Here is a 72,089-nt window from a genome sequence, read left to right on the forward strand (position 1 = left end):
TTTCGCCACTTCAGTTAAAGAAAGCCAAATTCGTTTTTAAGAATAATCGGTTTTGGTATTTGTAATCAAAACTCCTGATCTTCAGTACTGTTTCATTCCATATATGCAATTGAAATTATCCTGCGTAGAAACCATATTATGAAACCAAGGAATTTTAGTTTTAATGACCATTTTAAACGAATGGGTAGTGTAAGAGCATGAGCTGGGTGAGGCATTACTTGAAGTATGTGATAGAAAGAAATCAGAGGAATTACTCTTTGGAATTAGAATTGCTAAATTACTGTTATTGGAATTTGTTCAGTATTTTCTGTGGCTAATGAGCTGATTTGTAGTAATGCGATCCTGTTGCATTTACTGGTAGAATATATATTTGGCAGTGCAAGACCTTACTTTAAAGCTTGCTTAACAAATCAATTATTTTAGAAGCATTGCAGTGACTCTACCGCTTCAACTTAAATGAAGACTAGTCTCTCTCTACAGTCTCACTTGAGGTGTGACTGCTCCTGTCTGAGCTATGAAAACACATCTAATCACTTTGTAAGCTCTTCATTTATTACTTTTAATGTGCCTGAACTGAAATATATACAAATTTTATTTTCTTAATTATTTATTTATGGTTCTCAAGGTTCTTAGTTGCACTGGTTATCCATCTGTCAGCAGATTAAGAAATTCAAATACAAGTTCCATAAATATACTTAAAACTAATCTAACATAATTTCTGATATTGGCAGTTACTCAGGCTAAGAGGTAATGGCCCATGGCTCAGTTTCCAGACCTTGTGAGTGGAAATATGAGGGAAGTAGCTTTGGAGATAATTCATGAGATATCCTAATACAAACTTATTTTGTTCCAAATGTTCGACAAGACTGTTAATCAGTGTGTAACTGTAGTTAATTATCATTGTTTTGATCTCTAGCATTTCTTATTCTACATGCCTGTTGTTCTTCGTCAGCACTGAGTCATATAAATTTTCTGCCACATACAGCAGTGGGCTTGCTTATCACTTGGATATTGGCTAGAAGAATCCATTCTGAATATTGGGTAAATTTACTGTAGTAGCAGTGTTATGGTGATTAGCATTCATACAGGGTGATTGATGGAGTGTCGCCCAGTTGAGCTGGTCACATGGAAGAGAGACATGTTACTCGCCTCATCTCACAGTGAGACTTGTGGCATAGTCAGCAATAAGTCATTAGCCTATACATTCTATAACTTCTCTTCATTATTGCCCAAATAAATCTTTGAATAGGTACAGCAACCAACATACACATGTGCTTGTTGACCATAATTCCAAGCCCCTGATAACTGTTAAACATTCAGTCAGTCACATTATTTCTTGTGTCAAAGTGGCATGTGAAAGTTACACACAAACTGGTATTCATGTGCAGTACCCATGTGAAAAGTAAGGAGAATACCATGCACAAATTTCAGGATATTATGGTTCCAAATACACAATAACTATTCATAATCACAAATTAAGTTAGACAGGGTCATTATTAGACCAAAAAAAGAAAACCAAAGGACCATGTGCTAACTGAAGAGAAAGTGGATAAAATTAATGCTAGGCTTGAAAATCTCCCATGAGTATCCCATTGATGCCTTGTACAGGAGACTGGGGTTTAAAGTTTAAAATTTGAAGTTTATTATGTTTCTGAAGATGAACTTCAGTTTGTGAATGTGAACATTTTATGGAGTACAAGGAGTGCTTACATAACAGATTGGATCACTGTTAGCATCTGCTGTGATCTGGGTGGATTTTGAACAAAGCCATCTTCTGGGATGTGGCACATGGGTGGATTTTATTTGTAATTTGTTGGCATATGGGCTTACTGACTGCACTGTGGGTCTGAAGGCAGAATGAACTGGACTGAACCCTTTGTTCTAATGTAACCTCCCTGTACTTACTGAGCAAGTCTCTGGTTCAAATCTTGGCCAGGATGTTGCATGAAGCGTTTTGAGGATTGATTCATGCCTGTTGTGTGTTCTGGAAAGGAGGTCATGACCACTCCCATGTCTCCCCTGACTCATGATCCACAATAAATTGATGCTGTATAATATAGGCTGAATGGTACACATCAGCCTCTTAATCTGTGATGCTGATGATAATTTACTGGGCAAAATATCAGTAAAATTGTATTTTAGTTTTTAAGACCATCAGCACATCTCTTTGGTGTCTGATGTTTTTATTTGAAAACCTACTATATTTGTCATCCTTTTAAGTCATTTTCAGGTGATACAATGTCAGAAACGTTTATTAGTAAGTTGGTTTGGTCTATATTCTACCTTATTGAATATGGATTCTGTGTTCCACAACTTTGCATTGATCTTTTGTGTTTTATAAGTAGGTCGTATGATTTTCCTGTGAGATAATTACCACATATTTGAAGGACAAGGAAAGAAAGAAAGAAATATCTAATCAAGAAGATGAAATGGGTGAGGCGTGTAGCATGCATGGGAGAGAAGAAAATTGAAGGGAAGAGACCACTTTGAAGATGGTGTAGGTGGGAGGATAATATTAAAATGGATGTTAAAGAAATAGATTAATCTGAGGATAGGCAAAAATGGTAGGATCTTGTGAACATAGTAATGAACCACTGGGTTACTTAAAATGTGGGGAATTTCTTACTTATCTGAACAACTATTGTTTTCTCAACAAGGCTTATGTATAATGTGTGAATTAACAGACCATTGTCATATAAAAAAGAAACAGGATTGGCCCATATCAACTCTGCAGTCACTAAGTGAATCGCCACTGGGCATTTAAATGCTGTCATTGAACAGCCTGAATTGTCTGATGTTAGTGCATTATGTCTTTACAATGAATTTTCTTTTACAGAAAACTTTGAGATGGGATTGGATGTTCAAACCTGTATTATAAATTCATAAATGGCCACAGAGATCCCTGTGGATATGAATGGTGGTATGATGAAGTCTATTCTTGATTATGGTAAAGAGGTAAAATTGTCCCTGTCCAAAATCAGTCACAAAAGAAAAACTCCGTGGCTTTAGTCCAGAAGGGAACTATACTGACTAAGCAACAGCTGCTTGTCAGCGAAGTAGTGCCAACTTTAGCAGATAGAGGCTGTCATGTGGTCAGTGCAACAATCCCCACAGCTCTTAATTTCGATTTTCTGGACCAGACAAAATTAATCACAATACCATGGAAATGTAAGAGAGAGATGAGGTACAAGTACGGCTTCACACATTCTTAATCTCAGTACTAGATGGAGTGGAAAGTGGTCATCTTTGTAGACTAGCCAATTTACTCCTGTGGAATGAGCACCTGGTACCTACAAGCTAAAGTGCTAGATGGACCTCAAACCCAGTCTGTATGCTTTTTTTTTTATTTATTTATTTCTCTGCGAATTTACAATCTACTCACTACAGCAAGGAGCAATAAGTAAATTGGGGTCTGTATGCTGTAGGGAAAATTCTCCTACCCCCTGCCAAGAACAAAACCTGATTCATCAGTCATCCAGCCTGCAGCCTAGTGCTATACCAGCTGACCTATCCCAGCTTGTTCTGTTTTTGAGTACTGTGTCAGAATTGTAATATCTTCCGTATAAAAGTATGGGCATAGAGAAGAATTATGTTTGGAAGATCCTGAATAGTGTCTGTCTTATAATACTTCTTATTCTTACTCAGTGGGAAGAATTATAAGTAAATAGGACAGAAGGTAAAAGTAACCAGAGAAATAAAAGATGCAGTGGCAGGTAATGTCCCTGTCAGCTCAGCTGTCCAAAATTCCTTGCTATACATGTTGAAATAACTGATGCTGCTAGGCTGAGAATATTTGTACAACCCTGCTTTTGTCAGACTTTCCTACATTTTTCAGGAACTCTCATATATTCTTTCCTTGAAGAAAAGCTCAAAAGTGATCCATCATGTAGAGTCGTATTGGCTAAGCAGAAGTAAGTTACTGCGTGATAGCATCAGGAAGATCTGTGAGTAAAAGAAATAGATTGTTTTTGTGGCACAAATGCTGGAGTCTACTGATGTATATTGAGATTCCCCCTAAGCATATAATTATTCAGTTGCTATGAGAATATCAGATCATTCTTCCATCAGTTATTTAATGGTACTTTTAGTAGCAAGAATACAGCATTGGGAGACTAGCAGATTTGATAGGTTTGAGAGGAAATATGATAGATCATTTCAATCAGGAGACTATTATAAGACTTTCCTAGTGACTGGGAAAATTGCCAGTGGAAGCTGCACATGCTTTGAGTGGTGTATGGTATCCTGGTTCAAGGATGCTTGTGAGCCACTGGAAGGTGGAACCACTAGGTGGTTTTATCGTTGAATCAGGACAATGTCAGACAGGTGCAGGAGGTTGTGTACCCTTCACACAATAAAGAAAACTGGTGAGAAAGTTAACAGTTTGGTATGAAGTGGATCCACCATCCTTGGTAAGGATATGAAGATGTACTCCATCTGCCAGCAATTTACCAGTGTTGATGCAAGAAGTATGACATTGACACACCAAATAATGGTCTGGGCTTTCTCCAAGCGATTGTTTCAGGTAACAGGACCTCTTGTAACCTGAAAGATTTCCAATGATAACAGTTTGTTGCATGGAAGTTCCTACTGTTGCCATTAACCACAAAATTCTGGCAGGATGAATTAAGGAAAACATAATATTGGAAGTATGTTTTGAGTGGCAGAGTTGGAAGTCTTTCTTGAATTGGAGGTCATAGTTTCTGAGAGTTTTGTGCTTATCTATCTATTCAGGCAACTCATCTAAATCATGCTGTAATGTGGGTGGCCAAAGACTGGGTCCTACATGAAAATATCCTGACACATTGGTCGAACATATGCAGCAGCAACTCTTCATCCAAGATACTGTGGTGCCTCCCCACTTACTCTAATCCCTTATTTTGGCAGCTTTCTGTGAATGAAGGATTGGCTAAGGGTTGTCACTTTAAGGATGCAGTACAGATTCATTTGACTGAAGATTGTGGTGTGACAGGTTGTACATGTTCCTTCCAGAAATGTTTGAACAAACACTGGCTGCTGAGGGATATTATTTTGGAGGACACTGCTGAAAGACTAGTGCCGCTGTATTGAAGATGTAGCCTGTGTCAGAACAGTAGGTCTCTGGGCTGAGATGTGATCCCTGGACTTCTGAAATATGAAGCAGAGGTGGTATCATGCAACCATGGTGTTTGGTTTGATTTTTGGTATCATATAGCACTGTGGAACCTTGTATGCCTTTTCTGAATACTATAAAACTTCTTATATAAATAGTAACATACTCGTATAAATGAAAAATATGACCACAAGAAGCAAACGGTGTTCAGTATGTCAGATCTGAGGATCTCATTATGGTGACTGAAGAGTGCTGCCATACGGGATGTGATGCGGAGTACTTTGGCAAGTGTTCAGCTATGATTTGGAGGAGTGTATTGCCTCCAGTTTCAGAGTAAGCCATGCAAGCAGAGTGAGCTGCATGTGGACCATCTGTCTGGGCTCCTACCCCATCCATCATCATCCAAACCACGTTTTCTACACAAGTTCACTCTGCTTGCTTCTTGCTTGGCCTACTCTTTGAGCCTACAGATGGAGGCAGGACATTCTTCTGATATGCTGGTAAATCTCTACCAGACCACATGACATCACATCCCTTAAAAAGGTGCTCTTCCAAATGCTGAATAGGTTATGGAATCATCAAAATAGTGCAGTAATTTTTCAGTGTTACAGAAGTATTTGTCTAATGAAAGATTTGTGACCATTGTGATTAGATAATCTTGCTTTCCTCTTTTATTAGCTTTAATTATCGACCTTTTACTGCTGTAAGTTTAAGGGTTATTCATATTTTGAAACCTAATTATAATTCAAACACAGAGCAACTGGTTGTCTACTGACTGCAACAGGGTACTAATTTACATGTATTTGATATGCATAGCCATGATATGAAATAATAATGAAATTTTATGAGTATTTATATCTAGTACATATTTCTCTTATGTGCAGTTCAAAACTGTATGAAGATGTGATGCAAATATATTAGCTGCTTGAAAAAATACAGAATCACACATAAAAATATTTTGAAGTTCAGCCATATATTTCATTTAGAGCTGCAGATTTGTGTTACAGAACTCTGGTTTTTATTTGAACTATATATATAAAACATGTTTCAACCATGAAACAGCCATCACAGGTAATATACATAGCTCAGTTTAAAAATGTCTGTGCTGTAAGTGCAAATTTGTGAAAACAGAGAAATGTAAAAATGGAAAGAATAAAAGCATAAAGATGACAGTACCAGTCCAAATACACATATTCACTATTGTTTTTAAGTTATTAGATACGTATTAAATTTATCTAGTTCAAATCTAATTCCACAACTAATCATTTCAAACTCCTATGCTGTACATTTTCTTCTGCATAGTCTCCCTCAGTCAGTCTTTGCCAAATCATAACTCCATGCTGTAAGTTAATTTTGAAATTAGGAGCAGTCTTTGGGTGTTGTTGTGTTTGGTGAGTAGCTGCAGGTTTTAAGTGTCAGTAGACTTCAGTTAGAATAATTTACACATACTGCAGTACAGAGTAGAATTCCATCCCTTACCCCTGAAAATTTGACCATGTTTCCACGGGAGCTCTAGCCCTTCCCGCAGTCTTGCTGATGGTCCAGCTGCTGTCTTTGCAGCCTCTCACTTTAGGACCTGCTTGAGGGCTACATTCATCAACCTTTTATGTCCAATGACAAGGTGTTACTTCACTTCTTGGCCTTTCACTCCATCAACAAATGCATGAACTGCCTTTCTCTGGATGAAGTTCTCAGGTTACCTGAGAAGGGCCTGGGTGGACCAACTGCTCAATGATTGTTGCAATGTCTTGTAAAGGCTTGCCACTCAGCTGGATCCTGGCTTTGAGTTGAAACTGGTAAAACTCCTCCAGCTGGTATTCTCGGCCTTTCAATACCCTTATGATGCCTTCATGTGCTGATCCCACTGAGGCACTGTATAGAATGTTGGCAGCTTCCCCAGCAAAATCACCTGGCCTTCTAATGGGCTGTCCAACCATTGTGATCAGCCATGCCCTTGGAAGTGGCGATGAAATAGTGTCCAGAACATGAATCCATCATACTTTGGCACCTTCATCATGATGGTGCTTGTCCCTGCATTCCTGCTGTCTTAGAATATCGCTCAGGCCTCTACTGCTACCATCTGTGTTTTGAACTCAATGATGAATGGCTGCCAGGTCATCTGCAGCTCACTACTGAACTCATGAGTCAAGAGAGATGAAGTGTCACGAGGTTGGAGAAAACAGCATAATGAGGAGCTTCAAAACTTGTACTCTTCTCCAAGTATGATTAGAATTATCAAGTCAAGGAGGATGAGATGGGCAGGACATGTAACACAAATGGGGGAGAAAAGGAATGCATATCAGATGTTGGTGGGAAAGCCAGAAAGAAAGAGACCACTAGGAAGACCAAGACATAGATGGGTGTACAATATTAAAATGGATCTTAGAGAGACAGGATGGGATATGATTTGGATTAATCTGGCTCAGGATAAGGACCAGTGTAGGGCTCTTGTGAACACGGTAATGAACCTTCAGGTTCCATAAAATGCTGGGAAGTTCTTGAGTAGCTGCACAGGCAGCAGCTCTCAAGAAGTGCTCAGCTTCATGAATGAGTGAGTGAGCACTCCTTAGTAGTTTCAAAATTGTGAATAGTGTCAGCTATTTTTGATTACATTCTCTTTCATTGACGATTTACATACATCAATTTTTATCATAAGCAGATTCACCGTGAGGTGCATTTCACCAAGCCATAATACTTAAATTATAATAAGCCTGAAGAAAAGGCTTCATTAGCAATACAGTGATAATTGTCTTTTGGTTTTGTCTGGTGTGGTGATGCAATATATCTGATTCCTGAGTGTTTTGTGTGGAGAACAACTTAGTAAGAATGCAATGGTTCCAAGCAAGAGGCAGTGACATTTTATAACGAAACATCCTTTTCTGGCTTGCAAGGATATTTATTTAACTACAAGGGTTGGAACTTTAATAGCGGTAACACTGCTGTAGAGACACCATGCAACGGAACCAAATAATGTCGCTTATACCACATGTTAGTTACATACCTATATTACCTCAAAGCAAATGAACTCTCCCTTCCTGCGCATGTGCTGTGATGAGAAGAACAGAGCCTCGTGTTAGCTGGCGGGAACAGGAACAACTGAGTTGGATAAAGATTTAATGTGCCAGAGGCTGTACAGCACTACAGTGTTATCAAGGTCTTCAAGAGGCTTGCGGGGAATCTGTGTTGCCTTACAGAACAGTGGCAAGGTGGGTAAAAGCCTTCAACGAGGGATGCCAAAATGTGGCAGACATGCATTGGCCAAGTCATCCTAGTGTCAGTGAAGAAGTGCATGCTCTTTCTGCGTTACTGGAGAGTGATCGACGCCATATGATTTGTCAGTTGGCCCGAGAGACAGGATTAATGCATATGACTATGCTTCACATTCTGAAGGAACACCTGGGCATGAGAAAAATTGCATCACAATGGGTTCCACATGATTTGATGGAAATGAAGAAATGGCTACGATACAGCGCTGCTCATAACCACTTGGAGCATTATGAGCGTGAAGGAGAGGCTTTCTTCCGCCATATCATTATGCTGGATGAGACATGGGCCAAATCGTACGAGCCACAAATGAAACGCCAACCAAACGAATGGCGTCATTATGGGTCACCACAAAAATCAAAAGTTCGTCAGAACCCCAACAATGTGGAAGTTATGGTGATTCTCGTGTACAACTGTGATGATGTTATCCTAACGCATACCATTCCCCGACAGCAGACTGTCAATGCGCAGTATTACTGTTCATTTTTGAAACACAACGTACGACCAGCTTTGAGAAAGACGCGGCGACACTTTCTGCAGAACCCACCCATCATTTTGCAGGACAGTGTTCGGCCGTATGCAGCTCAAGCTGTGGCTGATTTGTTCGATCGGTGGGGCTGGGAAGTGCTGTATCATCCACTATACTCCCCAGACTTAAGCCCTTGTGACTTCGACTTAATTCCTAAGATGAAGGAACTACTTTGTGGCATTTGCTTCAGAACTGTTCCAGAGATTCTTCAGTCAGTAGACCGCTCCATTCGAACTATCAACACAACAGGTGCTGCTAATGGTATCCTACAACTTCCACATTGCTGGCAACGAGTTGTACACAATGCTGGTGACTACATTGAAGGTCAGTAAAACTTCAAAACATGCATCTATATTGTATCAGTTATAAATAAATAGTTGCCACTATTAGATTTCCAACCCTCGTATTTTATGTAACAAAGATCACGCAGAGTTTATAATTTTATTTGGATGAACTTTGAAAAAGGTTGCAATGTACAGCTGACATCAAAAGTTTCTGGCACTTTTAAGAGCTAAATATAAAAACCACACTCAATCAAACATGTGAAAATAATGAAACTCAATCTGAAAAGAGAAAAAAATATGTATATAGAGGTTATCTATAACTTCAAACAGAGAAAAACAGATTAATACTTAAAAGAGTTCAGTTTTTATTTGTAGCTTATAGCTTTAAAAAGCAATAAATACAATTACTTTTCTGACACAACATTTCAGACATTCGAGGGCATTCAAAACCCAGACCATCAGCTAGTATGCCAGGGGTTTAACTGCCATCTCAAGTTAACATAAATTTGTGTAACAGTTTATCTTGTGAAATATACTTCCCATTCTTCATAGCTGCCAAGATTGTTTGTCTTACATATGCTACACTGTTAACTCACTATGCACCATCTGCAGTATTTGGAAAGAAGTTCCCACTGCACACAGTTTTTTGTATTTCCCAATCAGCATGTCAAATTCAGTGTATTGCAATTAAACTGAAGCTATATGAGCTGGGGGACAAATATCTCAGGTTGGTAAACACAAAGTGAATTTACCTAAATTAAAGTAAACTCTGCTGTAAGAAAAGGAAATTGTGCACTATGATACATCTGCCACTAGAATACTGTGACAAAAACATAGCTGTTTTATAAATCAAATAGAAGGTGATGCCATTATAGAAAATTTGTACTTAGTTATTCAGTATTTTCCATGTTCTGAAATTATAAATGTGCATCCACATTACTCATGCTCGTGCGTCAGAAGCTTACTGCTGCTGGAACATCAGGATCTGGAGCTGACGAAGTGGATGCCCAAACTGGTTTGCATACAAAGCCTTCACATTTCTTCACAACAGATATTAGCTCCAAATCCTAATTTTCCGGCAGCAGTAAGCTTCTGACGCACGAGCATGAGTAATGTGGACACTCCTTAACACTTTGCGGACCGGTGATTTATATATTTAAATCACCCTACTACCCTAACTTTTGCACTGTTCACTTTAAAAATTAATATAAAATCTCCTAATTAATTTTATGAGCTAAAATTTTTGGAGAAGACTTACCAATGCTCCTAGAAGTGTTTGAGAGTGTGATAGTTCTGGAAACATTCCCCTTTGTGAAGTGGCATTACACACTTGCAAATGTAGACATAGTCCTTTTTTTGTGAACTGCGCAAACATGGCATTGCCTAGAAGGATGCTTCCCCTTGGTATGTTCACTCTTCACAATTTTCACGAGGGTATGTTTCCACATATCACCCAAGAGTCGCCCAGGGGTGTCCACGTGAGGCCTGCGTGGGGTGGGAGTAGACGGACCCGGTCACACTAAGACTGTGTCTGCCGCCACTGTGTGGTCTGTACCCCAGGCTTTTGCCACATTCAGCAGAAATGCCTTGTATTTCAATTTTGAACGAGGGTTTAGATTTTTGAAAACAAAAAATTAATTGAAAATGGCACAATTTAAAGCCGCAAGGCAACTTTCTTTGTCCACTTTACTGTTTTCCGAGGAAGAGAATAATAGGCCAAGTACTGATCGGCTCTATCAACTCCCTTCATGAACATGTTATACTCGGAAATATAAACAGGCTTCATTACCTGTCCATGTCTCCTTTGAGCATCAACCATTCTCAAATTGTGAATTGTGGAAATCATATTCACAAAATGAGTATCCCTCCAGGACTGAAGAAGAATATCCCCCTTCCTCCTGAATGTAGTTTCACCACGTTTCAGGGATTTACATTCCTCTTTCAGATCTGGAGGAAGGCCTCTGTTCACCCTAATTGTTCCACAAACACATACTTTTCTCGAAAGTAGGTGTTTTGCAGTTGCCACACTGTTATAATAATTGTCTTGATAGACATGGTAATTATGTTCAAGATAGGATTCCAAAACGGAAAGAATAGTTTCTTGTAATTTCTTTCCTTCACCAGAATAAAATTCTAAATTTCCAATATAGCCTGAAGTGCTTTCAGTAACTACACGAACAAGTAGGCCATACTTTGTAAGTTTCCCAGGATTATATGTTCGCATATTGCACTACTCACTTACAGCTTGCTATGTACAGCTTGAAGAAATAAAGGCATTTATTTTCCTTTGCAGGGGCATACAGTTACAGCGAGGTCACATAACTGATTAGTCAGCAAACATTCCAGAGGCTTATCACGCAGCTGCAGGCAGCTACGTGCAAGCTGGGTGGCGTCAGAGAGATGTAGAGTGTGTTGCAACTTATCGTGTTATAAAAACGTATTAATGCGTGCACGGTCCGCAAAGTGTTAAGAGGAACATACCTTTATGTATTCACTCTAAAATGAGAAAATATGATTACGTCAAATACATGAACAACCATGAAAAAATAAAGCACTCTACAATGAATAAAAAAGAATAGGAAAGATCATGTGTGGTCTCATACTGAATTTGAGCAGCCAAAGGGTTAAATAACATTTTTATGACATACATTTTCCTCAGCCATTGCATTCTATAACATACAAGTATAAGCAAAATTAGAATTGAATTTCATCAAGTGCAACAGTGCTTTTTAATAATAAAATAGACATCTCAAAGTTCATGATGGTGGATTAATACAAATGTTTCTGAACATTATTCATCCTGTTTCTATTTAAAACACGTTTTGGAAACTGGATCCTGTCTCCACCTTCAGGTAAAACCTACTCAGTTGGGCCCAATGGATAGAGCTAGCCCCTACCTCCAGACACCCGCACCAACACAAGGTAGGGCATACAAATCAAGTGCAGCAAAATCCATCTATCAGAGTTAAGGCAAAACATTAAAATCTCCACATGTATGAGGCTTAGCACCACAGAACCATCAGAATAGATGTCATCACTGGACAGGTAAATTATCTGTATGGCACCAACATTAAAAAAATCCCACTCAATTTACACTGGACAGAGTTGCAGTTCTTTTACGTCTGCTGTGATAACGGGAGTCCAGATGGAAGAGATGTCCAATCTGGGTTGACTGATTGGATGATCTATCAGAGACACTTGGGCAGATTCCTTGTATTTCGTGTATGTGGTGTTTCATTTAATCTGCAAGACTGTCACTTCTTTCCAACATATTTTGTTAATCCATTCTCTGAAACACTGTGTTTTAAATAAAAATAGGATGATGGATGTCTACAAACATAATATTTGTAATAAAATAGAGCTTTTACATGTTTTGGCCAATGATGGCCCTCATAAGAAGGTGATCAGCACTTCAAAGGAAATGCTTTATATTTTCACGTGTAGAGGGTACGTGTGACGAAATGATGGGTTCTAGTTCAGATGATTGGATTTATTGACAGCTTGGTTACACACTCTCTCTCAATTACACTATCGCTGATTTACAAGGTGGTTCAAATTGACAGGGTCTGATATGTGTGTAAACAAGCTGCACTGCACAGCAGCTGTGTGACCGTGCGAGAGTGAAGTCACAACATCCACCCTCCCTCCTGTTCGGTCCTGTCTGGGAGTTGCTAGAGTGATGAGCAAACAGAAGGTACTGCGGAGCGTGGAACATGCCATTGTGATCAAATTCCTTGTTGGAGAAAATGTCTCGTCCGCTGAAATTCACCAGACTCCAACAACAGTATGGGGAAGAGTGTCTCTCACGGACCCATGTGTCTGAGTGGTGTAAGTGCTTCAGCGAGGGCAGAGAGCGCATGGAGAATGAACATGAACGTCGGCCGCGAACATCCATCACCGAGCCAAACATTGATCGTGAAGGCGTGCTTATTCGTGGGAATAGGCATATAACTATCAAGGAACTTGGAGCAATGCTGTCGATCAGTGTTGGTAGTGTAGAAGACATCATGAAATACCACCTGCACTAACACAAGGTGAATGCACGGTGGGTACCACACACTTTGACAGACGTCAACAAAATGGTGCACATGCAAGCTGCTAGTCATTTCCTACAGCAGTTTGAAGTCTATAGTTACCACCGATGAAATGTGGGTGCAATACTTCATTCCCGGGTCCCAGCAGGCATCATGCGAGTGGCAGCATACCAGTTCTCCCAAACCCAAGACAGCACGGAGGAGCCGTTCGGCAGGAAAAGTGATGACAACGTTTGTCTGCGACTGGCAGGGGGATATTCATATAGACTTTCTGACAAATGCCAGAATAGTCAATGCAGCTTATTACTCAGACCTCCTGGCAACAGACGTGAAGGAAAAGTTCCGATCCAAGCGGAAGACAGGTGGAAGGCAGGTAGCCTTCCTTCAAGACAATGCACGCCCCCATACAGCCAAAACAACAATGGAAACCCTCTGGAAATTGAAATTGAACCTTCTGACACATCCGCTGTACAGTCCCGATTTGGCCCCAAGTGATTTCTACCTGTTCGGAAGGCTCAAATCAGATATGCAAACATGCGGTTTGTGGACAACGCTGTCATCCAGACTGTTCAGGAATGGATACGCCGCCAACCACAAGACTTTTTTGAAAAGGGCATCAGGATGCTTCCAAAACGTTAGAAAAAATGTGCTGACTCCAGAGGGGAGTACGTTGAAGACTGACATGTGCAAGTAAGTGTTTGGCAATTATGGTTTTTTAAAAAAAAAATCAGTCCCGGTCATATTTGAGCCACCTTGTACACACACCAGATCTTCTAATCCACTGTTGCATGCACCACTGCACATATTAAGTCTTCTATATTACACTTGGCATTCTTGGTTCCATTGTGCGTGCTTCCACCGCTCTCAACTGCTCAATACTTGTAACTGCCTCAATACTGAATCAACAAAGTCAAAGTCATACTGTGACTGATGATCAGCCAGTCAGTAAGTCTTGGTATCAAGCACCCTCCTGGGGCTTATGACCAGATATTTATTACTCCTCGACAGTTATGGTCTTGTTTCTGTGGGGCATCCTAACGAGAGGATGGGTGTCTTTTATTTATGCTGCTGGCCTTTTCCAGCGCAGTGTTTCTCGGGTCCTTGTCCCTTGGGACTTACGACCATATTTTACTGTCTTACATGTGAGACTTCCCTTTTCATCACCTTCTACGACTCACAGGGTCACGGTGGAGGTGACCGCCACATGCTGACAAGTACTCTTGTTATGTAGCTTCCGGCCTGACCACACAGAAAATGTGTTTACTGATTGCCTAGCAACATTCGCTGCACGGACTCCCCTGTTGCATGATGTCATAGCCTAGCGGGGAGGGGTGTTTACCACACTATGTTACACAATGAGCACTCGTTGCTATGGATATTCCTATGCAACAGTCTCAACAATTTCCATCGTTTCGTTGCTCAATGATGGATGACATATAACATGCCACAATGTGTATCATGCCCATATGCTGTCTTGTAAAGATCAGAAGGCTAGTATTTAAAGTATGCTATGAAATATAATAGAATTTTTTGATTGATTAGGATCTTGCTGTGAATCCCAGTGATGGCCATGTTCCTTCACAGTAGGTCATGTTCATTGTGTTGATACTGTGTGTTTGTGGTGCTGTGTGGAATCTGTTTTGCTGAACATGATCATCACTAGGATTCACAGTAAGATTCTAATGAATCGTAAAATTCTATTATATTTAACAAAACTTATGTAGCATTTCCTATGAAGTGTTGGCTGCCTTCCGATGATGGCCATCATTATCCTAAACATGTAAATGCTCTATTTTATTATTATATAACATTGCTGCACTCGATGGAATGCAATCCTAATTTTACCTACTGGTTACACAACTATTCACTTAACAAAAAAGTTTAAGTTAATATTTCTACTTCAGGTTCCTCCGACTTTTGTGGCAAATGAATTAGTGTATGCTGATTATAGCTTTCTAGTGATGTGAAACCTGTACCACACACTCCACAGACATGAAGTTTATCTCCACTATGCATCAACTGATGTGTTTTCAAATTACTTAAGGCAGTGAATGATTTGCCACAATTCCTGCATGTATGAGGCTTTTCTCCAGTATGAGTCAGCTCGTGCGTTTTCAAATTTCCGCGAACATTAAAACTTTTCCCACACACTTTACATGAATATGGCTTCACTCCGGTATGTATAAGTTCGTGGGTCTTTAAATTCCCAATAACTGTGAAACGTTTTCCGCATACTCCACATCCATGTGGCTTTTCACCTGTATGGATAAGCTCATGAGTTTTCAAATTGCTACGAGTTGAGAAACCTCTATCACACACGCCACATATGTGGGGCTTCTCTCCGGTGTGTGTCAGTTCATGAGTTTTCAAATTTCCAAGAACCGTAAAACGTTTGCCACATACTCCACAGACGTGTGGTTTTTCTCCACTGTGGATCAGTTCATGTGTTTTAAGGTTACCCTGCAAATCAAAAGTCTTCCCACACACTACACAAGGGTATCGCTTTTGGCCAGTGTGATTTAGTAAATGTGTCTTGAGGGTACTCAAATCTTCAAATTCTTTGCCACATTCGCCACATAAAAATGGCTTTTTGTCTTGGCTTAAATATTGCTGTAGAGGCAAACCTGGTATGCCTGTCAAAAAAGGTGGAAGAAATCTGCTTGCAATTGATGAGTGTAGATCAAAAGTTCTTCTAGAAGGTCCTGGTTGGGTAAATAAGTCCACATGGCTTGGTGAACATATTTCTGAAAAACTAAAAGAAAGATTTCAGTATTTTTATCCATTAGAAGGAGTGCAACTTGATTCATTTATGTAGTTGTCATTATGTAACAACAGTTTCTGCTATATGATTCATTAGTAACTACTCAGTGTCAGACATTCAAAATAAAACATACTCAAATTATGATATTACCTTGGTCTTTCAAAGTTGGTGGATTTTAGTGAACATTTTTCTTCATTTGATTCTTCCATGTAGATCTTCAGTGTTTTCACAACAAAGGCTATTACGATTCCATCTGTACACTGATAATCACTAGAAAGTGATTAAAATGACAGTTGATTCAACCTAAAATAAACATTCATCTCAAAGTTCTTCTTACAGGTAACTTGTAGTTTCAGATTGTGTATAATGTAAGTCCTTAAAAATGCACTCTGGGAAGAAACATTACATTGATCCACTGATAACATAAATATGTGAATTCAGTCTGTTCAATTTAATTTCTAGCTTTGCATTAATTTTTGCAGAAGTAACATATACAGAGCTGTCTATCCAAGAAATTCTAATTAATTCTCATTATTATTAAATCAGGCAATGAATAAATATAGTACCTGCAACCTAATAATGTTGAACATATAACAGCTTTCAGTCTTTTTATTTCAGATGGTATGGATATTTTACTCCTCTTAAACAATTTCAATAGTTGTCTTTGCTAACGTATTTCTTCAGAGTCAATTTCTAGGATTAGGAAAAAAGGTGTTATCACTGTTATGCCTTCACTAATGATCATCTCATATAAGAAATTGTAATTTCTTTTGGCTCATTTTGGACTTCACCCATCGTCCGGTATACCAGACGATGGGTGAAGTCCAAAATGAGCCAAAAGAAGTACATTATACACCATCATCAGAATCCTTTCAAGAAATGGTAAGATGGTGAAGCCAATACCATCTATCATGCCAACTAATCCATGTAATATACGAGTAATTATGCATGGTAAACGTAAAGTTGCTGGTCACGGTAGCCGAGCGGTCTAAGGCATGCACTGTCTTCGCTCACTCGGAAGCCGGGATCGTGGGTTCAAATCCCACTCAGGGCATGGATGTTTGGTGTTTGTGTGTATGTGTGCGTTTTTCTGTATTTGTGGACCAGTACAGGCCTTGCAATGAGCTGATCACCTGCCCAAGGAGTCCTACCGTATGTGTAAGATCTAGTAAACCGAAGTGAACGGAGTTCATGGTGATAGGCCTAGGCCCACTGGGGCTGTAGTGCCAAGGAAAAAAAAGAAGGTAAAGTTGTCCCTGTGCTTAACTAATTAAGCACTGCGCTGGTCACGGTAACTGAGCAGTCTGAGGCATGCAGTCTTTGCCAGTTCAAAAGCCGGGGCCATGGGTTTCAGATCCCATTCAGGGCATGGATGTTTGGTGTTTGTGTGTATGTGTGCGTTTTTCTGTATTTGTGGACCAGTACAGGCCTTGCAATGAGCTGATCACCTGCCCAAGGAGTCCTACCAAATGTCTAAGATTTAGTAAACCGAAGTGAAAGGGAAAGCTTCATGGAGATAGGCCAAGGCCCAAATTGGGGCTCTAGCACCAGGGGGGGGGGAACATCATGAAGGCATATGGGGAAGTGAATGTATAGATCTACATTTCCTTGACCTTGGCACTATTTGGATGTCAGTGGTCAGCTTCATGCCCCATCCACATTACCTCCAGTGAAAAACCTCCTGGTACCCACTGGATAGGGCTGGACATGTAGAAGAGAAAATTCTTCACCCTACTGGGACTCGAACTCCGACCCCTCTGTTGTCAAGTCCATGGGCAGTAGTTATATCGACTGAAGGGGGGGGGGGTATATTACTATTACATTTTTAACTAGCTGAGCAACTACACGCTGAAGCTCATTACACATCAACTACGCTTGTGTTAAAGCTTGAATTGTGGCTGTATTTCACATACTTGCGCCATCACTATTACGTTACGATTTTCCAAAGCAAGAAGAAAAAGAAATTCTTATTTTGTATTGCTCACTTTGGATTTTGGACGCCTTCACATATGAATGAAGTATTCACATTTCTTGTACAAATATTTTTATGTAACAATATTATAAATAACATTTCTGGGCAGTAACTAATTAAATGGAATTATTACCCATTACTCAAACAAAAGTTCCAAATATTAACTTTTAAAATTACTGAAACATCCTACACTCTTAGTCCTCTTAGCTGAATAACGCAAACGTACACGACAAAATCTAACCCCACTATAGTATCATGGAATGAAGTCACATAAGCGCTTATTACCAATGGAATGTAAATAGAATGCCTTCGAGATGTTAATTTACAGTTCACTAATGTGTACTTACATCAGAAATAGTGACATATTTCATGTCCTGCTCGAAAGCACCTTGTACTTTTCTTACCAAACAATAGCATCATGTAATTAAACATAACAATCCAACCAGCCATGGTTACTGTCATTAAGCAGGTTTAAGCCAATACGATATCCCCTAACTTTTCTGCCACTAATTGAAAATAAATGCTTTGATATCAGCTCTTGAACACAAAACTGTTTTGGTACAATATATTACTGGGATGTGTGTGTGTGGGGGGGGGAGGTTAGGTGAAAAAATATTTTGCTTTTTAATCAGGGGTGGAAATAACTACAAAACTAACTAAACTTTGAGCTTAGATAAAAAGGGAGAGGAATGACCAAATCGCACTAACTTTACATGAAAAAATGCAGAGGAATGAACAATTCATACTAACTTTAGATGAAAAATCCGTAGGAATGAATAGCACCTACGCTATAGCAGTGTTTTTCAAACTGGGTTCCACGAAACGTTGATGAAATCTGGTGTACTTTTACGTTTTCGTAAATATTTCTACTGAATTTCTATAATATTAAACTCAGAATAAGAGACTCAGGATGACTGTTTTTTTCTATGTCCATTATCAGGTATTCTGAAAAACCAGAAAACACACGTTTCGGAAACTGGATCTGTTTCCGTCCTTGGGTGAGACACCTACTTTGTGGGGTTTCTTAGAAAGAACTAATCACAGTAAATATACCGGACAATACATATCACTATACTGTCACGATTTTGGGGTGTGACTGTAAGCGGGTTATGGATTGGCGTATGGATTTATTGATTATTTATACACACCACCCAGAACTACATGTAATTACAGCGCTACTGTTTATTTCCACAATTCACAAATACCACAGCACCCACTAAGCTTCTACAGACTGATGTGTCTTAACCGGTCGTTCCCTGTCAGAGGCTCGTAACAGTGGAGATTCTTCAGCTTCACACGCTTAGGTCCTGTTGCCTCAGCCTCCCTTGTATTGCTCAACTGTATAGACTGGTTCTCAGGCTGTCGCCATTTCACAGCAACCTCCTAATCTTCTATTCACAGGATGACTTTCAACTTTAAGCTGAACTGGTTACCCCAATTTCCTTCTTTATAACTACTTTGCATGAACCGAAAAAAAACACCGTTTCCAACAATAACTTGATTGTTTTAGAGGCGTGTTTACCGATCCGTTACTTAGAAACTGGTTGCATAACCCCGTTCTTCTTTTTTTTTGCGTGCATGTTGCGGGTGTCACCTAGAAACATCAGCTGTTTACAGAGTCGCGGTTAGCACCGGGTCTATACGCCAAATCTCTCCCTCCTTAAGGCTATTCGTCCCTAATAGCCTACAGGCGTACTGCCATTACTTCTTTTCTGAAGGTTATGTTTGCGACCCCTGTGGTCGATCTACCTTCCTCTCCATGGCTCGGCTTTCACACTGACTTCTCTCCAGCCGTTTCCGCTGCACCCTTCTTAAGGTCGCTCGTCCCGTGCGGTTCCCTCATAGGATGCCAGTCGGTCCAAGTTTATCACCATCAACTTCCTCCGGTCGGCGCAGGCAGAAGTATTTAGAGTGGCCGGTGATCCTACATCTCCTGCTGTTACTTTGTTTGCAGTCTCTTCTTTCGTTTTGGAGGGGGCTGACCGCTCCACAATGTTCTGGCAGCCATTTTCCGCGATCTAATGGAAGTCCAGATTGTTTGCTTTGCGAACTCAAGACCGCGAGTTTGTCCGCGGCCCTCATAAAATATATTCACGCTTCCCAGACGTAGTTCCTGTCTCCTGCTTCGCCCTCTGATGCCGTTCCCCATTGCCATCTCCTTCCTCAGAAGTAGCTGGCGGATTGCGCCTCGATTCCTTATGCCATTGTTGAATTCCGATTGCTCCCAACATCTCCTTCGGAACGTCTCTCCTTTCTTGATTCCTTGTTCAACATTTCCCTGGTCCGCATTTCCGTCGCCTATGTTCAACCATCGGTCCTTTATAATTACGTCTCTGATGACCGTGTCTCTTGAGCGATGCAGGAATGGCATGGGGGCTCATCCTCTTACAGGCGGCTGCCAATTTTTTCCGGACCCACCATTACTCTGGGTCCGCTTCTTTGGCGAACCACGGAGCCTTACGGCTAGATGCCGGTTCCCATGCCGCTTCTTCAGTGCTCCGATAGATTTCACTAGGGTGTTTTCCTTAGGGGCATCCTACCGCTCCGCCGAGGACTCTAGTTCGTCTGCTTTGTCTCCAAATCCGTGGTCTCCGTTTCTACTAGACATACCTCCCTTTTATCTAGCTGGCAGTCCAATCTGACCATCCTTTCGTGATGGCCTTCCATCCTGGCCAACATTTCTCCTTGAGTGGACTTTGTCCTGCCTTGGTGGATATCCATCAAGGGGACAAGAGTACCTTGAAGGTCCTCAGACCTTTTGTTATTGGCTTCTATTTTGGTTTCCAGCCTTGCTGTCATTTCTTCTCTCATGTCTCTTAGACAGGCGTCCGTTTTTTTCCTGTAGGTTCTGATTTCAGCCAGCAGGCGTGCCGTCATTTACTCCAGTACCATAGTGTGATGGTTTAACGACCACGACCCAAATGCAGTATGCAATCGAACCACTTCTGACACCAGATTTTATCGATTTATGTGTGTGTGACTATATACGTGGTATGGATTGGTGCATGGATTTATTTCCATCTTTTACAAATCACTGGCGCACACTCAACGGACAACACTCACTCCAAAGTCAATAGCACATTGCTGTCGGCTGTCATATTTATACAGCACTCGCTGTCCATCACACTTTTCACCATCACGTGCGCTAATCAACCACATTGCTGCAACTACTCATATTTATACAGCACTCGCTGTCCAGCTCGCTCGTAACCATCACGTGCGCTAGCCAATAAGCGCTCACATTAGCAACTACAAGTCTAAGCTATGCCCACCAATTTTGGTATAAAAGGCGCAGCTCCAACCCAGCAATCATCAGAGCGAGTCGGTTGATTCGAGTAGTCAAAAGAGGTTATTCTTGTCAAGTCACTTGCGTCAGGAGAGATTGAGACACAGGGCGAAGGAGACTCGAGTAGGCGGATTCAGAAGTCACTTGGGGAAGGAAGGAGTTCATTGATTGAGTTGGTTATTGAGGATACTTTGGAGAGGAGAGATTGAGGAGTTACGTTGATTCGTCAAGTTCTTAGGCTATTCGGAGAGAGATTGAGATTTGGTCCGTAGTCTTGGATTCAGGCGCTGTGGAATTGATCACTCGCTTACCGAAGGAGTTTCGAGCAACCTAGAGTGATCATAGAGTGGGAGTAGTGTGTGTGTGTGTGTGTGAGTGAGTGGTGAGGGTGGTGCATCGGAGGTAGGGGCCGTCCCGCCTGCAGGCGAAATGGCGGAACCGACCTTGGCCAAAACGCGGTTGAAAGCGATCGTGGATTCCTTCGAGAGGAACCACGGAAACCCGAAAACTAACAACCCTGACTGCCGGGAAGAGGTATAATTACTGGGGAAAGGCTTACAAACAATAGGGCAGCTTAACCACACATCGTCCTCCATAAATGGAAACGGCAGAGTATGGAATCGGCTCATAGCGAAATCCAAGGCTGAAAGGATAGTGCTCTGTAAGCACCTCGATGATAAGGCCCTCTTCACAGCCATGCTGCGCCTGTAGGCATGCATCCACAGAGAGATGCGAGAGTCGCTCCTGGAGCAAAAAGAGGAATCTGCCGAGGAGTTTCGCGAGCAAAGAAGGCGCAAACGAAACCCCTCAGAGGAGCAGAATAAAAAGCCAAAGCCGTCACCCAACCCGAGGGACCCCAGGATAAAATCCCAGGTTGAAGTACCAACAAGGAACTTTTTTGCGACCCTCAGGACAACGGAAATGGACGTCGCGGAGGAGACAACCGAGAAGGAAGAGCAGCAGTCATCTTGCAGCAGGTCAGGTAAGCCTCCTCCCATTGTCCTAACCTCTGCAAGTAACCTGCTACAGTTGCAGAGAAATATCACACGCATTGTTAATGGCAGTTTTGAGTTCCACAACACCAGAAGTGGGACCAGAATTGTCACAAAAGAAATGACGGACTTTTCAGCCATTAAGAAATTTCTGGATGGTAACAATCTTGCCTACTTTCCCTTCTACCCAAAATCCGAAAAACCCATTAAAGCTCTAATCCGTCACCTCTCGCAAAATACTCCAGGGAGGATATCTCTGACGGTCTGGTGAGTCTTGATTTTGACGTTATTAACGTCAAGCAAATGACAACTAGTCGTCGGATACCTCCGGAAGGAGCAAGGACCACCAATTTTCCCTGTTCCTAGTGACCCTACCAAGAACCGAAAAGTCCCAAGAGCTCTTCCGGTTAACCAACCTCTGCCAAATTGCCATCAGGGTAGAGGCCTACAAAGCGCAAAACTGGCTTACACAGTACTATAACTGTCAACAGTTCGGCCACGACTGGGCTAACGGCAAACAGCCCCCACGTTGTTTGTGGTGCGGAGGTGGCCACTTACACAACGAGTGCCCAGAAAAGGAGAACTCTGCCTCCACCCCAGTATGCTGCAACTGCCGATTGGCGGAGGGAGAAAAGCCACATCCCGCCAATTATCGGGGTTGCAAACATGTCAAGGAAGAGCAAAAGAGAAGGAAGGTTCAGAGAACGTCCAAAACCACGGGGAGGGTGTTCTCTTCAGCCATCGTCACTCCAGGTGTCTCCTTCTCGGCGGCACGCCGAGGCAGTACAGCAGAGCAGCAACAGCGCCCTCAGGAAAGCCATGTTCCGGTGGCTCCAGTAGCAACAAAGAAGCAGATTGTACCGGCCCCTGCACTGCAGAAAGAAACAGGACAGTCAGTTCAGGCTACTCATGTAAACGGTCAGTCTCTCGACAATATGTTGAGAGCAGTGACTATAGTACAGCAGATTATGACAGAGGTCAGTGGTGAAGTGTCCGAGGAGGACAAAATAATGGCCATTACCAAAATTGTTCTACACCTTATGAAACAAAATGGCCACTATAGTTCATAGGCCCCTCAAATTCATAGCATTTAATGCGAACGGCATTGGGAGGCAGCTCTACGAGCTCAGTAAACAGCTGCAAGACCTACACGTAGATGTGGCCCTGTTTTCAAAGACACATCTGAAACCTCATGAGAGGTTCTTTATTCCAAATTACCACTTTTATAGAATCGATCGCCACTCTGGCAGAAAGGGCGGAACTGCCGTTGCAGTAAGAAAAGGCATTCCCCATAACTATGTAGACCTACCACCCCTTGTTTCAGTAGAAGCGACAGGGGTCTGCATACCAATTGGTAACAGCGAAGTACTGCTTGCAGCTGTTTATAAATCCCCAGGCAGAACCTGAAGTGATGCTGACATCATTGAGCGCTTAAGCTTTAGACGTAAGTCTATTTTGGCAGGTGATTTGAATGCTAAGCACCCATTTTGGAATAGCAAAGTTTCAAACCCCTCAGGCTTGAAACTAATGATTTTATTTGATATGAGTGAATTTGAAATTTCAGCACCACAGTGCCCCACTCATTATTTCCCTGCGGGAAATTGTGACGTGCTGGACATTGTGGTTCACAAAAATATCAGAGTGTCGGATGTCATCGTCTCTGATATTTTTGATTCAGATCACCTACCAATAGTATTTCACGTACTGGATAACGTTAAGATTAGGAATCTATCGGAACCTATTGAGAAATTTACAGATTGGGAGCGGTTTCAAAGCCTCGCCTCTGAATTAATATCACCTAAACTAGAAATTAATTCGGGGGTAGAAGCCGATAAAGCGGCACGCGACTTTGCAGCCTCTATTGCTTCGGCATATAGGCTGTCGACAAGTAAAGTTACACTTTCGGACATAAACAACGATCTTCCTGGTCTAGATCGTTTGATAAAATATAAACAGAGGCTACGAAAACTGTGGCAAGAAACCAGGGATCCAGCGTGTAAAACGGCAGTCAATTGGGTCACCAAATCGATCAGGCGAATGGCCCGAAAAAGGGACTTGAACGGTGGGAAACAAAACTAAATAACTCTGAAGTCACACTTCAGGGTATATGGCCCATTGCGAAATCTATTTTTAAAAGAGACGGACCAAGGCCGCCAACTGCTATTCATGGTTCTTCTGGCCTAAAATTTTATCCTTCTGAAAAAGCCAATGAAATTGCCGACTGTTTGGAAACTCAGTTCACGCCACATGACCTGTGCGATGAAAACCATGAAGAGCGGGTGGAGGCTAGAGTTCAAGCTCTGCTGGAAGCCGTGGATGAAAACCCCCCTCTAAGGATCAGACCATGTGACGTTCAGAAATTAATAAAATCCCTGAAATTAAAAAAGGCCTGTGGAATTGACGGCATTCCAAATGAATGCCTCAGGCACCTTCCAAGGAGACCATTGGTTAACCCATCTCACTTATTCAATCACTGTTTTCGGCTCTCTCACTTTCCAAATACTTGGAAGGAAGCAAAAATAATAACTTTACCTAAACCGGGTAAAGACCCGAAATTTCCTCAACATTTACGTCTGATCAGCCTCCTGTCCACGACAGGAAAACTATTCGAAAAAGTAATTTTGAAATTCCTCCGTAAACATATTGAAGAAAGAGGCCTGCTCAACGCAAGCCAGTTTGGTTTTCGTGCACGTCACAGCACGACATTGCAATGTATGAGGCCGGCGGACCACGTGACCCTTAATTTCAACAATAAAATGTCTACGGCTGCGGTGTTCTTGGACATCGATAAAGCCTTTGATAGCACGTGGCACTCAGGATTGCTATATAAGTTATGGAAACTGGAATTCTCGAACAGTTTGACCAAACTTGTTGGGCCCTTTCTTTCTAAACGTAAATTCAGGGTCTCGGTCGAAGGTAAAATGTCAACGCCAAGGGAAATGCAAGCAGGGGTTTCACAAGGTTCGGTCCTTTCTCCTACTCTTTTTCAACTTGTGTATTAATGATGCCCCCCAAACTCATGGTGTTCACTTGGCCCTCTGCGGACGACACCTGTCTATATGCGACAGATCGCAAGGAGGGTTTTATTGTTAGAAAGCTCCAGCGCGGTCTCAGCTCAATGGAGACCCGATGTGAGCGCTGGAATATAAAAATTAATGAAGAGGAGGCGCGACCAGGATAACTAGTGTGGCCATGAAAAGGGTCGTATTTATGTTAGTCTAGGGAAAATAGAGGACATTGATTCTTCTAGCCAAATCGGAAGCTCCAATTCCCAGCTCATATCCCGGCAGGCGGACCTCTCGAAGCTCGACCCTTCGTTTCCGACTCTACTACTCTGCTTCTGCTTCTCAAGCCAAGTTCAAGTCCAAGTCATATTGCGACTGACGGTCTGTCAGTCTGTCTGTCCTGGTGTGGAGCCCCAACTGGGGCTCATGACCAGATATTTCTTTTGAATGAAAGTTACTGTCTTGTCTGGTGCCCTCACTGACGAGAGGTCGGGTCTGTCATTTGTCAGTCAGTCTGTATTAATATGTCCACTGTCTGTATTTACATAAATTTACAATACACACTTATTTCTTACTTTTATGTACAATATATACAAGGCCTCTGTCAGTCCAGGCTCAGTACAGCAGATCACGCCATCCATGATATGTACACAGTGGCCGTCTTGTAGTGCACTCAGTTTCACCTGTTACTTCACGACATATTTCGGCAACATAGTGCCATCATCAGGTGCCCTAATTACGCTAATCTATTGCATTGCTTGCCATTATATGGCTTTATAGAATTATTTAAAAAGTATTTAAAAATTGCGTATTCGTAAACTATAATAAATTTACACACACTAAAACTTGTTAAGATTATTCATCTTATGTGTCTTAATTAAAACTTGCGTGTCACAAGACACGGTTTACACAGAATATAAGAAAAACGACTCCCATAATAGAAGAACCACACGCAAGTTTTAATTAAGACACATAAGATGAATAATCTTAACAAGTTTTAGTGTGTGTAAATTTAATATAGCTGACGAATACGCACTTTTAAAATACTTTTTAAATAATTCTATAAAGACATATAATGGCAAGCATTGCAATAGATTAGCGTAATTAGGGCACCTGATGATGGCACTATGTTGCCGAAACATGTCGTGAAGTAACAGGTGAAACTGAGTGCACTACAAGACGGCCACTGTGTACATATCATGGATGGCGTGATCTGCTGTACTGAGCCTGGACTGACAGAGGCCTTGTATATATTGTACATAAAAGTAAGAAATAAGTGTGTATTGTAAATTTATGTAAATACAGACAGTGGACATATTAATACAGACTGACTGACAAATGACAGACCCGACCTCTCGTCAGTGAGGGCACCAGACAAGACAGTAACTTTCATTCAAAAGAAATATCTGGTCATGAGCCCCAGTTGGGGCTCCACACCAGGACAGACAGACTGACAGACCGTCAGTCGCAATATGACTTGGACTTGAACTTGGCTTGAGAAGCAGAAGCAGAGTAGTAGAGTCGGAAACGAAGGGTCGAGCTTCGAGAGGTCCGCCTGCCGGGATATGAGCTGGGAATTGGAGCTTCCGATTTGGCTAGAAGAATCAATGTCCTCTATTTTCCCTAGACTAACATAAATACGACCCTTTTCATGGCCACACTAGTTATCCTGGTCGCGCCTCCTATTGGCTCGCTCGGTCGCGTGGGAAAGCCAATGGGAACTGTCAAGCTACGCAGTATTACTGAGCCAACGCCCAAAGCCTTCAATGGAAATTTAAGATCCTCTGATTGGCACACACTTGTGCGATTCGATTAATTACGATAGGTGTATTATAATCGATTCCAGTCATTTCCAGATTATCTAGTTTATGCAGCTGAGTACATATGCGTGTTCTGCATGTTTCCCTTCCCCCTATTCCAGTTACATCCCCTACTGTCAAGTTCCTCCTGAACTGAACTCCATTTGGTCCATTCTGTCCTATGGGAGAGCCTACGGGGTTTGAATTCCCGGCGGGGCTAAGATAATTTATCTTTTCAAAAGCGTCCAAATGGTCCAGACCGGTCCAGACGGCACAGACCAGCTTTGGGGCCCACCGAACATCCTATCCAATGGATAACGGGGGCTGTATTTCAGGGGAAGAGCGGTCGGGGTGTGAAGCTGTAAGTCACATCAATATAGTTTAGAGGTCGAGAAGTGTGGAAATATACCTTCACTCCCCCATACGTCTTCGTGGCATGGTGTTTAATTTATTAAGCACAGGTGCAACTTTGTTCCACACTGATCTTGACAACCCTCGGTGTGCACTCGTTGATGTTCTTGATTCCTTGTGTATACACACACCATCAATTGGTAGTACATAAAAGTGTATCGAAGAGACCGTGATCGACGTTCGGAACTTAAGCAGTCAGGTTAAGAACGTTTGTTAAGTTAAGAATGTAGTTTCATGCAGTGATGCGAAATAGAGAGAAGAATTGCAGGTTTGTTTGGTGGTCATTGTTATATTTATATTCTTTTATCATCATCATTAATCTGTCAGACGACAGGTCCACAGTCTCTTCCAAAACAATTCCTCCACTTAATGCGATCTAGAGCTTTCTCCTTCAAATGACAATATCCTCTTCTGTCCCGAAGGTCATCCAGCATCTTCTTACGTCTTCTTCCTCGTCTTCTTGTCACTTCTATCCGCCCCTCTATCTTTCCTTCGATAACTTCCTTTAGAAGGCAGTTTCTGCGTAAAATATGACCAATCCAATTAGCCTTCCGTTTTCTTACTTCGTGTAGGATATTCCTCTGCTCATTGTCTCTAATTAACACTTCTTCATTTTTATATTCTTTATCGTTCGAAATTTTTTTTTCCTTGGCACTACAGCCCCAGTGGGCCTAGGCCTACTTCCACGAACTTCTCTGTTCACTTCGGTTTCTCTAGATCATACACATTCGGTAGGACTCCTTGGGCGTGTGATCAGCTCATCACAAGGCCTCTACCTGTACACAAAGACAGAAAAAAACACAAACATCCATGCCCTGAGTGGGATTCGAACCCACGATCCCGGCTTCCAAGCGAGCGAAGACAGTGCATGCCTCAGACCGCTCGGCTACAGTGACTGGCTTTCGAAAATTAGGGATGTGTTTTATTTTCCCAGAAGTATGTGAGAAGTTTGGTATAAAGATACATAAATAAAAAATATCTTATAACTGTTAAGACCATTAATGATCCTGTTAGTCAAATGGAGCCCTCTGGTAATGAACGAATTATACACCACATACAAATTTTAATCGTGACTACAAATTTCTTATAGCGTAACAGTACATGAGTCTCTGGGTCCCACTTCCAATATGACCATTATTACTTTCTTTTGTAATTTAAAAATTCTAGAATTATTAGTTGAATTGCCCCAGAGGACTATTCCATACTTAATGATAGAATGAAAGTAAGAAAATTACACCATTCGCAGAGTTTTAAAATTCATATAATAATATAAACTCTAATTACAAAAATAGCAGAACTGAGTTTAGGAAGGATGTATTCCACATGACTCTTCCAATTCAATTTATTATCAATTTGTATACCAAAAAATTTTATTACAAGGACTTCACTTATTACCACGTTTCCAAAGTATACTGCCAGCAAATGGCAGACTGTTTAGGAGCAAAATTAATAATATTAGTTGGGTTAATATTTAAGACTAACTTGTTTGCTGTAAACGAATTTACAGGGTATCCACAATTTTGTGCTCAAGTGCAGAATGATTTTCTTCCAGTGACAAAAATACTGGTGTCATCCGCAAAGAGCGAAACACTGGAAAATTTATTGATGCATAACGGCAAGTCAATATAAGTAATAAACTTAAGTGGTACTAAGGCCAACCCCTGATGAACTCCTCGCTTAATTCTTTTCCATTTGAAGAAATAAGCATGATCATCGTCAATTCTGAGATGCACTCTCTGTTTTCTATCTGATAGATAAGATTTAAACCAATTTAAATTACACTCCTGAATACAATAATACTCTTTTTTAATCGTTCCTTGCATCATGTTGTGTGTTTAATTAATAGTAGAGTGAATTTACCGACTACACAACATGTTTATATTATCACTACATGTTTCGACCTCAGGAGGTCATCCTCAGGTGTATGAACATGGCTGTATAATTACACGCGGTCACATTCACTTTTCATTCATTCGACCCTGTATCTTATCCAGATTTACGCTCACTAATATATTGAGTTCTTTTTATAAAACACAGGTTAAAATTATTATTCTAATTTAATTGTTAAAAGTTAAAAGTTCGTGAATCGAAGTTCAATTCATGTCACTGGTTACACTTTCACTTGTTTTTACAGTCTCATTTTACTTACGCTCACAACTGTGTCTAGTTCTTTTTTAACTAGTTTAATTATTGTTATTATTGGTTAAAAGTTTGTGAATTAAAGTTCAACTTATGTTATTGGTTGCACTTTCACTTGTTTGTGACATCTCGCTGTTCTTCTGCATTCTCTGATGCAGAATGAGTGAAAAGTGAATGTGACCGTGTGTAATTATACAGCCATGTTCATACACCTGTGGATGACCTCTTGAGGTTGAAACATGTAGTGATAATAAAAACGTGTTGTGTAGTTGATAAATTCACTCTACTGTTAATAATAATACTCTAATTTGGATATCAGTATCTCATGATTAGCACAATCAAACACCTTGGCAAGGTCACAAAATATCCAAACAGAAGTTCATCATTCCAGGCTTGAAGTATGTCGGTGGTAAGTGAAAAAGCAGCATGATCAGTTGATAAGCCTTTCTTAAAACCAAACTGTTCCTGCACCAATATATTATTCACTTGTAGATGCTGATTTAATTTATGATACATGGTTTTTTCTAAAACTTTACTAAATACAATGAACATAGAAATAGTCCTATAGTTTGATATGTCAGCTTTATCACCTTTTCTATACAAAGGCTTTGTGATTGCATACTTCGAATGATCAGGAAATGCACCAGTCATAATAGACATACTTGAAAGGATTCTGACGATGGTGTATACTGTACTTCTTCTGGCTTATTTTGGACTTCATCCATCATCTGGTATGTAAAAGACAAAAGACCACGACGTTTCGGAGACTGGATCTGTCTCCGTCTTCAGGTGGGTGATTGAGTGATTGAGACCAGCTCTTTGTAACGGGCCCAACTGAGTAGGTTTTATCCTTCCCTACCCACCTGAAGACGGAGACAGATCCAGTCTCCGAAACGTCGTGGTCTTTTGTCTTTTACATACCAGACGATGGATGAAGTCCAAAATAAGCCAGAAGAAGTACATAATAGACATGTTGCAAATATAAGAAAAAGGCTCACATTTTCTGGCATCATAACAGTCTGTTGTCATCCTGATGATTTTTTCACCACACTTCCGGTTGTCCTTAAGTTCTCTACCCACAAAACAACTGATTTCCGGTCGGGAACCAGACCTCTGGGCTTAATTCCGAAGTGAGTACGGAACGCACGCTGCACATCCACATAGGAATGGTTGTTCAAAAAATAGGCTTCGACAGTAAACGCACGCTGCTCATTCGTCCACGTCATGTTTCCTACTGAGGGGTATTAGACAGAAACTTCCGCAACTGTTGAGTTCGCTGAGCCTATCCCCACATTTCTGCGACCTCCCCTCCCTTCACAGTGCGTCTTCACAAAAAGGAAGTTTCTGCACCCCACCCTGCACAATCAGTCATTTCATAGCAAGAACCTTAAAATTGGAAAACTATTAAATAACCTATTCCTCTACAGGATAAAAGGAAATGAGCTGTAAGTAAACCATTCATGTCCATCTTAATTGTTTACTGTCATGTGTTATTTAAAACGGATGATCTATTACAGTAACATACTTCCATAAAATTTATACCCTTAAATGCCCAGAGACTAGATAGTGGGTAATACATCATGTGAAAAATCAATCTAACAAACAATTCAAGATAATATATGGATTAAAATCCTTTGTGTTACATGTTTGAAACCAGTTCTTTGTTTCTAGTAATTTGTATTTTGAAATATACAATTTTCATATGTAATTCTTTTTTAATGCTAGTGGGTTGGGACAAAGTTCCTTGTACTGCGGCCACTTCTGGCTTATTGTACCAGCCTCAGATGAAAGGTGAGGATGATTGTGGAGCAATTGGTGGAACAAAGATTGGCAGGGGAAACCGAAGTACTCGGAGAAAACCTGCCCCAGCGCCACTTTGTACACCACAAGTCCCATTTGACCAGACCCCGGGATTGAACCCGGGCTGCCGCAGTGGAAGCCAGTGACTAACTGCTTGAGCTATGGAGATCTTGTTATACACACACACACACACACACACACATACATACAGAAAAAAAGTTACATTGTATATATTTTTAACATATTTAGTGACTAGACCCGTGGTTTGAATTGGTAATTGGATTTATTGAACACTTATAAATTATGACTACAAGCAATTAGAGCACTATCACCAATTCACACTCTTTATGATTCACTATAGCACTCACTAGGTCTTCTCAATTTATCTCCCCTAGCTGTTGCCTGGAAATGGGTCCCAACAATGATCTCTTCTGCTCATGGTTGGTCAGTCAGTTACATTGCTGCTGGCCTTCACCAGCACATCATTCGTGTCATTAGCCTGCTTGATATTTATGACCAAGATTTTTATTCTATCCTAGACATGTATGTGTTTCCATGTCATCTTCAAAAGTCAGAAGGAGGGTTACTATATGACTGGTGGTTTACCACCAATCAGTTCGTCTTGGTGCCAAGCCCTTTGAGGCTCATGACCAGAGATCTTTTTGTCACCATTCTTCTTAAATAGCCTTGCATGGACCCAATAGAAAACACTGTTTCCAGCAGCTCTCTGTCATGGCGCTACATGTTCATTGCTGTGGAGAGGTGTTTATGGGCCGTTCCCTGGCAGTGGATGTCTCTGCTGGGTCTGCTGTACCAGCTTTCATTTGTCACATTGCTCCCTCCTTGTGGGTGCTTGTCCTGAGTAGCCTACAGGAGTACTGCCATTTGTTCTTCTGCTTGAAAAACGCCAGTCCCTCCACAGTGCCCTCTCACTGATTTCCAGAGCTTGATAGAAGATATATATATATATAGAAGAAGATCTTTATAATCTCCAGCTGTAGGGTCTGCCTGAGGGTCTCGTTTTGTGTTCTCTTTCTTCCCAGCTGCAGCTGCCGTTATAGGCCTCAGTCTCTTGTCCCACTGCAAAATGCCTTGCCTGATCCCCCATGCATGTGGGTCTTATATCACGTAGGAAAGGCATGGTGGGTCAACCGTTTAATGGCATTGGCCACTTCCTGTAGGGATTCACCATTGTCCTTGGTCCATGTTTTCAGTTTTTCACAATACCCCATGATAAGTTGCTGGTCTGCAGATGGGTTCTCAGTTGCCCCAATAGTCATCTTGTCCATCTTTCCTTTAGGGACTTCCTGTAGAATATTGGCAGCTCATTCTTGTGTGACTTCTGTGTGTGGTACCCCTGCATAGTGGTTTGCCATGGCCTTTATCATTTCTTGATTCACCTCCATCGCGACCTCTGATGTTTTCTTGTTGGCTTCCATCTCTTCTAACAAGACCTTTGCCACTTCTTGACAGGCCTTCATCTCCTCTTAAATGACATCTATCTCAGCCTTCTTCTTTTCTAGACAGGCCTTCATTGCTTCCTGGTGGGCCTCTATTTTAAATCCCCTTATAATGTGGAGTTCGTGGCTGAATTGTAACTCAACAGTAATGGTATTATTGAAAAAAAAAGGAATGCTGACCCAGGTGGGTAGCATATGTGTACTCCTACTGTACTGCAACACAGCCTGTAAATGTTATTTTATTGTTCAGTTCTTTGTATCTGTTTTTTTTTCTGTTCTGAATCTATTTTATATCCCTCAGATGCTCACAGATAAATAGTACATAAAATAAATAGTTCATAAAGTCTTTCTGTTTTCAAGATCATGCATGCTATCAGAGGAAGTCATACTTCCACTTCTGCGCTTAGTGAAGTTCAGGGTAAGTATGCCAATTGTTGATCTGCACACATTTAATGAATACCTCAGTTATTCCAGTGTTGTGTGTGACAAGAATTAGGATATGGATTAGGTATGTGCAGAGCAATAAAAGATGTCCATATTGAACTTCACTGATTACAGAGGTGAAAGGATGACAGTTTCCTCTTTGATTGTTTTTTCACTTATGTTTTTAGTGTGTGTGATTATGGAATGCTGCCACTTCAAAACTTAACCATGACCATGTGATCACACTGTATACTGTATATAATACTGTCATTTTGCATTGAAGTCATTTTGAACCAGATACTTTCTTATGAGATTATTATCCCAAAATTACGTGCAAAAGAATTCATTAAATGATACAGCATGACATATATATGTAATATAATGTGAGTGACTCATATAACAATCAGTTGTCCCTTACAAAACAGACTCATATGCTTGGACATCAAATATGAGAAGTTAGAATCTGGATCTGCACTCTGTACACACATAAATCAGTGGCCATTGTACAAAATATTGAACAAAACCATACAGCAAAATAGTATAAGTCTTAAATCATCAAAAGAGAAGCTTGTACCTGCATACATTAAAGATTAAAATAAAAAGTGACCTTGTAAAAAACAATACAAAATGTCATTGTTGTTAACCTTTTATTCCATGTAAGTGGTATATTAAATGACCTAGCTGAGTATTTAAATAACCAGGCTACTTCAAATTCTTCAGTCAGCTGCTTTTCTTTTTACGAGACATGTGTGGCATGAAGACTAATAATTACTTAGTAAAAGAAGATATGTGAATACAGCTCTTACATATTTTTTCAGCAGATCTGATTCTGTACTTCTTTATTTTAAATTTCAGGTATGGAGAACAAAATAATGACCAAGGTTTAGTTTGTCTGCAGCATCTGTTCCAGTTTCTTTAAACACAACTTATTAAAATGTCAAGAATAAGGACATTGAAGTATAGAATGGTTCCAGCATTGCTTTACATATATCTTATCAAAGACTTCTGACTCTGAAACCTCCATATCTGCAGCCACTATATGTAATGTCTCACACTGAACTTCAAAATTCTCATGTTCACTGTCCCTGTCGGGATTGTTTCCCAAGTAAACTAGGATTCAGTGTTGTATCCTCACATAACAAACATGGGTTTGTAGCCAGCAGTTTTGGTACACATTTATGCTGGGCTTGTGGAGAAACCTTTAGAGATCTGAATGAACTGAAAGAACATATATTAATTCATACAGGACAAAGCTATCTGAACAAGAATGTAATGCAACAAAGTGGAGGGCAGGTTAGTAATGGGAAGCCATATTCTAGCAAGATTTGCGGCAAAGCATTTACACTGCAAGGCAATCTGCAAAAGCATGAAGTAACTCACAGTGGTCAGAAGTCTTATGTTTGTAACATTTGCAACAAAGCCTTTAACCAACAAGGGAATTTGTACAAACACCAAAAGATTCATACTGGTGAAAAACCACACATATGTGGTATGTGTGGGAAAGGCTTTTCCCAGCGTGGTAATCTTCAAAAGCATGCTTTAATACATACAGGGATGAAGTCACATGTGTGCACTGTCTGTGGAAAAGGGTTTAACCAGTTGGGTAATTTGCATAAACATGAATTCATTCATAGCGGGGAGAAACCACATGTCTGTGGAATTTGTGGTAAGGGCTTTAGCCAACAAGGAAATCTACATAAACATGAATTTATTCACACAGGACTGAAACCCCATATTTGTAAACTCTGTGGGAAGGGTTTTACACAGCAAGGCAACTTGAAGAAACATGAAGTAATACATACTGGTGAAAAGCCTTTTTCGTGTAATGTATGTGGAAAGTGTTTTACACAAGAAGGAAATCTTCAGAAGCATGAGATAATTCATACAGGGAGGAAGCCTCACATGTGTAAAATGTGTGGAAAAAGTTTCTCCCAGCAAGGGAATTTAAGCAAGCATTTAATTATTCACAGTGGACAGAAGCCATATATTTGTAGAATCTGTGGTAAGAGGTTTACACAGCAGGGGAATCTGCAGAAGCATCAGATTCTTCACACAGGACAGAAGCCACATGACTGTAAAGTGTGTGGCAAGAGTTTTACCCAACAAGGGAACTTGCGTAAACATGAAATAATACATACTGGTGAAAAGCCGTTTGGCTGTAAGGTGTGTGGTAAGCAGTTCTCCCAAGGAGGAAATTTAAAAAAACATATGGTTATTCATAGTGGACAGAAACCACATGCATGTGTGATATGTGGTAAGGCATTCTCTCAGCAAGGGAATTTGCAAAAACATGAGATTATTCACACTGGAGAAAAACCTTATCCTTGTACTGTCTGTCAAAAGAGGTTCACTCAACAAGGAAATTTGAGAAAACACGAGACTCTACATCTTGGGCAGAAGTCTCATGTTTGTGATGTTTGTGGAAAAGAATTTTCACTTCAAGCAAATCTCAGCAAGCATGCAGCATTTCATAATAGACTGTCAGTGTTTGGTTGGTGAATGTTTTGATTTATTGGCGTTCTAGGCAGAAATCATGACACTTTCATAATGCAGACTTTCACTCATACATATATTGTGTGCATAATGTTGTATTTAAATATGCAATTAATATTTATAATTCCACAAATTGTGCATTAACTTAGGGGGTAAAGTTGTTGGTTTTTGAATACATGGTCATTGAATCAAATCATGCTTGAGTAACAATATCTGCTACACATGCACATACACACACACACAGATATAGCAGATTATCATCATCATTCTCATTACTTTGTGGGAAGAAATGATCGCTTTGATGTAAATTTTATGTATTGTAATGTGTGTGGAGTAGATACTTCCATGGTAACGCAGTAACAGCGGGCCGTTGCGTAGGAATTGCAGAAACAACGAACGCTTTTCCCTGGAGATGAACAACAGAAGGCCGTTAGTAACAACAGATGAGACGAAACTCTTTACTAGTGTATAAATAGCGTTCCCAAAGCAACGGATTGCCGAACACGTGAGATCAAACCTTGGCAAGGGGTGTCCTCTACTGAGACCACAGAACACATACATAAGCCGAGAGCTGCAGACATACAATACAGTTGGAGCCTAGTTGCCATACAACACAGTTGGAACCTAGTCGCCATACAAGACAGTTGAAAGATAGCCGCCGCAGAATACAGTTGAAGTGATAACAATTGTAAGGTGTGTAAGTTTGAGTATCCAATAAAGATTTGCTAAATCCAAGGCCCACGTAAAGTTATTTGTCATGTGACACACCCAGCACGTGACAGTATGTTATATTTATCAGACGTAACTCAGTCTCTTTGTAAATTATCTTGTGTCTTCTTATTTTATATATATAATGTGTGGAATTGTATATTAGTATATGTGTTCACACAGATTTCATTAGTCCGATCACACCATTCATTATGCAGTCACAAAAACAGTATACATGATCTGACAGTAGAGTTCATGAATTCATCCTGGTAATAGTGCTACATACCTCATTGCTGGATATCACTGTGGTTGCCTTCAAAATACTCCCCTTGGGGAGCTATGCACCAATGCCAGTGCCTAGTCCACCCTTGAAAACAGTTTTGTAACTGCTTCTGTGGAATGGCCATCAGAGCTGCCATCATATACTTTAAAGTTTTAAATCATTTAGTTTTAAACAAAATATCTTGAAGGTGGTGGCCACCGTTCTCTATGCACTGATGCAACCGTTTTCTGAAGTTCCCCTCTGCACGTTCCGACGTGCACCGGAATTTTGGCTACTTCCTGCCGAATAACATTCTTCACCTGAAGCAGGTTTGTGGGGTGATGTTTAAAAACCTCTGCCTTGAGGTATCCCCATAAAATAAAATCACAGCGTTAGATCAGGTGAGAGCCGTCCGGGGAACTTTGCCCTCAAAACTGCCATTGAAGCTCGGGCTGTATGGGCTGTGGCACCATCCTGTTGGAACCAGACATTTGCTAGATGCATTTCTTCAAGAGCTGGTTCGAAAAAGTTTTTAATCATCTCCATGTACTGCTGTGAATTGACAGTAACTGCATGATTGTCTTCTTAAAAAAAATAAGAGCCAATAACTCCAACTCTCCACAACGCACATGATACTGTCACCTTATCACTGTGAAGTGGCCTCTCATGGAGCTCTGTGGGATTGTTACCACTCCAATAGTGCATATTCTGCTTGTTGACATATCCGGATAGGTGAAAATGTGCCTCATCACTAAAGAAAACAAGTGCGTCAGGGGGTAAAGTTTCCAATAATGTTTCGCACCCCGTTATTTGGTTCTGGAAATCATGTGGTGACAATTCTTGCACAACAACCATCTTATAGGGATGGAAATGAAGATGTTCGTGAAGAATTCGGTGCATTGAACGATTGGATATGTCTAGGGCGACTGCATGTTTGCGAGATCTGAAAATCGACTGTCGAACTGCCTCCACATTTTCTGGCATCATAACAGTCCGTTGTCATCCTGATGATTTTTTCACCACACTCCCGGTTGTCCTAAAGTTCTCTACCCAGAAAACAATCGATTTCCGATCAGGAACTGGACCTCTGGGCTTAATTCCGAAGTGAGTAACACTGCACTGCCACGTAGGAAGGGTTGTTCGAAAAATAGGCTTCGACAGCAAATGCACGCTGCTCACTCATCTACCTCATGTTTCCTACTGAGAGGTATTAGACAGAAACTTCCATGACTGCTGCGTTCGCCGAGCCTGTCCCCACTTTTCTGCGAGCTACCCTCCCTTTACAATGCGTCTTCACAAGAAGGAAGTTTCTGCGCCCCACCCTGTACCGAAGAATTTATACACAGTTTAACAAATTATGTTTATTGTCACCAAGTTTTAAAACTATTAATAATAGAACTTTTTATATTTCTGTCATTTTATTTTATTCTATTTTTTGGCTTATTTGTCTTTTATATGTGTACCACTTGATGTGTTCCATAACCTACCTGTTGTACTGTGGATCTATGGAATGTAAAATGAATGAATGAATGAGTAATTAGTTTGATAGCTGTTTAGTAAAACTCTTCAACCAATTCCTTTCATTCATTACGTATCATATGTAGTTAATTTTTTCTTAATTTTAATTTTAACCTTATTTTACTTTAATTTCATTACAGTAAAAGAAGTTCAAAAAATATGGAGAAATATCAGACGATTACGCTAGAACTCGTAGAAAAATAAATGACAAAACGAGCGGAGCTGGGGCATTCTTTACGAGGAACTACTTGTATGCTGAACAATTGCAGTTTTTGTTTAAACCGGATTGTGAGCGTGAGATACCAGACAGCCTAGACAGTGACAAATCCCCCGAGGAAAACTCTGATATACCACCTACGGACCAGGAACCCTCCGGATTAGAAACAAATTATCAGGAACAATCAGGAAGCTGCATGTTTTAAATAGCCATCTCCCAGAACATGGGATCGAAAAAACGTCGCGATCGCGAACCAGATCAGGTACAAATGAGAATGTTGGCAGCGCTAGAAAGTGAAAAACCGAACAGGCACTTGTCTTAATTTAAGGGTGTTATTCCTCCCCCTGAAAAAATTGGCTTGAAGAGGTCATAGAATTTCAGATGGGAATGTTGCAACTTGTGAGCAATATCAAAGATATCAAACGACGCAAGCGAATTAACATCTACCATTGTGGCTCAATGTCAACGTGCGAAGGGCGACACTGAGACATACAGCGACCGTCTCCACAGGAGAATTTCAAGGTGTGTATGTTTTCTGGTATGAAAAGTTTTTATAAGAAAATGTGCATATATATAAAATATCATAGAAAGAAAATGAGTGAAATGCGAATGGCAGGATTTAATACGTGTATTTTGAGCATCATAATTACCTGTGACATTAAAAGGTATTTGTACGAAGCGTGTTGTAGTGGGTTCAAGAATTGCAAGTTAATTAGATTTTACAAGTGAATTTATTTTGTGACAGAACAGGGAATAGTTTTGCTATCTAACTTTTGAAAAAGTTACGCATGTGAGTAATTTAGTAGACACCACACCATATAAGGTTTGTTTAAATGAGTGTAAGTACTTTTGAGAAGGCAGTGTAAAGTGTGTTCCATGTTATCATTGAAGAAGATTTATAAGTGAGGTTTGTGTGACATATGCAGTGATTGTAAGAATGTCTAGTGATATTCCTTTTCCCCATTAAAGAAGCAACAGTTGCTCTACTAATGAACATTTATTGTATGCATTATGAATATATGGTCATAAGAAGGTAGTGACTAGTGAAACACAAGATGTCGTTGATAATATTCTTGCAGTCATGTGTAATAATATTTTCAAAATATGCACAGTGATGTTTGGGAAATGTGTCATTAGTGTGCACAATTAGAGCAGGTGAATCACATTTTGGAAATTCGTTCATGGTGTGTCACAGAAGGTTGTCTTCCATTTTCTGCCAAACTGTAAAGATTATGTGTTTGGTTAGGTAGTATACATCATCACATAACTGTTGTTTTTGCATAAGTAGAAGTGCTTGTAAGGAGACACAGTGTAAAGTGAAGTGTAAATCCCATCTGAAGACTGTCCACCAATCAAAATTATAGGTTTGTGTGTAATATATACACTGATGTGTTCTGCATGTGTAGTGTTTTCAAGAATGCAGAGTTAAGTTTTCCGTTCACACATGATGGAGTCAACAGTCTTCCATGTTATGTACTTATCTGGTTTGCATCAAGAGTAACATCTTATAACAAGGTGGTGTGCAAAGAGAAACATATGTCGTCATTCATGCTATTCTAGGAATCATATTTATTGAATTGTGTAAAAGATGGACTTTGATGTGTACAGTGTGTGATGAAACATGCACAATGAAGGCAAGTGATTTTTGGTGTGTTACACAACGTACTGTATTCTTCACATTTAATCTTGTAGGCTTACATGTGTGAGAAGGTGGTAAAGAGCATCAGAGAATTATTTTTTTTTTGCGTCAGTTAAAGTGCTTAGAGAATAACAGTGAGTACAGTGGAGTACGAGTTGTGACATTCTCATAATTGTGTTTTACAGCATAGTGTAAAAGACATGCAATGATGTTTAAAGCGTATATGCTTTAAGTTTTAGAAGAATAATTGTGTGACATTCCCTTGATCCAGGGCGGAATCAATATTTTCCCATGTAATACTTGAGTACTTTTAGTATGGGGTCGATACCTTCCATATAAATTATTTACAGATTTCCTGAAGGTGAATGAATGAATGAATGAATGTATAAGGAGTGGGCCTTCTCGGCCCTTGCACCGCTACCTACAGTGGTCTATTGTGCTTCCCCTTTTGATTATCCCCACAGCAATCCTGCGCTTCATTTGAAGTAAAGGATTCTATAGGTCGGGGTGTCGAAATAGTCCCTTGGTTCCATAAAGTATTGACCCAAGTGATGTAATCTTATATAAGCTAAGGCCTCACATTCACACATCATCCTGAATATGCTTCAGATATGCGGCAGATATGTCATAACCGGAGTAATAAGAAGATTCCAAAAGAGAATATTCTGAAACTACTGGAAATTGTAAGAGTCAGCCCAAATAATTGTAATAACATGGACTTGGGATTTTTCTGCAAGATTAACTCTTCAGTGCCTTAGTCCGTGTGTGGCACGGCAGCAGCTTCAGTCACATGTTGCTGAAGTCTGTACCTGGCACGGCTAGTACAGTGCTAAGTTTCAGCACGTATTTTGAACTGTTGTTTTTCATGTAAAGTAATTCTTTGAAATTAAAGAGGAAATTTGAGGCTACCATTTTGTGTATTATTTGTCCCACTGTGAACTTCCTGCAGAAATTGTAATTCATTTGAATTCTTTGAAAACATTTTCTACTTCAACACTTGGTGTGCTTGTCACCATACAAACCTACCCCTGCCTTAGGGAATTCTTACGATCTAAATATGTTAGATCGATACTGTGTGCTGCCCTGAATGCTGATCGAATGAAAAGTGTATTCTTGTGACCAGTTCTGTTTCTAGATTGAAATTTGTAACCATGAGAAGACACGTGGAGAATCTATGACTTTGAGATGTGATGTTGAATCTAGGAAGTGTGTTATGATTGCTATGTAGAAAAGAATAAACAGTTCACAATATGAATGATATTACTGTATTTCCCCTTTGTCCTATAAATACGTGTCATGCGGTCTGGTTGGCCAAGGCCAGTTGCAAGGAACGAAATGGCCAGCTGTGTTGTGTCATGACCAGTGGAGAATATATTTAGTTCAAACCTAATCGGAACAAATTTTTATCAGATTTGGAATTAGATACTGAAAATGGATGTTTGTGCTTTTCTTGATTCTGTGTTAAATGACAGAATCGAGAAAATCACAAACATCCATTGGGAGAATATGCAAAACTATAAGAGACAAAAGTAAAATTTCTGAATGCAATGATAATATGTAGGAATAACACAGGGAAAAGAGAAGATAATTGTCAATCAGAATTCACTTAATTGAGGGACTCTCTGTGAAATATGCTAATGCTGTAGAACACAAAGTGCCGGGTTGATATTCTTCAGACAAAACAGTGACCACATCTAAGAGAAAGAAATTTTATAAGCAAGATTCCACCAACTGCGAAGAAATCAATAGAACAAAAATGTGTTGTGTGTCAAAAACTGTGTACTGGTGTGGCATGGGACTCTGTGTGGAATGTTTTCACAACTAACACCCAGCTGAATTTCTAAGTTAATATGATACTATTATTCAAAATGTTTATAGGCTTACTGTAAAAAAAATGTAAAGGGTTAATATGCATGATTTTCCCCTTTTCTGCATAATCTATTATCTCCATAATGTCTTCCATTTTTTCATATTGGTGTGTGTTGCTCAGAACTGTTTTGCAAGGCGGAATCTTTATTGTTTCTGATACTATTTATGTGTAAGTTTTTAGGGGTCTTCCTTTTTGCGTAATGTAGGATTGTTTACTGTTTCAACATGTTAGTGTTCCTCAATTCTTATATTCAGATTTGTTTGTTTTCAGAGTTGTACTGTGTATGTTTTAATTGTATTTGTTTTAAATGCTATCTAGATTGTAGTGTGTTTGAATAGATGTGTAATCGAGCATAGATAATTCCCTGTATATGTGATAAATTTTTGTTTTCGGATTTTGTTTGCATAGAGTTGTTACGTTATATTTTTTATATCCATTGCTTTCAGCTATTGTGAGGGTAGTGTTAAATGTTAGTTAAAATAATTGGATTATTGAAAATAATGTAAAGATTTATTCTAACAATTATATTTGCTATGATCTGTGATAGTTCAGTCACTGAAATGATTGATTGTAGACTGAATGGTCAGAATTCAATTTGAGGCAGGAACATTGTGATTTTACCTTTCATCATTGTATTCATGATGCTGCAGAAGTTCTGCACTCCTGTGCAATTTGTACAAGGCTTTCTTTCCTTATAAGTAAAATGGTTGGGTTACTGAGATGATCATATATCTTGAGATAATCTTAATGCTACGACTGCACACATACCTAATTTATCTTCACGGGTTGGTGTGAAGCCACGGGGATAACATGACCTTTACTTTCTGAACTGTGGTAACATCATAGTTTATTAAAAATAGGGTTACTTCAGTCCCATCCTTAACTAATCGCTTTTTAGCCTACTTTTTTATTTTGAAAAAATAGAAGTAGTCTTATGTGATAACCATTCTGTGTGTATATCCCCCTCTATCAACTTTTGAATGGCTGAACAACTCTTTATGAAACTTGTATGTATATTACAAATATTATATTGTTGGACATTATTCATTGTCTTCTCATTTTTGAAAATCGTCCTGTTTATTTTTCAAAACGCAACACTTCGGAGACTGGATTCTGTCTCTACCCCTTCTTGTAGCTGGCATAGGTTTCCGGAAAGAGGGACTAGCTCTGTCAATTGGACCCAACTGAGTAGGTTTTACCTGAAGACAGAGATAGAATCCAATCTCCGAAACATTGTGTTTTGAAAAATAAACAGGATGGTTTTTAGATAAAGACGAGAAGATGGATAATGTCCAAAAACATAATATTTATACTAATATGCCTTTGTCAACAAATTTCTAGATGATATTTGTGTGTATATCACTGCACCTAAGCCCATCTCAACAGTGTACTTCATAAATCGTTCCCATTGGTCTATGTATGTACATGTGTATCCCACTATTGTTGCTAGGCAATGGCTCAGTAAAATCCTTACCGTGGCAATGAATACCCGAACAACAATGGAAGAATTGTTGGATGCATCATTTTCTCTGTGGAACATGTCAATTCAAAGGAAAGTAGGCGTTAGTTTCTCCCAGAACTTGTATTAGTGTATTAACAATAGCATTTAACAAACGAATATGAACCCCCAGGGTGGCATCACTGCTTTTGAATCATTTTACCAATTACCCATTTTGAAGTGACATATTCTTCATCAGCTGTGCTCATTTCAATAGAATTATTAGTTCATTTCATGTTGATATAAAGGATGAAGAAGGGTTTGAATCACAAATTATGCCACAGTCAAAAATGATATGTTTGTTCCATTTCTGAAGTTCAGTTCTTTATTAAAATAACCCACAGTTAAAAATTAAAATGTTATATTCCATCATTTGCTTATCTATAGGTAATTAGTATGGCATGTGCTGATATCATTTTTGTTGGTCTGAATATATTCATCTAGTACTGCAATATTTTACATCATGTAATTCAGTAGCATCAACTTAAAAGTGACATGCATTCTCATTCTAATAAATTCTTAAATAATTGAGATAATTGTGTAAGAACCTTTGGTAGTATATTAAGAGTTTCTTAAAATATTTTAAGCGGTTGGAGATCTACTTTTAAGTTGATATTATGTATACATATATTGTTTTAAATAAAGTAACGCTGTTTATATTTTGTACCCAGGAATTTGAAGTCATGTTGCTCAACTTTAAGGAAATATGTCGCCTGTGTCTGGAATCTGGAAATAAACTGCATCCAATATTTGATACTGCTGATAAGCTGCAAGAAAAAATCCAAAGTATATCGCCAACAATAAATGTAAGTACATTTATTGGCATGACAGAACAGTGGCTCTGAACACTTTCTTATTCACAGACTAGTAGATGATGTGTGGGTTTTTCACATAGCAGTCATTTAGCACAGTGCATGTAACAGCCTGTAAATATTGCTAACACAAGTTTATTTACAATGTTATAATTAATATGTTTACATGGTATTAAAATTGAAGAGACATAATTACTGTATTTACATTGAACATTTGCAATTAAATATTAGGCACAAGTGCGTATGAAAGAATTCAAAGTGCAGACTACTGCCTGTGAAAAATCTGGGGTGTGTAACATGACTTCATTCTCCATGTGTGAAAAGAGCAATGGCCAATCCAAAAGCTCTGCAGAAAGGCGAAGAAAAGAATGATGGTAATGTGGCGTGTTTGCTCTATGCAGGAACTGTTACAATACAAGGCTGTATTTCATTGTTCCATGCTGTAATTTGCAGGTACTGAATGTATGCACAGTATGTTTCTGGCTTCTGTAACATTGAGATAGTTAGCTCAAACAGAAAAATTTAATGAGGACACCTTCTATCTGATTGATCACAGCCTATAATTCGGGCTCAAATTTCATGAAATGAATTTAGTCACTGTATAAATATTATGTTCACAAGAACGGTGGTTTCAAAGTAACATAAATATCAATTTCACTTATAATGCAGGTAGCCTGTAACACAGATATCAAAGGTTCTCTGGCACCTGTTTTATATTGAAAGCCTACTGTATTGATAACCCTATGCTGTACCTAAGAAATGCTTTACAATACCTATGGCCAACATTAATATAATGAAGTTTGTAGTTTACTGGACATTTAACTTAATTTTTATGCTTTTGTTGGTATAGAGTGAAATTAAATTGTGTGCTAGATGATTGACATGAGAACATGTTACCTCCGGAAATAAAATTTTGAAATAGAGAATACAGCTCTTTCAACATAAAACATGGATGCTCCATATCACATAAATGGTACATCTATCACAAAACCATTTTGACATGTGTAAAATAAGTGTTATTCAACATAATGATGTATCTGTGTGCAGAAGTTCTGATATATGCAATATCAGAACATGTCAGTAATAACACATTTTGCCATATTTATAATCTGTGATGTACAAGGAATTTCTATAAAACATTGACAGAACTTCAAATCTCTCTCACCAGTAGCAGTGTAATAGTTACAGTCTTCTGAGTAACCTTATATTTGAGTAGTCCCCGGTTCAAATCTTGGCCTGGATACTGACTAGCTTGGCTGACTTTTTTTTAGGGTCCATATGCTACAGCAGAATAAGCCATGGTTTCCTGCTTCATACTAAGCTTTTCATTTCACATTTCATGCTGCATAGGCACTGTAGGCCTACACAAAATTATTAAATAAATGAAGAAAAAACAGCCATATCACTCTTCACATACCTAATTACATTGGTATATCATTTAACATTAAACTCAGGAGTAAATGTAAATTCTGTGTGGTAGCCTTGTTGTATTATATTCTCTTCACTAATGGTTAATGTTTTTGAACATCATGTAGCATTAGCAATCACAGGCCTCAGAATGTTGCATTATAACAATTGCAGCACAGTTGTTCTTTGGTAATTAAAATATAAACATCTGGTGGCCTCCTGCAGAAGTATCATTTCATTATTGGGATCCAGGGGTTGGAGATACATTCACAGACATATGACACCACAATAGCTCTTACAGTTCTCATTTTATAAGAAAAAATGCTAAGAAGTGACAGGAGGAAATTAATTTCTGATGCAGAAAGTGACTGCAGCATTAAGATTGTTATGTGTATAATATGCAATAGCTTCACTTATACTATGTCTAAAACATTTTTGAGGTTGCGACCTCATTAGATAGTGACATAGATGATTATGTCATCATTTGAAAGTTACGATATTCTATTTCCAGCATACATTGGAAATCAAACTCACCATACCAAAGATCTTGTTGAACAGGCCTTTACTTCTGTACCGTTGCCTAGTTAAGAAAGTATGCTGCATACTCAGAGCTATTTTAGACATACTTTAGGTGCTCAGAATACTGGAGTATACATGGCAGTATCTGAAATTTGGTAGATACATGCTTCATTGGTTTATAGCTTTGTGCAGGAGATAGCTTGCCAACCCAGATGTGCCAGCAGTGCATAAAGAAACTGAACACCTGCTTCAGCTTCAAACTGCAGTGTGAGAGATCAGACACCACACTCAGACATTACCTTAATTGTCAGCAAGCACAAGACCCCTTTCTTCAGGTAATATAATGGAGAACAATGCTTTTCGATCTTTTGTATATTCTTTAACATAAATCATGTTGCTTAATCATAGCTTTCAAAACTGATATAATGTAATTTTTAATTAATACGTCTAATTTCACATGTACAGTGAGCCATAATAATTCACAAAATACTTTTTTAATATTATCCTATCATCTAGAGCTAGTTTCCTTAAGTACCACAATCTCTTTCCTTCAGATTTTCATACTGTGATATATATGAATTTTTCATGTCCCACAGGCATGCTACATATCATACCCATTTCCACCTCCTTTATTTGATGACCTTAATAAAGCGTGATACAGACATTTTCTTCATTCTCCAATTATTTCCTTTCTTTTATGTCCATGTGTTCCGTATGTCACCTTAGACATTCTCAATCTGTGTTCTTCATAGCGAGAGACCATGTTTCACAGCCATATAAAATGTTACAGACTACATACTGTAATTTAGTACATTTTAATTGTTCAAATTTGTTAGATAGGTGCTGGAAAAATAAGATACTCTGAACTTTTTCACTGTTACCTATCATCTTATAACAATTAAAGTTGTCCTTGTGCTTAACTGGTCTGGCCTGGTCATAATACCCATTGAAATTTTGCCTGGAAAGTGTTAGAAATAAACTCAGTCAAGAACACTTAACCTGAATAACTTTAAAAAGTTCTGGAAAGACAGCTGCATTTATACTAAGATACTAAACTTGGTAGAATAAGAATATGCACCAACTGTTGGTGCTATCTAGAGGAAATATTTTCATTGGAAGTTGTCTGTAAGAATAAACTTCATCAGAGATACACAGCTTCTCAATTTATTGAACTAGTGACATCATCATCATAATGGTCATTTTATTTTTTACCACCAAACAAGACAAATACTTTTGTTTAAGTCACAGTTTGATCAACTACAGCAGTCAGTTATTGAGCAGTTTGGCCCTCAGACATGTGTTTCTCTCTCTCACACACATGCGTGCATGTGTGCACTTGTGCACACAGTGTAACACAGAATGTACAGGTTTTCAAAGTTTTTAGATTTTGTACTAACATGAGGTATTTGTTTTTCACCCTTCATAAGATAATGTCCACTTCAGACTGAAATTGCAGTGTTTACCCTTTGTAGCATGAGTAGTCAAGATAAGATTGGATGAACTATGATGCCTTGATCAGACTTAGGGTTTCATAGTGTGAGTAGTATGTTATGAGTTCATTTATGTCAGTCACAGCATAAATATATAAAACCAGTACACATTTTGCAGGTTGTGTTAAAAGAAGAACCATCATCGTGTGGAGATAATGCAGACACAGTCACATTCAGTAATCAGACCTCATCATTTGAAATCTCAAATGAAAAACTGGTAAGTGAAAACTTCATATTAAGTGCCAGTACAGTAAAACTGATGATTATACAGTTTTCCTCTGATACTAACTTGTAGCGTCTTATAGAGTTTGATTTATCTGTATAATCTTCAGTATTAGTCATTTGGCCCTTGATGCAAAAAGAAACTCCATGTCCGCAAGTGAACTATACCAACCAAGTGACCGCCACTTGTTGGCAAAGTTAGTTCCAACTTTAGCGCTTTAGCAGATAGAGGGTGTCGTGTGGTCAGCGCAACAAATCCCCACTGGGCTTAATTTTGGTTTTCTAGACCAAATCCGCTATTTCCTTGAAATAGCTCCTCAGTTATCCTCACGAGGCTGAGTGGACCCCGTTCCAGACCCACTACATCTCAGAAAATCTGGTAGTTTCTGCTAAATACTCTGGCTTAGTGACTACAATTCCTGCTTGTGTTTAGGGGGTCCCAGATCTGATCCAGAGCCATAGGCTGATTCTCTAGAGGGATATTCATGGTTCCTCTTCCTGCCAGGCCTATTTTGGGTTAGACAATTTTTGCTTGCCATTTCCTACACAATATGTTACGTATTTGTACTCATTTGACACTGTACAACCTATGTAGTTAATAAAGTTTTATTAAATAAGACAAATGTATGAAATTGCTGCTTCAGGAGCACATGTTTCTGAGATTTGGCATGTTTTCTTAAGTCTCAAAGAAATAAAACTGTTTAGAAGTTCAAGCCTTGAGAAATGATATGTACGATGGGGTACCCAAAAGAAACCGAACTAATTTTTTGGTGGGCAGAGCTTTTGTAGTACCGCGTTTTGCCGCTATGAGCGCATAGAGCTAACATTCCTGAGTCAATAAGCCGACTACCGTTGCTTCAGAAGGTAAGGACTACTTTCGGCAGAGTTTATAGTGACAACTGTTTTGTGTGATCGTCGTTTTTGCAATGGCTGATTTTCGTGAACAGCATGCAGCGGTGAAATTCTGCTTTTTGCTCGGGAAAAGTGGAACAGAAACTCTTGAAATGTTAAAAACGGCGTACAATGACGATGCTATGGGGAAAACTCAAGTGTTTGAGTGGTTTTCCCGTTTAAAAAATGGTGAAATGTCAATTGATGACAAACCTCGTTCTGGTCGTCCTTCCACGGCCCGAACACATGAAAATGTTGAAAAAATTCGTGAAATCATCAAGGAAGATCGACGACGGACCATTGAAGAAATTGTGGAGCTGTCGGGAATGACTTGGAGCTCAGTTCAGCGAATTTTGACAGAAGATTTGGGAATGAAAAGGGTGGCTGCGAAATTCATGCCACGACTGCTGACTGCTGAACAAAAACAGGGTCGCGTGGAAGCATGCTGTGCTTTGAAAGAAGAGTCCCAAAATGATCAAAACTTGTTTTTGTTTTCTTGAATGAAAAGAGACATGAAAGGAAAGTGTTTTGCTGATGTTGCTGAGGTGAAGGAAAAAACGACGGAGGCGCTGTCAAGCATCTCAAAAGATGAATTTAGACAATGTTTTGAAAAATGGAATAAAAGACTAGACAAGTGTATTAGTGTAAGTGGAGAGTACTTTGAAGGGGATTGAAGGTTTGTGCTTAAAATATGAATAAATAAGTTTAAAAAAAAATAAGTTCGGTTTCTGTTGGGTACCCCCTCATATATCTGTGAATATGTGTGCACCGTTTCTTTGGTGTATCAAAATAAGCAAATGCAAACATTGTAATTTATAATACTAAACAATCAAATAAATAGTTCTGCATATTTATTTAAAGCTACAGTAATGTTGGTGATGATGTAGTGCACTCTTAGGAATATATGGTTATATGTACATTTTGCCTTCCTCTCTGAACAAAACACTTCTTCTCTCTTGTCCCATTTTAAAGATGGTAATTGTACAGTCTTGGAGCAGTACAGGCATGGTACTCTAGTTTCTGGTTCTAACACCACAATGTTGGGTGAAGTTTCAGTAAGGAACCAAAATGACAAAATATGTCACCTCTGTAATCTGTAATTTTTTGTATAAAGTATGTAGTTCGTTTTCATTATTGTTCCAACGATTGATTCTTAAGCTTCATGATTCTGTATGAAATACAAAGGTTACATAGGTGAAATTAAATGTGAAGCTGAAGATTATGATCTTCTGGGTAGAAACCTGAAGATGGGTACAGGAGATTCCTCACAAACTTAGGTTCCTATCTACCAAACTAGTTGGCAGCATATCTCAGAAGAGTGTAATTTTCTTATTCATTGCCATGATAACCTCAGTTATCAGATGTGAAAGATGGTCATGAATGGTGCAATTCTGAAGGAGGGAGTCATGGTGTGAAAATATTCTGTATGAGATACTGGAAGAAAAGTGAAAGAAAAGGAAAAAAAACAGCAAAAACCAATGAATCGCTGGTTTCCTGTGAGAGTAAAACTAGATACCTGAAAAGTATCAGTCAGACTAATTACACTGTGCTAAAATTGTCAGTCTTTTATAAAACAAATGGAGGCTCGTGTAGTTGCATTTATGTGTGTAGCCTACTGATTTTTGAGCCAGTTGGCCATGATCATGAAATAAGCATAAATATCTTGTATCCACTTATTATGTCAGCTGTATACTCTTGAATTCCATATAATGAATAATACAAACGTGATGACTATTCAGACTTCCTAGGTGGAAGCAATGTTATCGCATCAGTGTAGAGCCGTTAGATTTTGTACAGTTACACATTTTGAAAAAAAGAGAATTTTTGCATTTAATTGTGTAGAATAAAAATTGACATTCATTCATTCATTTATTTTAAAATTCCATGAATCCTCTCTGGTCACCATGTGCCTAGGATGTAGAACATGTCAGATTACTATATGTACTGCAATAACTAACGCAGGTAAATAGTTATCATTGTCACAATCATGTTGTAAAAACTAAATCATAATATATACAATTCGATAGCAGTCTAAAATATACAGTTCATAAAATTGAAAAATTAGTATATAATAAAAATTCCATAGGTACAAACGTAAAATGCTATTATTAATACCTTGTATTTAGTATTAGTTGTTAAAAATAATTCTTATACAGGATGGAAATTAAATTAACCATTTAAATAGCAGATGGACTATACATCCTTGTCTTCAGTATACTGATATTGATTCATTGAGTAAAAAGAATGTTGACGTAAGAACCTCTTCAGTGTAGATTTGAAACTTTTAACATTATTGGCTAAGGTCTTTATTGACTGAAGGAGGTGATTGTACACTTTGATGCCTGTTATGTATGTTCCATTATTAAATTTTGCTGTTTTCACAGCAGGAACATGTAAGTCATCATGGGTTCGAGTTACATATTCGTGAATCTCAATATTGGAATTGAATATATGTTTGTTATTTATTATGAAGAGAAGTAATGAATATATATATAGTGAATATAATGTCATTATTTCCAATTGCTTAAAGATATTCCTACAAGAATCCCTAGGTTTAGTGTTTGTTATGATTCTAATGATTTTCTTTTGTAAGACAAACACTTTCTTGGCATGAGAGGAGTTACCCCAGAAAATTATGCCATAACTCATGATAGAGTGAACATAGGCAAAGTAGATTAGCCTTAGTGTTGGAAAGGTTACTATATATTTAATGTTGCGCAGCACATAACATGTAGAAGTTAGACTTTGATCATCAGATTTATATGCTGTTGCCAAGATAAAACATCATCAATAGTTAAACCAAGGAACTTAGTTACTGTTGCACTTGGAATACTTTTCTGTTCATAACTGATGTAGGTCTCTGTATCATAGTGTTTCGTGGTTCTAAACTCCATATATTTAGTTTATTGAAATTTAGTTTAAGTAAATTAGCCTTAAACCAGGTGTTTGTATCTTTAAAAGTTTGGTTAAGATTTATTTTATAGCTTAATTTCTTGGGTTCTGTTATTATGATACTAGTATCATCTGCATATAATACCATGCTATTATCTGTATTTATTGTTTTGGGAAGATCATTTATGTATAGCAAGAAAAGCAGAGGACCAGTGATTGAGGCTAGCTCTTTCTAAGGGACCCAACACAATAGGTGTTTTCCCTCACCTGAGGACGGAAACAGATCCAGTTTCTGAAACGTCGTGTTTTTCTTAGTTATCTTAAAAACCAGGACGATGGATAAAGTCCGAAAACCCAATATCTCTGTGTGTTATACACCATCGTAAGAATCCTATAGTAACTACTTGTTTACAATTTGTTTTATTTTATAAAGATGGAAAAATATGAATGCCCAATTGAAGTGCATACATTCTTTATGGCTCTTAAAATTGCTTGCTTTCCCATAACTACCATTACCATCATTTATAATAAATCTCAGAAAGAAGAAAAAAGATTAGCCTATAAGATGCTACTTCTTGTCTGTATGTGTTTACCTCTGATACATTTTAATGAGCTGGTTTAGTTTTATGTTGCACAAGAGGAAAGTGTGCATTGGTGGATTGCCAAGTGCCATACTTCTAATTGTCTGAGTAATAATGCTTTGAAGTTACTAATGACAGTTTTTCTTTGTAAAGTTTTGTGATGTGGATGGCGCAGCAGGAAGTAGGGGTCACGTAAATGCTGTGTTTCCACGAGTGACATTATGTAACCCCACTCCTATCATTATGCAGCGCTTTTGTTGAAGTCTCTTTTTGTTACAAACTGTATATGATAACATGGCAGTTGCTTGGAAGCTTTATTTCATAGCAGAAGGCTGGCTGGATGGAAACTAGACTCTTTACGTTTGGAATGTTTTGATATTATAAATACGTGGTGCAATCCAAAAGTTCCCGAAATATATTAATAAAAACTATTACATCTTACCTGGATCTTATTCTGCACCATCACCTTCATAGTATTCACCTTGGGAGTGCATACACCGATCCCAGCGTTTGCCACTTTTCAAATGCATCCTGGAAGTCTTTCTTTGTTAGGGTGTTTAGTACCATCTGTGTTTCCGCTTGAATTTCCTCAACTGTATCAAATCTTCGCCCCTTCAACTTGATTTCATCTTCGGGAAGAGAAAGAAGTCACATGGAGCTAAGTCTGGCAAGTACGGTGGGTGGGTGGGGAACAACTGCCATCTTGTTTTTAGCCAAAAATTCCTGCACATTGTAAGCCGTACGTGGTCGTGCGTTGTCATGGTGGAGTACCCGTCGTTTGTGCGCTACTTCTCTGGACGTTTTCTCCTCACGTTCTCCTTCAAACGCCTTAGAACATCGCGATAGAACTCTTTATTGACTGTCTGACTAGGAGGGATGAACTCCTTATGAACAATCCTGTCAATATCAAAAAAAGAGATCAACATGGACTTAATGTTGCTCTTGACTTGTCGAGCTTTTTTTGGCTGAGGTGAAGAAGGTCTCTTCCATTGCGATGATTACTGCTTGCTTTCAGGGTCGTAGCCATAAACCCAACTTTCATTACCAGTGACAACCTTCGAAAGAAAGTTTGGACCCTCTTGAAGCTGTTGCTGAAGTTCCCTGCAGACTTCCAAGCAATGCTGCTTCTGTTCATTTTGCAGCAGTCATGGCACAGACTTCACCGCAATCCTCCTCATGTTCAGTTCCTCTGACAAAATTCGTTGACATGTACCATAACTTAGTCCCAAGGTGTTACAGAGGTCTTGGATGGTCAATCTACGATGTTGCAGAATCAGATCCCTAACTTTCGCGACATTTTCTGGTGTTTTGGCCGTTGACGGCCGTCCCAAATGATCGTCATCATCAGTCAATATTCGGCCATTTTTAAAACGCTTATACCAGTTGTAAGTTTGTGTATGGCCTAAACTGTATTCACCAAAAGCTTGCTTCAACATTTGGTGCGTTTCTGCAGCGGTTTTCCCAAGTTTGAAACAAAACTTTATACAGACACGCTGTTCTCTCAGGTCAGCCATCACAAAACCGTAAACTCACGGAAACACAACAATGGAAATACGTTCCCTGGTTTTGATATTTTTGATTGTGATGCTAAGTATCTGTGATATTAGAGGGTTTTCTTGTTGGTCCCCCCCCCCCAGATTTTCTGACCATACTGTAGAGATCTTGTTACATACATTTCTCTGAGTTCTGGTGTTTTGAAAACAACGGGATATGAAATAAATCGAAGTCTCTCCTGGAGTTCTTGCAGATCATTTGATTCTTTACATAACTGATCAGAACAGGCTGCCAGTGATAGTTCAGTAAGATTTTATGCCACTGGCTTTAATCATCCTCATAGATTTTTGCATTTTCAACAACTTTCTTAGTTGAATTAGGATGTTTGTCACTGCTTCTCACATGTCTTTTGGAATACTGTTCACAACATTGGTTATTGTGTCTTTAGGTTCTGCCACATTTTTTATATGTTGAATGTAGTTCTTCCTTTGTCAGATCCTACAGGATGAAATCACAGTATTATGTTAGGGCTACAGGGAGGCCCTTCAAGAAGCCATGTCTTCAGTTCACCTACTTGAAAGTGTTGGTGCAGCCACTCTCATACATCTTCGTCATCATCATCATCATCAGTTAGTGTGAGCCCCATCAACATAAAGTGAAGATTTTCAGCATTATACCATTGCGAGATGATTGGTCATGCTTTGTTATTTAATATATCAAAATTCCATGCAACATTCACCATATATAGAAAGACATTTGTCAGTGTCATTCCACACCAAACCATCATTTTTGTATCGCTCTCTACCTTTACCACACACTTGTCTGTATTCACTTTTGCCCAGTAATAATAAATCTGCTGATTGACATATAACCATGAACACAAGAAACTGCTTTGTCACATTACTTATGTTCCCCAGTAATTGTGGCTACAAAATTCTGTTAATTCCATTCTTGTGTCACAGTTCTCTGCAAACAGTAGTTGCACATAATGCTATTTCCAGGGTTTCAAGGGGGAATAGGTTTTCAGAATTGTCTACTTTGTGTAATCTGTAAGCCATTTTTATGAGCATCTACATGAATTGGTTCTGTATGACTTCTCATAAACATTTTGTTAATCCTGACTATGTACTGAGGAGTTCACGAGTTTGATGGTTGCCCTGATCTTTTCCATTTTGTTAATCCTCACTATGTACTGAGGAGTTCACGAGTTTGATGGTTGCCCTGATCTTTTCCATTTTGTTAATCCTCACTATGTACTGAGGAGTTCATTAGTTTGATGGTTGCCCCGATCTTTTCCATTTTGTTAATCTTCACTATGTACTGAGGAGTTCACGAGTTTGATGGTTTCCCTGATCTTTTCTTGTCTGTAACTGTATCTGTTGTCTTCAGCATTTGGTCGTGGTTTGTTATTGGTTAATATCCAGTATTTATAATTGATCCCCAAAACTTTTACTGTCCTGTACATATGGAACTGGAGGCATTATTCCATTAAAGTTACAAAGAAAAAAAAGGTAAGAAACCTTACTGAATATACAGTAATAAATAATTTGAACATTTTGATCGACTTATTAACTGTTGTAGCTAAAATGAGTTCCTTGACCCATTTCAAGTAAGTTCTCGTTGACTGCCGGCAACCCTAAAATTTTGTTGAATAATTTGAGGACTTTATATCATGCATGACATTATACCGGATAGTCAGTGCAGTTTATTTTCCATTTTCAGCCCATTTGTACTGAAGCAAATGATGAATGCCTTGTGTCTGATTCAAATGAAGCACTCTACAAAGATGGTACAAGTCTGTATGATAATATGGAAGAAAGTGTAATCTGTGTAGTAGCAAACACTACAGATGGTGAATTGTCAAAGAAGTCTAAGTATGAAGCACTTGAACGAAGTGGGAAAGAGAATGTGCAAGAAGTTATTATTCCCAGTACTTCACATGTGCCAAGCAGTAGCAAGCCTTTACTCCAGAATACTTGTACTGTATGCTGCAAAGACTTTCCTACAGAAAAAGACTTGAAAAGACATCTCATTTTACATTCAGAAGACAAGAGATACTGCTGTGAAGTGTGTGGGAAAGCCTTCAGACATCGGTCAAATCTATTCAATCATAAAGGCATCCATGACAGACAGGCTCATCATTGCATGGAATGTGGGAAGTCCTTTAGTTGTAAATCAAATCTAAAGCAACATCTTGCAGCGCACTCAAAAGACAGGCTGCATCTTTGCTCCCACTGTGGCAAGTCATTTAAGTACAGGTCCAACCTAATTAGTCACATAGCATTGCATTCACGAGAGACCAAAAACCAGTGTAATGTATGTGGAAGAGTTTTCAGTTATAAATCTGATCACATGGATCATATTTTGTCCCATTTGGATGAGATGCCATTTCATTGTCGTGAGTGTGGGAAATGCTTCAAGGATGAATCGCTCCTTTTGGAGCATAACACAGTGCACATGGGGGAGCGCCCACACCTTTGTGCAGTTTGTGGAAAGTCTTTCAAAGCCAAGTACAACCTCATTGTTCACCAAGCATTGCATTCACAAGATAGAGCCCACCTTTGCACAATATGTGGAAAATCTTTCAAGTACAAGTCAAACCTCATTGAACACTGTACTTTGCATTCAAAAGAGAAACCACATCTTTGCACAACATGTGGTAAGTCATTTGGGTGTAAATCAAAGTTCACAAGCCATCTTGCCACACATTCAGAGGACAGGCCACATGAATGTAAAGTGTGTGGCAAACGCTTCAAACACAGGTCAAACCTTTGTAATCATAGGGGAATGCATGCTGAGAATGGAGCCCTTGCCTGCAAATTATGTGGTAAATCATTTAGCAATAAGTCAACTTTAATGAATCATGTTGCAGCACATTCTGAAGACAGACCATACCAATGTCCATTATGTGGTAAGTGCTTTAAGTATAAATCTAATCTTTGTAATCATAAAACATTGCATTTAAATAGTAATCCTCATCTTTGCAATATATGTGGTAAATCATTTAATAGCAAGTCTAATTTAGTGACACATTGTGTGTCTCATTCAGAAGACCGAAGACACCAGTGCTCAATATGTGGCAAATCATTTAAATTTAAGTCAAATCTAGCATCACATGTCACATTACACTCCCAAGAGAAACCCCACCAGTGCAGCATATGTGGAAAAACGTTTAAATGCAGGAGCACCCTGACAAATCACACTAGAGTTCATACAGGTGATCGTCCACATCAGTGTCCAGTGTGTAACAAGCATTTCACTACCATAGGCAATCTAATTGTCCACAGAAGGACACATAGTGGAGAGAAACCATATAGATGTGAGATGTGTATGAAAGCCTTCAGTGACAAGGGTAACCTCACTGCACACCAGTCTGTCCATTCAGGTGAGAAGCCTCACATTTGCTCCACATGCAACCAAGCGTTTACCCGTAAAAGTAGCCTAAAGCGACATATTAGCAAAAACCACCCATGTACTGTGAAACTGAGTCCAGTGAAGGAAGATTCACAGGGATAAGTGCAGTTACACATTGGAAAAACAGACTTGAAGGTGGTTACAATTATTTTATTCTTCCTGAAATTGTAAACACAAGATCACATTTTTTGTAGTATGCAAATGTTCTGTTTGTATTGAAGAGAATATTATATATGTGCTAAGCGTCAATTTTTTATTTTCACTTTCATTATCTAAATCAGCACAAATGTTGTGGTTTGGTTTGTTTCACTCCTGGTTGCCCTTGAATTATTCACAGTATATCAGTATTCTGAATAACACGGTAATGTAATTTTTAAAGTTTGGTTGTTAAATTATTTGTTTTGGAATAGTGCAGTAATTTTAGTGGTAGTCCTCATTTGCTTATATATTGATGATTTTCAGGTAATAGTTTTCTTAAGTACCCTTTATGAATACTTCAGATATACTACAGATTTCACTGGTTTGTTTAGGGAACACTTGTTACTTTAAATAGCTTTGGTGAAGTATATCTAAGGAGTGATTTTTTGGATTGTGCTGCAGGGAAAGTGTCTCTCCAGTGATTTTCATGAACTGTAAAATGAAATAATAATGTGCTGACATATATAAGATATTCCCAAGACTTTCCATGTGAGAAAAATAGATGTCAAATGGATACTCATTACACTCCTTCCTCTATCTAAATCTGTACTTTGTGCAGAAATATCTCATCAGATTTTCCTCTTCCCTAACATATCTGTATGTTTTCTGAACAGTCTTTCATCACATATTGGCTGTGGCTTGAAGATGTTTTACTGAAGACTATGTTTATCATAAAGATGGAAGAATATTATCTTTACTATTGTTATAATTCTTTAATTTTAAATTATGACCCCTATCATAGGCACTATACCCAGAATAACTGTTACATGGTTGTGCAGACAGAAATAAAATTTGTAGTAAACTTCTGTGTGATGACTAAAATAATGTTTGTAATATCTGATTAGGCACAAAATCAAAGAACTTCATTCTCACAATTCTGATTACATTGCATCATACAACCTCCTAACATTGTGCTTCTTATAATCATGAGACTGTTTCAGGAAATGAAAATTTGTTGCCGGGAGAACAGGCAGTATGTTATGTGGTTTCGCTTAGTGGGGGGTGGAGTCCAGCTGGGTCCACTCGGCACAGCGGCCACTGATTGGCCTATTGTACCTGCATGTTATATGGTTTAGAAATGAAGGCAGTCATTAACACTAGCATTTAAATTATGTTGTTTGTGCTAACAAAGAACTTCAGTAATTACACAGGCCTTGTGTTGACAGCAAAAATTACTGAAAAGGCAACTGTAGAGGCAGTATACACAATGCAGATGTTTTAATGGCTGGATAGGTTCCTTCCACAGTTTTGATTGAATTGGCAAATTGGATGACACAGGAGGTGGGATAATATTAAATGGATTTTACAGTGGTTTATTCTGATGATGTGAATGGAATTGGATAAGAACAAAAACAGCAAATGGTGGGCTTGGGTTAGTAGCATATTTTGATGCTATTACCAGACAGATCATTAGTTACATATGTTACCTAGACGAGGAATGTCATTACAGTAGTGATGGACAAGACAGACTGACGTCAAGATCGTGACTACCGATGGTGAGACAGTAACTGTTCTAAATAGTGATAAATGTTACAGTATGGTAAATTTATGTTGTATTTCTGGAATAATGAGTAATCATGTTCTGTTCAAGTAGAGTCATTGTCCAATGCAGGGGAAATACCTGTGCCGTTCCCTCTATGGTCATGAAATAAACTTCCACTGTGCCCTGGCAAACAGCATGTTTCCATCTCAGCTGAAAGCCCTGTAATGAGTATGGATGTAAGACTATGAAGTTGACAGAATTTCTGATGCAATGATTTCTGTAATTTGCTTGCCATTGGGCAAATTGAGAAACACTGCAGAAATGAATGTTTCCTGTTATTTAGTTTTACAGAGTACGTGTACTTTTCTAAATGTGAAGTAACAGTAAATAGATAATCACTCAGTTGATACAAATTTAGTTTACTTTGAATACATAGTAAATGACTGTGATCTCATTTGTTATCAGTTTTGTACAGATAATAGAAATGTCAGAGGGTAGTGCCTACTGTTGCTTGACAAAGGATTCGACCAACAAGCAGAGGGATCAGATGTTAATTTTGGTTCAGTCTCTGGTACTCTAGTAAATAAGGGATACCTATTTCCATGGAGATATTTAATAATTTTACAAGGGAGGTTTCTTACTCCAAAACTGTATACAGCAACAAGTTTCTTGGTTTCTGTCCTTCCTTGACTGTTCAATCAGAACCCACTTCAGTGTTCTGAGTTGCTGTTCTGCTTCACATGAATGTAGTTTTTCCATTATTTTTCAGTTGCATCATTTGACAATCAAAATTCTGCTTCTGAGGTCCTTGTTTCAAGTTGCTCTTAGCTTATAGTATTATTTTCCTCCAAACTTTACTCTTATATATGTAGTTGGTAATGGCACTTGGATTTTGAAAAATTGTCTTCTATTCATTTTTCCTGACACCTTCCAACACAGCAGTGTGTGAAAATGCCTTGCACAACACATAAGCACCACCCTTTTATCCTTTGGAGCAGTAAGTACATCCCCATATCCTGGTTTCAGGTGTCATATTTTGTTTTCATTCCAGCTGAAGTGCTTTTTTTTTATCTTGGTAATTTTGTACCATCTTCAACCAGATTCACATTTATGTAAATGTGTAATTCTGCGGCATTTTGTGAAGACTAATAATTTTTAACATAACAGTCCCTGGTGCAGATGGTAGATTTGAACTATATAGGTCATCTGCTGAGACCCTACTGCAATGAAGAAATGTGTATAGCCAGAAAAATTGGCAAATATGGAAATTCTTTTCCTCCACTTAGTATGTTTCTTTCTATTATAACCTGGATGAAATGTTTCCCACAAGACTTAAGTATTTTTAACAACATAGCGGCAAAAGAATCTAGATTTATCACCCGTATACGGCAAAAAATTGTGATCTTTTTTGTTTTGTTCTTGTAAATGGCTGTATGGCATTCAGCCAAGCTTGCAATCTTCGGAGTCAAACAGAAGGAAGCATTCTCTCAAATTGGCTAGCTCTGTGCACTGAACACGCTTCTCAATTCTAATGGAATAATCATCGTGTACATTTGCTTATGAGGCTCCAGTCTTCCCACATCAAAAACGCCAAACTGTTCATCCAAATAAGTGTCATGTCACAAGAATGAAAGTGGCTCATGAACACACATTACATGCCATGCTACCAGCAATGCTCCCTTCAGTTTGACAACAGTATTGACCTCTCAGTGCAACAAGAAAAGACTGTCAGTGGCTCATCAAAACTAGTAATGATTACCAAGTAGGATTCAGCCTTCTTGCTTTTTCATGCATACAGGCATATATTACCATGGGCATTTCAAATTTTATCAAGGAAAGGGAAGAGGGAAAGTGACACCTTAGGCATGCATTGATATGTTTTTCTGTTTTGTGAGAGGAACCCTGTATCTTGAACTAGTTGGTCTAACAACTGCAACTTTCATAGCAGCTGAATGAAGACTAGGATCTCAGCAAGATTATTCCACTCAGAATATGTTCAAGCAGGTTTGGCAAGAGTTTGGAATTAAGTGACATTTCATACCCTTGCATGCTCTATATATGGACAGACTCTTGAGAAGTGTCATATCACAAGGCATATGTGCAGGGTGACAGGAACATTTTGAGCACAAATAGACTTATAGACTCCAGGCCATTGCTCCACCAGTAATCCATCTGGCATTTCCTCTCTCACCCCTGCATTTTTCTTGGCAGATGGCTCATCCCCAGCTCTACCAGACTTATTATTCAGTCATGAAAAAAGGTTAACCAGGTCAGAACTTATATAACAGATGATGCAACACTTCTGGTACAGATCCAGGAAGTATTTCAGTGAACTACAACAATCATCAAAATGGAGAACACCAAGTATCTGCATCAAGAAAGGCACTTGGATTATCTACGTGTACCACCTTTTACATACAAAGCAGGGCAAATCAACTGTGTGTATATCCATAAGATGAACACTTATCCATTGCATCTGGACAGTATGATCAATAGTTTCACATTCATAAGGTGTGTTGTGAAGGAAGTAAGGGGGAGATAAAGTGAAGACAAAATACAGTGGAGTGGATATAATTTATTATGATCAGTTGCTGTAATTAAGGATCTTGGTTACAAATGGTCTTCCAAGAGAAACCACATTTCAGATTTGGATCATCACAGTCAATACCAAACCGTAACAGTATATCAATTTCATGCAGCTTTTGAAAAAAAAGACAGAAGGAACCTTGTACAAGTACACTGGAATATTATATGGCAGAGGGCTGTCAGTTTTTGATAAAATGGACATAATATCAATGGTATGGGCATCCAACCTGACCCCAGTCAGACTGCCAAGATATATGTATGACCACAAATAGTAAAAAAAAATTCTGATACCTTCTGTGAAGGTTTAAAATCTTAAACACATTCAGTGCTAGTGCAGCACAGACAACCTTAAGTATTCCAGAATATTATAAGCTAACAGAAGCAGCTGCAGAATCAAAGGAGAGCTAAATCAAACACACCTAAGCTTGTAAGTCATGAAATCAGGAAAATAAGCATATTTTCTTCCATCATATATAAATAATGGCAACTTCCAACTTCCTCCTCATAGCACTGACAGGTCACATACAAGATGTCCAAAATAAAAAATGTATACCTCAGAAACTAATTGTCATATGCATATCTGGTTTATGTCATTGGATAGCAAAACTGACACTTTTTTCATGCGCAGCTTACACACATGAGCTAGCTTGTGACCTTCGGCAAGCTCAGTAATGATGTAAACACCACAGGAACAGGTTTAATGTGTATTTTGGCTAGCAGAGTTGCAATCTCTTATGGATGTCCAGCATTGTTTTAGAATGCAGTATGGACATGAACCTCCTAAATGGAAAAGCATTTGGTTCTGAGACATCATACTGAGGACTACAGGTAGTCTGTTGCATGTAAAATCTGGAAAGACATGGACCTCTAAAGAAAATGTTAGTCGCATTAGAGAGGCATTCCAGCGAAGTCTGCTCAAATTAATTCGTGCTGCTACCTTGCAGTTACAAATTCCACATTCAACAGTGCATGATGTGCTACACAAAAGGCTCTGCCTAAGAGCATAGGGGATTCATATCATTCATGCACTAAAACTGAGTGACCAAGTAGCACGCATAAACTTCGCTGTGGACACGCTAGAAAGAATTGATGCATCACCCGATTCCCTCCACCAAGCATGCTGATCTGATGAGATGTTCCGTGTCAGTAGAGTTGTAAATGGGTACAACTACAGGACTTTGGGCAGTCAGCATATGTCACATTGAGTTGCACAACAAATTCATTGGACCGTTTTTCTTTTTCAAAAGACTTATTGGATGTTCATACTTGGACATGCTGCAGCTGTATCGCTGCCCCAGTTACCACCTCAAACTATCCTCCAAGAAGATAGGTTGCTGCCACTATGTTAGGAATCACCTGGACAGAGAGATAACTGGGTAGAGGTTGGCCAATCACTTGGCCTCCTAGGTCACCAGATTTAACCCAATTGGATTTTTTCTTGTGGGGTTATGTGAAGAACATTGGTCTACACCTGAAAGCCCACATAAGGGATTCTGTGGCTATGGTAACACCAAACATGCTTCAAGCAATGTGGAATGAGGTTTGTTGTGCCACCAGGTGAGCTCATTTACTTACTTACTCATGGAGCTGAGCCCTTCTGAAGCAGCTGCCAATTGTGCAGCTACTGAAGAATTTCCCAGCATTTTATGGAACCCAAAGGTTCATTACCGTGTTCACAAGAGCCCTCCACTGGTCACTATCCTGAGCCAGATCAGTCCAATCCATATAATCCCATCCTATCTCACCAAGATCCATTTTAATATTGTCCACCCACCTACACCTTGGTTTTCCCAGTGGTCTCTTTCCTTGTGGCTTTCCCACCAATATCCTATACGTATTCCTTGTCTCCCCCATTCGTGCTACATGCCTTGCCCACCTAATCCTCGACTTAATCATTATAATTATACTTGGAGAAGAGTACAAGTTATGAAGCTTCTCATTGTGCAGTTTTCTCCAAACTCCTGTCACTTCATCTCTCTTCGGTCCAAATATTCTCAACACCCTCAGTCTATGTTCCTCCCTTAATGTCATAGACCAAGTTTTACACCCATACAAAACCACAGGCAAAATTATAGTTTTCTATATTTGGACAGCAGACGAGAAGACAAAAGGTTCTGGACTGAATGGTAGCAAGCATTACCCAAGTTCAAGCTCCTCTTAATTTCATACTGAATCAGGTTTCGATCTGTTATCGTTCCCAAATATTTGAACTGTGCCACATTTTCAACGAAATTTATTGAGAAAGTTATATATCCAGAAATAACTTTGATAGTTTCCCTTTGTAATGGTGTAACCCATAAATGTGTATAATAGTTATTTTATTTTGGATACCTTTCATCCAGACATCTGTATTACAGTGTCAGTAACTCTAGTAAACAAGTGTCTGTGCACCAGTAAATTCGTATTTGAGACTGTGGTTATCTCCTTCTCAGTAGTAAGATGAAACAAGTGCTTCAACACTTTTCTTATATAATAATTTTAAAAAGTATTTACCATGCAGAGAAACTAGTGAAAGTTTGACCAAAGTTATCTCAGTTTACAGACCTCTCCAATACAGCATGTCAAAGAATTCAACCCATGTGTCTAGATCTGTTAATGATGTGTCCTACAGCACCATAAGGTAAAAGTAAAGCTGTCCTTGGACTTAAATAATTAAGCACTATGCCACGAAGGTGTACGGGGGAGCAGATATATAGATCCACATTTTCTTGACCTCAGCACTAGTTGGAGATAAGTGGTCAGCTTCATGCCCCGGCTGCATTACTCCTGGAGAAAGATTCTTCAGTATCCATCGGATAGGAGGCTGGGTGAGCCCCCAAACTCCGACCCCTCAGTCATCCAGCCCGTAGCCAGTCACTATACTGACTGAGCTATCCTAACTCCCCTTAAAAGCCATAATACAAGATTCAGCGTCCCCAGGTTAGGAGGAATCCATTACTGTGGGATCTCTTTTTCTAACGATGTGGATTACTGTAAGTGGCTCCATAGTCAAAAGAACCACTATGAGCATATTAAAAACAGCTTTCCCATGTATTTACAAATCCTGTCACAAGGTCTACAAGGTTGTTCTCTATAACAAGGTAATTTGCACTTCATGATAAAAGCAAGCAGTGATTTCTTAATGAAGGCTTAGCCACAAATATGTGTATACTACACAGAGGATAAAGAATAAGTATACCAATGATAAAGGCCTTAAGATGAGAACACTACTTTATAATTTATGGTAATTTAAACCTGATTCAATCTTATTAGTACATCACTGTAACTGTATCACTCCCTGCTGGTCTTCCTCAAAGCCCTGGCATTTTCTTTTTTCAGTGCTCTAGCAGATTGCAGTAATTTATAGTGAAATTAACAGCCACCTATCATATTCAAGACAAGTTGCCCAGCTGAATATACCTACTACACAAATAGAATGTGCTCAGTCTACATACAACAGTGGCTTTCATTAAATTAACTCTGCAGAAAATTATGTAGTAAAAATATCGAGAGATGTATTTTGGCCTACAAGGCCATTTTCGAAATTGTTTATCTTTACACAGTGTTTAAGTGAGGATAGTAACTGCAGTAAAATAAAATTCTAATTAATGTAATAACTGTACAATATGAAGAAAACATTATTTATTTAGACAGATACAACCCATTTAAAATAAAAGCAACATCCTCAGTAAGTGCCCTAATAATTTTACACATGAACAAGGAGGCAATACAAAACCACATATTCACTCCCTGTAACAACTTCTATATGCATAAAATCTGTCCATTATATATGAAAATACATTAGTTAATGTATGGGTATGCAGTAGCATAGTTGGTTGAAGCACTATGCTACAAGCTGGAAGGCCACGGGTTCAAGTCCCGATGAGGTCATTGGATTTTTTTCAATTTACCTAATCCTTCTAGCTGCACTATGGCCCTGTGGTCACGGTGCAAGGGCCAAGAAGGCCCACCCCTTATACATTCATTCATGGCCCTGGGATCGACTCAGCCTCTAACAGAAATGAGTACCAGGAATTAATTAAATAATCTTCCTGGGGAGTAAAGCGCGGCCGGCGCGTAAGGGTGACAACCTTACCACCATCTTTGAGCTGATTGTCTAGATAATGCGGGATCCTCAACATTTCACAACCCTATGGACCTTCATGGCCGGTTACAGGGATAGCTTTACCTTTTTTACTTTACTTAATGTAAGATCTATTATAGTGAAAGATGAAAAAAAACTATTAAATAAAACTTTCTAGCACACAGGAAAGTTTGTAATATTAAAGAAATTACTGGTTACACGGCTGCAGGGGGTACAACTGCAGCTTTATAAGACGATAGTTTCAATAATTCTGTTGCAGAGCTTGCAGCATCTTTTGATAGTCATGTTTCTGACACGGTCCTTAAGAGGCTTATAAACCAAATGTTCAGGCTAAGCACTAATACTGTCTTTCTGTTTTCCCATTATATGCCAGTTGCTTTTCTCTAATGACAAGCTTCTGAATAATATTTCTGTAGAGAACATGAACCCAAGCTAACTTTCTTCCAGATTTTTTCAGAGACATGCCAACACATTTACATTTCACACATTCATATAAAGCACTCAGTGCTCTGAGGTAAACTTATCTGTCTTAAACATGAAGGGAACTCTGTAGGACTGCAACAAAATTATTGAAACCACAGCTTTACATAACACCAGACGTGCACAATTTACAGGAACATGATCCAGTAATTTCCATAACGGGTATATTTGGCCAGTTCATAGTGATGAGCTTCATCCCAAGTAGCCACATTTTTCTTCTGGTTTTGTTTGGTATGCCTTGAGTGTGAGGATTATGGACCAGTAACTAACACACTGAATGGGCATAGCTGATAAATAGTCCCTCTGTATAACAGCATTATATGAAAAGCTTTAAAATATTTTCATGCATCTACATATATTTCTAACTTGAAACTTTGAAATAATGGATGCATCAAAATATAAAGGACTGAATATATTACATGTTCTTTTTTTTGGCCGTAAACAAATTTGCCAATAAACCAGTTCAATATTATTGTACTAACACTGGTTTTATTTAGCATCTGCTACATGTTTCGATCCCTGTTTGGATCATCAGGCAGTTTCTTAAATATGTGCTTGTTACTGAATTGTCCTAATATGGATCCATATAAGTATTATTTTAAAAACTGTTGATTCCTAATCTCATTATAACATACATTGGTATTTCTGATATTATAGTTAACCTTAGGACTAAAATTGTTTAAATTAGTGTTTATACCTCATCGATACAATGTGGGTTTCTGTGATGCTTGTATATTAGAGGGTGATGATGTCTTCTGGGATTGATTGTTAATGTTTGTTTCATATGTTATGAATAATTACTCACAATTGTTGTTTCTAGTTCTATATGTATTTCTTCCTGATTTTCTTATGTCGTATTGTGGTGGAGTTATTTTCTCTTTGGAGTATGTGTCTCTTTTGTATGGATGTTTTCTTCCTACTGCTGAATAATATTCCTGTTTTGTGTCAACCACACTATGACAGACAACATGGTGCAAATGATTAAGACTGAATATATTATTTTATTTTTTTAAGCTTTATATTCTTCAACTATTAATCAGTAAGCATTTTATTTTGATATAATAATCGGCTTTGTTTTAACAACTGAAGTCCAAAGCATATAGCTTTTGGTGTTATTAATTTTATCAATGTAATTTTCTGCGGTTATTTCAATGAAAGCTACTGCAATGTGTAGGTTAATTGTGTCTCTTTATATATTAATTATATCCAAATTAATTTAAAGCTCTACATGAATATACACAATAATTACTAAATACTCTGTATGTCCATAAACAATGACTGGAATTAACATAATGGAAAAATTCAAACATCAGTGTCTTGCAGAGCTACGTTTCATTCTCATTCGCAACCTATTAAGTTCCCTACGTCTTGCAGCCTGTTCCTCAGTTTCTGATGCTCGTAATACTCTCATTCGCAACCGACCACGTTCCCTCCTTCGCTCAGCTTCTTCCTCTGTTTCTGAATGTCGTTTAAGTCTCATTCTTAGCTTCCCTTTTTCCCTCCGTTTCTCAGCCAGATCAAATATTTGGGGTACAGTCATTTCCCTTATTTCAGATGGAACGTCTTTTATTAATACCTTGGTTTGTTTTGTAATTTCACCATCAAATGTCACAAAATGTGAACTAAACTTCTCTTTCCACTGAGAGATATCACCCTGAGCTTCATCTCCTACTGTTACTGACCCCTGGCCCTCAAAACTTTCTTTGCTTTTCATATGAACAGTACATGTATTTTTATGTTGCTGCTGACAGCTGCTGACAGCACATATTCCTACTTCTTGACTTCTCATTACAAATCCATCACACTGCGCACAGTTCACCACACTGTTCAGGTATTCCACCTCAGATTTTGTACTCCCCTTGCCTTCACTTTCAGCAGCATGAAATTCGTTTTTGTCATATATATTGTGCCTGCAGTTATTTCTGTTTGCTGGAATGCACTCGTAAGGGACTGATTTAGCCTTGTGTACTACTCCATTAAGAGACTGTTCAAATGCACTCTGCTTTACATCTTGGGATCCTTGAACACTGAATGACTTGTTTTGCTGAGAACCTTTCTCCACACATACCCATGGAAATTTATTTCCTTCGGTATAAACATTTACAAGATCAACCCTGATGCCTGTTCTCCAAGAGTTATCAACCATTCCTGTAATATGTACACCCTGCCCTTGTCCTAAATAGTGTTCTTGTATTTTTATATCATTTGGCACGCATTCTTCTCCTTGAGTAGACTCTGCATGCAAAGCGCTGCCTTCTACAAGTCTGCAAGTTAATCGAGATTCAGAAGAACGAATTTCTCTCATTCGGTATTTGTTGCGTTCTCTGAGACTTCTAGCAACCTGAGAATCTGATGCACGAAGAGTTCTCATTCTGAACTTGTTACGTTCCCTTAGTCTCTGGGCCACCTCTGATTCAGATGCCCGTAGTGCTCTCATTCTAAACCTATTTTGTTCTCTACGTTTCCTGATTTGCTCTTCTTTGGGAGTCATGCCCTGCACACTGCCTTCTTGCTTATACTGTACAGCTTCATTTCCCTCATAGAAATGCTTTCCTTTTTCTGCTGTGATCCCACATGCTACCTGTACAAACAATTTTCAATATAAAAACTGATAACTCTATAGAAATTAGATGCTATACAAATATCTTAATTCATACAATTTGGCATAAAAAATAAAAATATTGTGGTTCAGATATGACCGAAAAGAAAGAGTTAATTTTTACATAAATAGCTTCTGAAATAACATTTCATATACAATATTATATTGGATTTTCTTTACTAAATATAACTCTAATGCTATGGTTACGATTTATAGGTCTTGATCACCCCCACCTTGCTAATAATCCTTGTGTAAAAGGATAATGTAGTTGACAAAATGAAACATGTTACTCATATTGCACTCAGGAATTAGAATAGCCCCTTGATGCTGTACAATATCCATGGAACATAACCACTGGTTCCATACATAAGCCTAGAATATGTGATGTATGTATAATATATCACTGTTGCTAAATATACAATGGGCCCTTTGGATGATTCATTTTAAAACTACTTTACCTCAGACTGCAGGAGATTTGAGGCATCACAATCTCTTGAAGAATTCAATGTTGCTGGTGGTTCACCATTTATGAGAGGCACTTCAACAATAATATCCTGAAATATATATAATTCAAGTAAAACATCACTTTCCTTGCATATGAAACAACTCCAGTCATGAATATTGTGACATGATGGCAGATGGTCAATTTGACTGTTGAATCTTTCCATCTGGAGATGTCCAAGTAAATTTATGAACATTACAATGTGGGAACATTGCACTTTTGACAGTCACATTTTTGGATGTGTCAAAATTTATTACTCCAACTCCATTATCATTACCAATTTCATGTACCCTCTCATTCCCAAATGTTGGTTTGAAATTATCTTCCATATCTGCTTTGGCATGGAAATCTCCTAACAGAATTTTCATGTTGTATTTAGGGAATTTAGCAAATAAAAGTTCTAGTTCCTCACAGAACCTGTTCTTCATATCATCGATTTTTATCTTCTGTTGGGGCATGAACATTCAGAAAAATGATATCACACTGGTCACCTCTTAGTGTTATGTACGACATCCTATCACTAACAAACTCTACCCTCTTAACTGCTGATATGATTTTCTTATGTACAAAATACTGATACCTAATTTATGTTTCTCATTTCTCTTTTTATAGAACCTGCCCTATACAGACTTCTTACATTCCATGTATCTAATCTCAAGTCCATTTTTCTTAGCTTAGCTCATTTATCTAAAGAATCCATCCAAGCCTGAGACCATTTGTGACATTCTGTAACAAGCTTATTTTTTACAGTGAGGAGTTAGCCCCATGCCCAACCCATAGCTGGAGGACCATCCCTTGTCGGCTGTCCGCAACTGCTTATTCAATATATTCGCAGCTATCCTCAGTACCTGGAGGCCCACATAACACAGATTGTAAATCCATTGGGAAAGGGGGGGGGGACGCTGAAGAAATCATGTGTCATTTCCAGGATTCAATTCAAGCACATCTGACATGCTGAAACAGACCAATTCCCAATAATAATTACAGTATTACAAAGAAGTGTATTTTAAAGGTCCACATACTATTTTCTCCAATGATGTCAAGGATCCAATTAATATTAATCCAATAGAACAGGCTAATTGGATGGTTTGCCTCATATCTGCAAGGTTTCACTTCCAAACCTGATCCACAAGACAGCAACTTGACAAGTTTATCATGCAATCCACCTAGTAAAATGCTGCTGTAGTACCTTAACACCAATCCATTACCAGTTACATTCATCTCCATTATTTGTAATCACCCAGGTCATTGAACTTTATATAACCTAGGAAGTAAGTATATATAAAGAAAGAGGAACTGAAGGAAAGAAAGGGATTAAAGAGACAAATGGGTAGGCAGAGAGAAATATGAACACACATGTGAGTGTAGAAGAGAAAAGTCTGATATCACTAAAAGAAGGAGAACAAGGGACAGGCAGAGTAATTATAGTTCTCTGAAGTTTAACAGCTAAACAGGCATTGCTTAGTACTTAAATTTATACTGTATTATTAATAATATGCAATAGTACTGAAAAGCGATGCAGGTAGACCAACCTGCTTGGGATAAGCAAGCGGAACACGCTGTAGTCCTATTTCCCCTTCTTCTATGCCGAGTTCATGAGTGAGCATTTCACTCTTTATGGCACTTAAGATCAAGCTTTGTGGTGCCACTTCTTTCCCTTCTGTCATGATCAACCTCAGTACTCCTGCAAGCAGAGAAACATCTACACATTGCTTTCAGCAGTAGTATCCTAGCTTCACTCTACCATTATTCAGACAATTCCAATATGTATACGTGATTATCTTAACCTGAAACTCTAAGCTTGTATGCTGTACGGTGATTAGCTGCTCGCTATTAACTCTTAAACATGAAACAAGTATATCATTCAAATGTGTTTAACCTCTGATTTTCTAGGTATACTTCAATATTCTGGATAGAATTAGAATAATTCTTGTATGGTCTATAAAAAGTGAGAAAGAAAAAGTTTGTATAAGGGATGGAATTACTGTTTTTTTGTTACATTATATCTTCATTACTGGCATTTTTTTATAGTTATTAGTGAAGCTCATTACCACTATCAGAACAGATGAAATGCCCTTCACCTTTTATTTGAGAGAGGAACCCAGCTGATGTCAGGTATATTTCCTTCTAGTGCCATTCAGGTGATCTCAATGCAGCCATAAAAATAATTTCATACACACCTTATGTATGGTAAGAAACATTACATTAAATTAAATTCCCTTTTTTAAATATATACTGGGCACTAGGGTAGTCTACAAGTTTTTCACTAATACTGGATATAAGCACATGGATATCAAATTACTAAACACTGTCAACACATCATTTTTTACATTTGTTAATATATAATTATATCATGGCTATAGGTTTTATTTTTAACAGTATCATACCCATTTGTGGAATCAGCCAGAAATGTCAGGTACTACTGAACATCTGTGTTTTCTTGAGAATACCATATTATTAGTGTGGATGCTTCATTTGTGTTTGTTTTCTTAGGTTGATTATATTGGTCACAGCTATATAATATTTGCTACTCATAGTGCACAACCCTGTATTTGGATCCACATTATATTTGTTTCTTATAGAACCTTATAAACAAAAAGACTATAGCACACCTGTTGTTAGCAACAGCATTAGTATAGTAGGCTCTCATTACACTCTGGCTTTGATTATGTTCCCTAATATGATTACAAATAAGATCTAAAAGTTTGTGACAATGGTAGATTAATACAATTAATATGTTGTTGGACATTATCCATCATCTTGTCTGTTCTTAAAAAACCATCCGAAGATAGGGGCTAGCTCTGTCTATTGGACCCAACTGAGTAGGTTTTACCTGAAGACGGGGACAGAATCCAGTCCCCAAAACGTTTTGTTTTTTAAAAGAAACAGGACGGTTTTTTAAGAACAGACAAGATGATGGATAATGTCCAACAACATATTAATTGTAATGATTACAAATGTTTTATGACATACAAATTCTGT

At 38.7% G+C, this 72,089-nt stretch overlaps 4 protein-coding genes across 14 annotated transcripts in view; 2 read left to right on the forward strand and 2 right to left on the reverse strand.

Annotated features, from left to right (window-relative positions):
- Window positions 1–14,325: 14,325 nt before the first annotated feature.
- LOC111870097 (gastrula zinc finger protein xLCGF3.1-like) lies at window positions 14,326–18,425 on the reverse strand. The gene is made up of 3 exons (XM_023862098.2): window positions 18,281–18,425; window positions 16,112–16,264; window positions 14,326–15,952 (listed from the first exon to the last, which is right to left on the reverse strand). The coding sequence occupies exons 2-3, from the start codon at window positions 16,168–16,170 to the stop codon at window positions 15,082–15,084; spliced, it is 930 nt and encodes a 309-aa protein (XP_023717866.1). The 5' UTR covers window positions 16,171–16,264; window positions 18,281–18,425; the 3' UTR covers window positions 14,326–15,081.
- A 3,523-nt stretch (window positions 18,426–21,948) lies between these two features.
- On the forward strand, window positions 21,949–35,747 carry LOC111870104 (gastrula zinc finger protein XlCGF57.1-like). The gene is made up of 2 exons (XM_023862110.1): window positions 21,949–22,201; window positions 34,495–35,747. Exons 1-2 carry the CDS (start codon window positions 21,949–21,951, stop codon window positions 35,745–35,747), a joined length of 1,506 nt encoding a protein of 501 aa, XP_023717878.1.
- On the forward strand, window positions 27,592–58,248 carry LOC111870094 (zinc finger protein 883). Of its 4 annotated transcripts, none has more exons than XM_023862088.2 (5): window positions 27,592–27,694; window positions 44,125–44,259; window positions 46,374–46,526; window positions 47,800–47,898; window positions 55,484–58,248. In XM_023862088.2, the coding sequence occupies exons 2-5, from the start codon at window positions 44,137–44,139 to the stop codon at window positions 57,275–57,277; spliced, it is 2,169 nt and encodes a 722-aa protein (XP_023717856.1). In that variant the 5' UTR covers window positions 27,592–27,694; window positions 44,125–44,136; the 3' UTR covers window positions 57,278–58,248. The 4 variants fall into 4 exon arrangements, with proteins under 4 accessions (XP_023717856.1, XP_023717854.1, XP_023717857.1 ...); XM_023862086.2 differs by lacking the exon at window positions 27,592–27,694 and adding an exon at window positions 38,435–38,968; XM_023862089.2 differs by lacking the exon at window positions 27,592–27,694 and adding an exon at window positions 39,072–39,236.
- A 7,307-nt stretch (window positions 58,249–65,555) lies between these two features.
- Window positions 65,556–72,089, reverse strand: part of LOC111870095 — a 24,664-nt gene continuing 18,130 nt past the window's right edge. For 5 of the 8 annotated variants that reach the window (XM_023862095.2, XM_023862091.2, XM_023862093.2 and 2 more), the window contains 3 exons: window positions 70,640–70,791; window positions 69,064–69,159; window positions 65,556–68,587 (listed from right to left, as the gene is read on the reverse strand). In XM_023862095.2, coding sequence (XP_023717863.1) covers window positions 67,316–68,587; window positions 69,064–69,159; window positions 70,640–70,774 — 1,503 coding nt within the window. In that variant the 5' untranslated portion in view covers window positions 70,775–70,791 and the 3' untranslated portion in view covers window positions 65,556–67,315. Of the gene's footprint in view, window positions 68,588–69,063; window positions 69,160–70,639; window positions 70,810–72,089 lie in introns of all 8 variants that reach the window. The other 3 variants (XM_023862097.2, XM_023862094.2, XM_023862096.2) reach the window with 1 other exon arrangement.

The sequence above is a fragment of the Cryptotermes secundus genome, unplaced genomic scaffold (assembly GCF_002891405.2).
Source record: "Cryptotermes secundus unplaced genomic scaffold, Csec_1.0 scaffold545, whole genome shotgun sequence".
Lineage (NCBI taxonomy): Eukaryota > Metazoa > Arthropoda > Insecta > Blattodea > Kalotermitidae > Cryptotermes > Cryptotermes secundus.

Excerpts from the sequence above, each read along its gene's own strand:
- LOC111870094 (XM_023862088.2), top strand. The coding sequence starts at position 44,137 with ATGTTGCTCAACTTTAAGGAAATATGTCGCCTGTGTCTGGAATCTGGA. Across the intron at positions 44,260-46,373 it reads GTATATCGCCAACAATAAAT|CTTTGTGCAGGAGATAGCTT; the intron begins GTAAGTACATTT and ends ATTGGTTTATAG. Across the intron at positions 47,899-55,483 it reads AAATCTCAAATGAAAAACTG|CCCATTTGTACTGAAGCAAA; the intron begins GTAAGTGAAAAC and ends TTCCATTTTCAG.
- LOC111870104 (XM_023862110.1), top strand. The coding sequence starts at position 21,949 with ATGCGAGAGTCGCTCCTGGAGCAAAAAGAGGAATCTGCCGAGGAGTTT. Across the intron at positions 22,202-34,494 it reads GTCATCTTGCAGCAGGTCAG|GACAAAGCTATCTGAACAAG; the intron begins GTAAGCCTCCTC and ends TAATTCATACAG.
- LOC111870097 (XM_023862098.2), bottom strand. The coding sequence starts at position 16,170 with ATGGAAGAATCAAATGAAGAAAAATGTTCACTAAAATCCACCAACTTT. Across the intron at positions 15,953-16,111 it reads ACCAACTTTGAAAGACCAAG|TTTTTCAGAAATATGTTCAC; the intron begins GTAATATCATAA and ends TCTTTCTTTTAG.